The 61,618-nt window shown below is 37.3% G+C and overlaps 3 protein-coding genes across 3 annotated transcripts in view; 1 reads left to right on the top strand and 2 right to left on the bottom strand.

Annotated features, from left to right (window-relative positions):
- The window catches only part of LOC121412664 (transient receptor potential cation channel subfamily A member 1 homolog), an 11,087-nt gene extending 6,344 nt beyond the window's left edge, over positions 1-4,743 (bottom strand). Inside the window, exons 1-4 of the mRNA XM_041605440.1 lie at positions 4,709-4,743; positions 1,977-2,098; positions 1,345-1,473; positions 210-673 (exon numbers count right to left, since the gene is read on the bottom strand). Coding sequence (XP_041461374.1) covers positions 210-673; positions 1,345-1,473; positions 1,977-2,098; positions 4,709-4,737 — 744 coding nt within the window. The 5' untranslated portion in view covers positions 4,738-4,743. The remainder of the gene's footprint in view (positions 1-209; positions 674-1,344; positions 1,474-1,976; positions 2,099-4,708) is intronic.
- Positions 4,744-5,118: 375 nt separating this feature from the next.
- On the bottom strand, positions 5,119-15,705 carry LOC121412952 (serine/threonine-protein phosphatase 6 regulatory ankyrin repeat subunit B-like). The gene is made up of 9 exons (XM_041605714.1): positions 15,531-15,705; positions 10,846-11,001; positions 9,059-9,268; positions 8,581-8,674; positions 8,029-8,293; positions 6,926-7,568; positions 6,373-6,464; positions 5,688-5,903; positions 5,119-5,248 (listed from the first exon to the last, which is right to left on the bottom strand). The coding sequence occupies exons 1-9, from the start codon at positions 15,672-15,674 to the stop codon at positions 5,119-5,121; spliced, it is 1,950 nt and encodes a 649-aa protein (XP_041461648.1). The 5' UTR covers positions 15,675-15,705.
- A 10,336-nt stretch (positions 15,706-26,041) lies between these two features.
- LOC121413879 (transient receptor potential cation channel subfamily A member 1 homolog) lies at positions 26,042-59,374 on the top strand. Its single transcript, XM_041606857.1, has 24 exons — positions 26,042-26,399; positions 34,523-34,745; positions 35,496-35,581; positions 36,142-36,381; positions 38,435-38,695; positions 40,318-40,527; positions 41,398-41,491; positions 42,096-42,333; positions 43,521-43,710; positions 44,793-44,881; positions 45,490-45,636; positions 46,162-46,282; positions 47,199-47,359; positions 48,699-48,820; positions 48,943-49,074; positions 49,787-49,974; positions 50,972-51,301; positions 51,623-51,763; positions 52,596-52,704; positions 53,500-53,591; positions 54,725-54,955; positions 56,469-56,537; positions 57,002-57,175; positions 57,939-59,374. Exons 1-24 carry the CDS (start codon positions 26,184-26,186, stop codon positions 58,239-58,241), a joined length of 4,167 nt encoding a protein of 1,388 aa, XP_041462791.1. The 5' UTR covers positions 26,042-26,183; the 3' UTR covers positions 58,242-59,374.
- The last annotated feature ends 2,244 nt before the right edge of the window (positions 59,375-61,618 follow it).

Below are 61,618 nucleotides of genomic sequence, written 5' to 3' on the forward strand. Positions count from 1 at the left end.
TTTTTAATAAAGAATATAACTAATGGATATACTGGCTTCTAGAATGTATAGAAAGAGATGGGTTTTATCTTCAGTCAGAGTTATGTTTTCCCATACACGTTATTAGCTTGCTACAAATAATAAAAATAAATCCAAAATTAAGATCCGCAAAATGCATCTGGAGTATGATATATTTAAGAAGGCATCTTATACATGCAAGTGTTACTTACCATGGCAATCAGGGGATGACTTTTCACCATCCTTGCAGGGCTACTTGAATAAGGTCTCATTTTGGCTCTCAAACGACCGTCATCGTCGTACGCCGTCACTATCAGAACTTCTTCTTGTTCATCCTGTAACTCTTTGTAGCTGGCTATGCCCTCTGGCTTTTGAGCTTCGATGTCGCCTTCGTCAACCTTGAATCCGCCGTTGATCTTACCACTGTCATCCGGCTGGTCGGTGAATGACGTCTCATTCTCCAGAGCGGCGTCGTCACCATCAGCTTGTGTTTCGTCAGCGATTTGGTTGGTGCCATGCTCCGATTCACTGTGCTGTGTTTCGCCGTCTTCTTCCTGTGTTTCACCTTCTTGCAGGGTGTCTGTCTCATCGTTGGTAGGTGTGGATTGTGTTTCGGTCAGTGGCGTTTCATCCTGTAGGCTGTCATTATTGTTGTTGGTGTTGGGGATGTTTTTATCTATCGAAAATAGATAAGACACATACGAGGGAAATGAAATAGAAATCTAACAATTCGTAGCTCTGTAACGATAATGAATTCTTGTGGACAGATAATTCAGTGCCTGCTTATTATTCTAAAGTGCACATTAGTTGATGAAATCTAAATTACATGAATAACATGTAACATATTGAAAAGAAAGAAAGATAGTGAAAATATATGAATATAAATAGATATGAATATATATTTGATATATATGTACGAGCATCTTGGTTTTCCACGTATTGGCAATAATAAGACATCAGGAATGCGAAACAAATTCACGAGTAATGCAGTTTTTGCAATGCCAACAATTAAGTTCTTTTTGGAGAGTGAATAAAAGAACTTAATTGTTGGCATTGCAAAAACTGCATTACTCGTGAATTCGTTTCTTTCCTGATATATATGTATATAAATATAGAATAATAGACAGACAGACAACCGGATAGATAGATAGACAGATAGATAGATAGATCGATAGATAAATAGATAGATAGAGAAAATAATAGGAAGTGAAATAAAGAGAGGGAAACAGAGTGTGTGAGAGAGAGAGAGACAGAGAAATAGAGAAGGGGAGAGGGGGAAAGGGAGATAGAGAGAGGAGGGGGGGGGGGGAAGGGAGGGGGAGAAAAGGAAGAGTGATGATTGCTTACTGTTATTTTCCCAGAGTGAGAACGAGTCCTCCAAGAATTCGTAGTAAAATTCAATCCAGAATTCTTCATCTTTACGGTCAGCATATGGAGAGACTTCAATACACTTGTCCATGACAGCTTGCGCTACATCTGAAAAGAAAAAAACGATGAAGAAGATGGAGAAAAATCTACAAAATAAACATGATGGAAGGTTATCTCGAACTTGCCCTAATCACGGTATTTCCAAACATGTTAAGTCAGTTAAGAACGATTAATTTTTCATTTCGTCTTTCATTCTGCCGACACAAAGAAATTGACATAATTCTTGTGATGGTCCACGTACTGTACCCGTGGGGGAAGGGCATTTCTTGAAAGGATTTGTGAGATGTTTCATCTCACAAAATATGTTACCATCGGATCTGCGATTCTCAGCCAATCAAAATCAAGGAAAGTTGTCAGATCTGACAACTTATCAGACGGCAAATGTCGATTAAACGCTCTTCCACGTTTCATGATTTTATTTCTTTCCCCTCCTCTAACTTTTCCTTCTCCCTCCTTATATCTCTCCTCTTTACACTACTTGAAAGTCGAAGAGATGCTTCGTCCCCTGCTCCGTCGAGGCATCAACCCTGAATGATGACATATTTGCTTACCTGGCATTTTCTCTATGAGTTTCTTCATCGGGGTTGATCTGTCCTTATGATACTCATCCCACGAGCTTGATGACATTATTTGTTTCCAGTCGGGATGGCTTAGCAAATAGTATGCTATGTTCCTTTAACACAAACGGAACGCGGTATAAGTAAACTAATTAGATTCGATTGGAAATGTGGGCGACAACATTTGATGCTTAATTCTCTCTTGTTTTTAATATCATCGACTTGCTATTGAAACACATATTAATGTAGGTTAAAACAAAACTAAACAAAATCTTAAAAACTATAAAGGCAGGGGGTTAGAATTTGTCATTTCCTGTTCCCATTTAAGGATCAATCTTAAAACCCATATTTGAGTGATTGATTTATAGAGTAAGGAGATAGATATATAGATTTTATCAGAACAAATCTGACGAAAATGGGAATGACAAACCATATGGCATCAGAACATACGGGGACAAATAGGGATGACGGACATAAGGGTGACGAGAAAGGGATGACCAACATAGGGGTGACGAAATGGGGTTACAAAAAAGGGTGACCGACAACAAGGTGACGAAAAGGGATGACCAACATAAGGGTGACGAAAAGGGGATGACAAACATAGGGGTGACGAAAAGGGATGACCAACATAGGGATGACGAACATAAGGGTGGCGAGGAAGGGATGGCCAACAGAGGGGTGACGAAAAGGGATGACCACATAAGGGTGACGAAAAAGGGTGACCAACATAGAAGTAACAAAAAGGGGTGGCCAATACAGGGGTGACGAAAAAGGAGTGACCAACATAGGGGTGACGAAAAGGGATGACCAACAGAGGGATGACGGAAAGGGGTGACAAACACAGGGGTGACGAAAAGGGATGACCAACATAGGGGTGACCAAAAGGGATGACCAACACAGGGGTGACGAAAAAGGAGTGATCAACACAGGGGTGACGAAAAGGGGTTACCAACATAGGGGTGACAAAAAAGGGATGACCAATATAGGGGTGACGAAAAGGGATGACCAACATAAGGGTGACGAAAAAGGGATGACCAACATAGGGATAACGGAAAGGGGTGACCAACACAGGGGTGACGAAAAAAGGACGACCAACATAGGGTTGACGAAAAGGGGTTACCAACACAGGGATGACTAAAAAAGGATGATCAATATAAGGGTGACGAAAAAGGGATAACAAACATAGGGGTGACGAAAAGGGATGACCAACATAGGGATGACGGACATAAGGGTGACGAGGAAGGGATGGCCAACATAGGGGTGACGAACATAAGGGTGACGAGGAAGGGATGGCCAACATAGGGGTGACGAAAAGGGATGACCACATAAGGGTGACGAAAAGGGGTGACCAAAAAGGGTGACCAACATAGAAGTAACGAAAAGGGGTGACCAACACAGGGGTGACGAAAAAGGAGTGACCAACATAGGGATGACAAACATAAGGGTGACGAGGAAGGGATGACCAACATAGGGATGACGGAAAGGGGCTACCAACACAGGGATGACTAAAAAGGGATGACCAATATAAGGGTGATGAAAAAGGGATGACAAACATAGGGGTGACGAAAAGGGATGACCAACATAGGGATGACGAACATAAGGGTGACGAGGAAGGGATGGCCAACATAGTGGTGACGAAAAGGAATGACCACATAAGGGAGACGAAAAGGGGTGACCAAAAAGGGTGACCAACATAGAAGTAACGAAAAGGGGTGACCAACACAGGGGTGACGAAAAAGAAGTGACCAACATAGGGGTGACGAAAAGGGATGACCAACAGAGGGATGACGGAAAGGGGTGACAAACACAGGGGTGACGAAAAAGGAGTGACCAGCATAGGGGTGACGAAAAGGGATGACCAACATACGGGTGGCGAAACGGAGTGACCAACATAAGGGTGACGAAAAAGGGATGACCAACATAGGGATAACGGAAAAGGGTGACCAACACAGGGTGACGAAAAAGGGATGACCAACATAGGGGTGACGAAAAGGGATGACCAACATACGGGTGGCGAAATGGGATGACCAACATAGGGGTGACGAATAGGAATAACCAGCATAGGGTGACGAACAAGGATGGCCAACATAGGGGTGACCAACATAAGGGTGGCGAAAAGTGAATTTCAGAAGGCACTTCCGACACATTAAGAGAGTGGTAGAAAAGAGGTGTGAGAACATATATCTTGATATATATTATAGACGGAATAATCGACATGAAAGCTTACAAAACAAAAACAAAATTAAGACATTAGCGTCGATCATAGGAGTTAGAAAATACTGATGACAGGGCATAGGAATGACAAAAAATTTTGACATACGAGGATAACTTGGGAGTTACAAATTAAGAGAGAGGAATAAGAATAAATTGTTTTCAAAATGGGGGCATCAAAACATGAGGTCGACGTATTCAATGGAAACAGGTTAATGGGGTATTTGGAACATATTGATAGCAAAACGGGGGTAAAAGGTGGAGAAATATAGAGAAAACTAATTTAAAAAAAAAGAGAAGTAGCACATGATTCCAGGGTCGCACGGGAGATCAGTTTATTGCTGAGTAGGCTTCTATGGTTACATATATTTGAAATAAATTTGAAAGGAACATGAAAAACAATAATGCAGTAGGGTGATAAAGTAAATACATGCAAGGAAATTTAAATGTTCTCTGAATTTAGATATTATTTTTGAAAGCAAAATATCGACATAAGGTATTCATAATGGACATACTCATTTCCACCATCAGCGGCATATTCCATACAATTTCGACCTTGATGATCACGACTCAACAGGTCGGCATCATGTTCGACGAGTTGTTTTAAGGCATCAAGATGGCCACCGATGCACGCCAAATGGAGCGGGGTGACCTAGAAAAGGTTGCGTCAAAGAAAGAAAGAAGGAGAGAGAGAGAGAGAGAAAAGAAAAACAAGTCATCGACAATCAGTAAAAGTGAAATGGAAATACCGTCATTTAATATAAATTTGAATTAATCGTTCTGAAATAATTCAATTAAAAATTGTTATATATCCACAGTGAAGGTTCCAGTTTTGTTTTCAAATGAAATCTATGCTTCATCTTAACATTAACATCAATTTACTATATTAAAAAAAAATGTTTAGGAGCATTGTAAGGGCCAAGTCTTAGCTTACCCCATGTTTGTCGGGAATATTGATGTCGGCCCCGGCCTTGATGAGCGATAGAACTGACTTGGCGAATCCGTTCATGGCAGCCAAATGAAGGGCTGTTCTTTCATGGGCCATCTTGCTCGATCTAAATAGTACGAATTATACATGAAATTAAAAAAAATGAAGTGACGAATAAAGCTTAGTATTATTAATCATCGATAAAAAGTATTGGGAATGAAAGAATTAGACGTAAAGACAGGCAAGGATTGACAAAGGGGAAAAAGATGGAAAGTGATAAAGAGGCTTGGTGATAAACCGATAGTTAAACGTGGGGGTGAGAAACAAGAGAAGAAAGACAAAGAGATGACAAGAAAAAAAAGAGAGGAAAAGAGAACTAGAGACAAGGTTAACTTTGAGAGAACGTTAAAAAATGTAAGAAAAGAAAAGTAAAATTTTGTAACAAAAAATAATTTGGTGAGTATAATGGGCATTTGAAAAGACTACTGATCTTATTATATTTTATTCAAGGCGGCTTTTTTATTCCACAAAATTTTTCAACGAGATATCATTGATGTTAAAGTCACCTGGTATTATCCGTGACATCGTCGGCATTGATGTGGTTGTTGTAACCCACTTTGACGGGGTCGATGGTTGTGGCATTTACCGCTGCGCTACTTTTGGTAAGCACCTGGACCACGCCGTCGTGGCCGTGCCCAGCGGCGTGATGGAGCGGTGTCTTTCCGTCATCGTCGTAAAAATCGACAACCTCTGGCTTCCAACGAATCAAAACTCCGAGCGTCCTTGATTTTGTGTAATAATTAGAATAATGACTTAATCAATTATTTGTTTTTTTATGCGAATATCTAAGGTGTGTATATAAATGCATATTAATTGAATCGTTGTGCAGCATAATCCATGTAAATATCGTATGTATATTTTGTATAGCCAACAGAGTGAATTTCCATTGAGGACAATAGATTAATGAATCCGAATCTGAATTAGGCATTGACGTAACTGGTCTGATTTAACCAAATAAAACAGATGACACTTCCTAGTTACTTATCAATATTAACTTTTTATTGAAGAATATCAAAGATCAGCTTAATAGGACCTGCGTTTTTTGTTTTTTTTGACAGTTTTTAAAGACTAAATTTAGCTCTAATTACTCCAAATTGACAGAGTGTGACATTTAACATTGAAATAATATTAGCTTCCTTTAGGATTTACAGTAGTTTAATAATTGTAAATACTAAAATCAAAGCTTTTTACTCGGTATGTCCATTCATTGCAGCATGTCCCATGTACTTCTTGATATCGTCATCACTGACGTCATTTAGCTTCGACTTGTACCTCAAAAGAAGCTGTAAAATAAAAAATAGTCTGAGAATGTGAAGAGTGACTCTAAAGACTAAGTTTTAATGCAATAAATCTTTCTTCTACGGTATACGTATTTTTTTCATGTACTGTTCCCCACGATTTTACAAATTCTTCTTCTTCTTCTTCTCCTCCTCCTCCCCATTCTTTTTCTTCTGCTGCTGCTTCTTCTTCTTCTCCTTTTTCTTCTTTTTCTTCTTCTTCTCCTTCTTCTTCTTCTTCTCCTTCTTCTTCTTCTTCTTCTTCTTCTTCTTCTTCTTCTTCTTCTTCTTCTTCTTCTTCTTCTCCTTCTCCTTCTTCTTCTTCTTCTCCTCCTCCTCCTCCTCCTCCTCCTTCTTCTTCTTCTTCTTCTTCTCCTCCCTCCTCTTCTTCTTCTTCTTATTCTTCATCTTCTTCTCCTTCTTCTTCCTCCCTCCCATCTCAACATATCATTTCCCTGTCTATTTACCTTCAATACTTTGGCCCTATCTTCAATAACCACCCAGTCAATGAATTCAGCCAACGATTCCTCCTTCTCTTCGCTGATTGGTTGGGCAACCGGTTCAGGGACTGGTTCGACGTTGAAAGTCGCAATGCTGGTCTTATCATCCACCACGTCAGGCGTGGTCGGCTCCCCCTGCTCAATCACGGGATCGACTCCACCATCTTCGTCGACATCAATACCTTGGTTTTCTTCGACATCATCTACCATTTCGTCTGCTGCCATTGATTCGTCTTTGTCGAGCTCCTCCTGAGCTGTACTGCTTTCTCCATTGACATCGTCCTTTGCTTGATCAGTGATATCTATAAGCGATCCTTCGATTCCGTCTCTTTCGTCTAATCGCTCATCATGCCCGCCATCAACCACAGTCACATCGTCCTCTTCCTCGATGACATTGAGTTCATTCCCATCTGCAAACCCAGTCGATGACTTTCCACCCTCACTGACAATGGTCACTGTGTCGTGGTTGTCTTTGGTGGACGATTGTGCAAGGCCTTTACTGTTGTAATAGCGGTCTATGAGAGCGATGATGACGTCGAAACTCTCTGCATTTGCTGCAACCTGGAGAGGGGTGTGGTAGTCGACGTCGATCTTTTCAAGGTTGGCCTTCCTGGTAATGCAAAAAAAAGTTTCTATAGAAGTTATTGTCTTCAAATTGAAACGTTCAATTGCACCATATATTTCAACAAAACATTCTTTAATATTCCAAATCAAAAAATTGTTAGCCTTTTATCAGTTTCTTATAATTACTAGCTTGCTCTGGACAGCATAATACCATCACGTTGTGATGTTGCCTTTTTGCTAAAAATTATATAATATCGTTACCTTTAAAGAAGTTGTAAAAAAAAACTTATACTGAGAATGTGAAGAGTGACTCTATCTGGAATAAGCTGGTAATGATATACTTTTCCTGTATTACAAAACTATCAAAAAACATCAAAAGCTGACATAAGACTGACAAAAAGACTGAAATGTTAGTCAGCTTATACCCTGGTGAATACAATAAATAACATTGCTTATCTATTTTTATTTGGGTAAAAATTTTCATATAAATCTTTCATCAGCCTTACTTTTCTACAAGATATTCCACGACGGCCCTTTGATTGGCAATGCACGATAGATGCAATGGTGTACGAAGATCCCAATTTGTACTGTCGATTTTCGCACCGCTTTGGACCAGCAGCTCCACTAGATCGATGTGCCCGTTCGAAGAAGCAATATGCAGAAGAGAATCATCGTTCTCACCGCGGAGGTCGAGCACATAGTCGCGGTCATCGTTGGCCCCATTTCCGAAGTCGTCTTTCTCGATCTCATCGTGTTTTTCTACTTTACGAGCTTACATAAAATGAAAACATGAATTGATATGCTTTTAGACGAATAACATGTAACAGAAATTCATCACCACCGCAACCATCATAATCTTCGTCATCATCATCATTATCATCATCATCATCATCGTCTTTTTCGTGATTAAGAGTATTATCACATTTCTTGACTCATCAACATGAATATATATTTCTCATAGCGAACATGGATTAAATATTAAAATTGGAGTATAGATACAATTCGTGTTTTATGATATATTTTCAGTCCGATGGTAACAGATTCGTTATGTGACTCACCTTCATCAAGACATTTCCTGATAAGGTCTGTATGGCCTACTCTTGCAGCTTCGTGAATGGGGGCTACCCAGTTCCAATTAGGTTCGGTCACCAACTGAGGAGAGAGAGAGAAAAAGAGATATAGGTTTGGAGAGAGCGATAAAGAGAGGGAGGAAAAGAGGGGACGGGGACGTGGGAGGTAGAGAGAACAGGAATGGGAGAATATCTATAATTACATGCTGTAAATCATTGATTTTATTGCAAATATATATGAAACAAACAAGGCATCTTGGATTCCTCAATGTTTAGAGACATTAAACACATTGCCAGATTCCACTTCAACTGAATATCTGAAAATACCTTTTCAACACTAACGAGTATGAAATATATTTAAGTGAAAAATATAACATTATGGTCGAATGAATTAGAGTGAGATATGAATGTAGAAGATGATTTAGGTAAAAAGACCACGAATATCTATCTTGCCGACTGACCCTACCTCTATCAGATGTCCTTTAGCCTTAGCTCTGTCAATCATCCTATCGGCAACGATTCTGTTTCCCTTTCTCAGAGCAATGTGGAGTGGGGTGTCGAAGTTCTCGTCCCAAACTGTCAGATCCGCCTTGTGCTTGATGAGCTTGAGGGCGATGTCGGTCTGGTTGTTCTCGCAAGCGATGATCAGGGGCGTCCGATGGCGACGATCTTCGGCCTGTGTACGAACGATAAGGTGATCGAGTATGGATTTAAATAGTTCATCCAAAGCCATACGATATTTGCAAGAACGTTGTGCACAAATGGAAATCTGAAATGTATTATTAATGTTAAAAGCATTTTCTGATGGAGTGCTAGTGAAAATACAGTGCACAGTTAAAAAAACATAATAAGGAAATTAAGTACCAGTTCATATTCTTTGAAAACAATAGTTAACTTTACATTTTGTTTTCTATATTTGGTATCTTTTCCCCAGGTGGTTTTTAATATCTCAATTAAAATCTTTTAACATTTAAAACACACAATGGACTTCAACATTTCTCTTAAAGGTCAAGTCCACCCCAGGTAAATGCTGACTTGAATATATAAAGAAAATCAAACTAGCATAGTGCTGAAAATTTTATCAAAATCGGATGTAAAATAAGAAAGTTATGACATTTTAAAGTTTCGCTTATTTTTCACAAAACAGTGATATGCACAACTAGGTGAGTCAGTCGATGATGTCCATCACTCACTATTTCTTTTGTTTTTTATTGTTTGAATTATACAATATTTCATTTTTTTATAGATTTGGCAACAAGGACCAACTTGACTGAACCATATAGTATTAAACAATGCTAATTCCATATGTTCAGGGAGGAATCAATTGTTATATCACTTGATCATGAGGAGAAAATTAGAATATTTCTTATTTCATATAATAAAATACAAAAGATAAAGTGAGTAGATGACGTCATAGTCTCCTCATTTGCATACCAGCCAGTATGTGCATATAACTGTTTTGTGAAATTAAGCGAAACTTTAAAATGTTATAACTTTATTTTTACATCCGATTTTGATGAAATTTTCAGTGCTATGCTTGTTGGATTTTTCTCTTTTTATTCGAATCAACTTCTTGTTGGGGTGGACTTGTCCTTTGAATAAGAAATTAAGGATCTGCGTAAGACAAACGGCTAAAAACCTGTAACTACTGGAGTTTGAGAGTTGGATCTAAACTAAAAAATATCACCATAATCCCTTTTTAGTAATGAACGAGATGGGTGACTAATGATGCATGCCTTGATTATGTTGATTAAAAACCCAAAGTGATTCACATCATGAAGAACCCTTACATCTTGGTCACATCTGTTCTACAGCGGCCGTACGGCGAGTCGAGAACACCCGTTTTAACATTTGTTGTCCAACTATATATAGGTGGTTTGACTTAAAATTAATAAAACGGCTGTTTTCGACTCGTCGTACGGCCGCCGTAGAGCGAATGTGACCAAGGTATTACTCTGTATGTATTATTGCAATCGTATTGCAGATGTGTTGCAGATGTAACCCATCACATGCACAAGCATTTGCTTCTTAGTATTTACGCCTTCTTCTGTCAAGAATCCCGGTAAATATTTCTATAATTTTCATGATGAATGGAATTTGTTTGAATTTATGTAAAATGGAAGAAAATAAATGATCATAATATGATCATTTATTTATTATATGAATGAATTTATTATATGAATGAAAAGGATCATTCATATATTATATGAATGAAAAGGATGAGATTGGTAGTAATGTTTCATGCTTTCTTACATTTATGTCGATGTCTCTTCTGGAGAGAAGTTCTCTGACTCCCTCTACGTTGCCATTGATCACAGCTAGATGAAGTGGAGTGAGACCCTGGGAGTTCCTCACATTGATGTTCGATCTCTTCTTTCGGAAAGGAGGATTCAGCTTAGGTTTCACGTTCTAAAAGAAATACAAAAATAATAGAATTTAGATTGGACTAGGGTTAAACCCCGGGGTAGCTGTCCACCACCTCCAATCAGTTAAATTGAGAGCTGTTGGTCATTTTGATTCGGTTCTCTTTTCGCCTCCCTGGCACAGGTGACGCCAAAAAAACCCTGGAGAACATTAAGGGTAGGTCCTAGAGATGCTTTTAGGGCGGCGGGGGGTTGAAAATACAAGATAAGATAAAACCCTTTTAACGAGTGATTGAGAAAGAATGCAAAAATGGAGAATCTAAAGAGGCGAAGATGATGTCATGTTGTCTCCGTAATTGGGATGAAGGTTTGTTTGAGGAAAATCCATGAAAGATTAAGCAAGCTATTTTCATTGTAATTTTTTGATTTGTGACGCCATGCAAGCAGATGCCCCGTGTGTTATGTATTATAAGATTACATTGGATTTTTTTAGTGGATCATGATGACTAAAAATCATTTCAAGAGCGGTTGTGAAAAGATTTGTCGATTGATATACTTCGGGTACAATAAAAAGGACATTTCATTGATTTTCTACTAGCTGTTAGCATATGACGTCCCGAACCCCCCCCCCAAAAAAAAAAAAATCAATCTTTGATGGATATTCATCAAACCTTCACCAATATTTTTTCTCATTTTCTTCTATTTTTACAATATTTTTTTTTTTTTGGGGGGGGGTCAGGGTACCCCCCCCTTAAACGTAATAAAAAATGGCGTCCTGTCGTGTTACACAGTTTGGGTTAACCACTTTCTTGCCTCTTTCTAATAGGCATACAATTTACCAGGCTTTGCTGACGATAATCTAAATTAGAATACATTTCCTTCACACGAATACTGCAAATGCTAAATATCAATCCGCTATTCACAGACTATTAATTCCAAGGAATTTTCACTATTATATCATGATCTTTGGAACACTGAGAAATAACTTACTGCTAGTCTGTTTTCCATCCTTTGATGTTTTATCCGACAATTTAAGCGGTTCATTGAGCTTCTTTGTCCAAAGATTAGTGTTGATGTTATGATACAATGGTGTTTATTTTGCTGCTGAAATATTAAAAGTTACTCGTTTGTTTCATCGCACCACAGTATGTCTTGAATAAATAAATAATTTTGAACAAAATCAAACAAGCAAGAAAAAAATAAAAGAAAGAGAGAGAGAGAGAGAAAATTCCATCTGAATTAGATAGAAAATGACAGAATAATATCATTAAAGAATTTTGCATATGTCACCATAAATCCATAAACATGTAATGAGTTACTTAATGATGTTTCATTATTTCGTATTCATATTGTAAATACAATTACGAGTATTCAAGCTCTCCGCTCCAAGCCTCAGTGGAGTAATGAGCCAAAAAGTTGTGGAGGCCAGACAAAGCATATTGGGCATTTTTTTATATACAGAAATCTGAATTTGTGATAGAATTCTACTTAATATTCTATTTTTGTCTTTCCCTTTCCTTCTTTTTCTCATTTCCCCTTGGTCTTGATACATTATTATTATCATTTCATTTCATTAATTCATTTCATTTCATTTTATTTCAATTCATTTTATTTTACCTTATTTCATTTTATGTTATATTATCTTATTCAATTTAATTCATTTGATTAAATTTTATGTTTTTTTATTTATTTTATTCATTTATTTATTCATTTTTTGAGGGGTGGAGTGGGGGGGGGGGGGGTACGTGGCCCCCAACCCTATCTGTACGTCAGTGCCAAGCATGTAAGAATGTGATAGCCTACTGATCTAATGTTTAACATCATCATTGCTTTAATTCATTTTTTTACAGGTAGGAAATGTTTTATACGCATATATTCAGTATTGAATTTAATGCATTGGAAGACATTTGGCATCTGCTAATATTCTGTTAAAAAACAATACAAAACATCCAATATGTAATAACAGAAAAATAAAGTGAAGACATGACGTCATTACCATTGCTGATTACATTATTAATGCATTCAATAGTTATCTTAGCCGAACTTTGTAATCCATTCATTCTATTCTTTGTTCAATCATCAGTGTTTTGTCTATTTATATTTTTACTCTACTTGTAAAATCATATACCAAAGGTACCCCCTTCGAGCACGTTCATGTCATGTTTGCAAATGTAAAAGAAACTGATAAATTGTGGAGACAAAGATGATGATATTAGCATAGTCATAAATATGCAGTCAGCATTATTAATTATCATAGCTGTCAAGTGGTTATGCTGAAAGCACTGTGCATAAATATCATACCACATTGAAATTAGAATCATTAATGGTTTCAATAAAAAAAATGTCTGAACCACTAAATGAAAAGTGTGAACCTTTATAACTAGTTTACGCAATGAGCTCTGCATGAAAAAGAAAACAACAAGAATTCATTTAAACCGTCAATCAATTTGATTTTCTTCATGAGCGATTATGTGAATGGTCAACCATTCGAAACTGTTTTATCTATTGATTAGATATATATAATCATGGGGCTATATACTCCATGGTATAATAGTTGTGTTAGGCGTTTTGGAATAAGGAAACACTTGTTTTGATTAGAACAATCGTCACGCTATGGTAACGCTTTGACGATTCCTATTTTGACTAATAAAGTTTTTATAAGTGTGGGCAAACTGATTGATTGCATTCGTTTGATTGTTTGTTTGTTTACTGCGCTGTTTTCTAACTCCTCGTAAAAATCAAGAGTCAACTCCCACTCTGTTTGCGGACTGATCAGTAGGATGATTAGTATTCAGTTATAGAGTTGGTTGTTAATTATAAATTCAGGGATTTATTTTTTTGTTGTTGTTTATCCTTAATCAAGGCTTTTCTCCTCCTTTTGAAATGAAAAAAAACTGTTTACATCACTCTCATCCATCTTTTTATTCCTTCCTATTTTTCCTTTCCTTCATACATTTACATTATGAATAAGTACTTAATAATTTATTCTTTCATTTTCAATTGTGATCCACCCTTTACTTTTAGTTGACCTCCCTGATTATATAAGCTCTGTCACATCTATTTCATGCTACGTATTTTATAAGTCAGTCTCACAATCACCAATTATGTAATATTTATCATGATTATCAGTTAATTTATATCAATTTGTATGATGATTGAATGGAAATGAAAATAAAGTATTGCATGAATGTATGTATGAATGTATGAATGAATGAATGAAATTTTCTACTGTCAAACCAACGAAATCGACTCCAAACCTACCGATGGGGGAGGGGGAGGGGAGAGAGAGAGTTGGAGAGATAGAAGAAAGGTACAAGGGTTCGTTTTTGCGTCATTATTCTTCTTAATCCTGATAATTATTATATAAAACTTAGCGTCTATCGGGTACTAGCATACGATTAGGAATAGAAAATTTTACATTGATCATTAGACATGATAAAAGATAACTCTGAACCAGTATAAACACGAATACAAAGAATTAACACGGGACAATCGTGACAACACGTGCACTGCTGATTTATGTTGATTTCTGCAACATTCGCTGAGTAGAGTATTTCTATGGCAACCACAACATTTTTGTACGGGTTTGTTCTCCCGAGCATTCTAAGTCTGACATCTTGGTGCCCCCTTTTTTTCATGTCAGACACACAATCTCATGCACCGCAAGGAGAATGAGAACAAAGGGGATACGATACTCGATTTTGCCCCGGGAGTTTGAACCCCTGACCCTGGCACCAAGGAGTTATTCATTGTAACATATATAACGGGAATAATATAAGGTTGGGGGAATCCCATGTAAAATCTGTCTTTTTTTTGTTGAATTCCAAATTTATATTTTAACTTCTCTGGTCTGCATTCGCCATTGTCGTTCATCTCCTTTTCATGATGTACCACCTTGTTCACCACTCCACACTCTTCACAACTGATGCACCTTTATATGTCCTTCTGTTTCTTTTGTGTTTTCTTTTCAATCTTTCAATTTCAATCTTTCAATACGTTCATATCACGAGCCACGGAACAAGTTCAGCCCCACATGTTTTTTTTTCTTCAAACTTCTGTTCAAAATATATGCCATCGAGTTTTGTAATTTCATGCATGTTCTGCCCCTACCCTTCCAAAATCGTACGGCGCTTCTTGCACACTCTACATCGTGTCACCATGGGCACTCGATACTTGTGAGGAACAACTTGCCAGCGCCTGAGTAGAAAATTACCATGACTTAGAGTAAATAGATTTCATTTTCATTTCATTTCGTGTATTTCCATTTCCAACATTTATAATATGTTTTGGTCCATAAATCTTGATATGTATACGCAATAAACGATAGAAAATGTCAATGTACATCATAATCAAGATAATCATATAGTCAGGTTGGGAATGGATGAGGCTGCTGAAAAGCGTAGCTTGTAAAGTGCAGCCTCCTATAAAATTATTCGTGTAAATATTAGCATACCCCCCACCCCAAACAAAAACACCAGTACAACTTACTTAAATGGCCTCCCCCTCCCATTCCCCACGAGAACCTCTTAACATGCTTAACATGCTTAATGCTTTCTTTTGAAAAAATAGGCTTACCTGGACCTTCGCTCTGAGTGAACTTTTTTTCTTCCTCGGTCGATCATCGTCACCTGATGATGATGCCGTTGACGAGATGTTCCTCGATCTCGCTTTCCTCTTAGGCATGATCTTTGAGATCATCTTCTTCGCCGACGAAGACATGGTTCTATTTTGTTCTGTTCTTAGACCGTTGTAGAAGGTTCGTTGTTGTAGAAACTAACGTGAATAATGGATCATAGCAAAACTAAAGTTCAACCCCTTTGCTAAAGTTTTGGTATTACTTTGGGCTGTAACGAATCTTTGCAGACATAACTTTGATTTACAAGTCGTATGTTAGCTTTATCAATGTACTTAAACAATCATCACTGATGAATTAGCAATATGGATTAAGAATTACAGATAAGCTTCAAAATCTTTCACTGTCTTCACCAATATGACCAAGTCTAAATAAGAGAAAGAGAGAGACATGCGAGCCAAAATTCAACCAAAACATGGGCAACCTATTCGCTTGTATCACAGCCAATATGAACGTCTGGAAGCTTGCCTTTCGCCGAATCACGAACCCCGATTGCCGTACATGACAATGTCGTTTGGGAGTAAAAGTTCGTCTTCATCGCAAGAAAACTAACAAGCCACTAGCTCGGTCAAGTTCAAGAGCTCTCGTTTTAAAGTTGTAGGAGCTCACTTTGTTAGCAGCAGCACCAATCCAATGTAGATCAACAATTTGTGTTCTGGTTAATTTCCATCTAGGTAATGACTTCATGCTTGATGAAGTATCCACATCCATCTTTTTATCAAAATTACCTTGTTTATTTCACCTCTGCATCGTTGATCACCGGGTGGGGGCGAGAAGAATTGGACAGAAAGTATGCAAAACATTTATTATTTTTGTGCCTTTTAACTTGACGCTATTATCTTTGTGACGTCGTGTATATTATCAAATTCAAACCACGCATTATCAGGAGAGGAAAACACAAAATAGGTTGAAGTATTATTTCTTTTGGGGACAACCTAAAAATGCCGTAGAACAACCGACCTTGAAATCAATATTTTCATTTTTAAGAATGTTTGTTGTCTATCTCTCATTCTTTTATTTTTACTTTGTCTCTTTGAATGTATTTAATTTCTTTTTGGAAGACATAAGAACATTCCTTGGAATTGAGACAATTTAAATCATTGGAAATGTCAATAACTGGATCACTTTATTGTAAAACCTTTCGAACTTGTTGGACTCGAGCCTCGAATGCACTTTCTGTCTACAAAAGATAACATTAAATCAATTCTTACGATTAATCCTTAATTTTATTAAAAAGTACAAATGGAATGTGATGTTGGCATACCAGAACACCGCAAAGTCACTATTCACTAACCCATCAATTCATCCAGAACTGGTTGATTTGTTAACTTCAATCTACTTCTATCATTTTCCCCAAAACAATGCATTTCTGTCTCTTCAAAATAAGGCAAAAATAACAATAAAATATTCAATGGTAACGCGTCAACGATTCTGCCTTTATTTTGTTAAATAGTCAACATGTACAACGATATTATTCTCTTTATATTTTCCTGCATTCTGAAATAAATGAATTGAATATATAAACAAACAAAAAAATAGTAGAAATCAATTAATGTTTTGAATAATTTTACTTCAGTGAACGATTAAGATGACCAAAAGTACCTCGTGTGGAGTAAGGTAGGCGCCCAGGTGTAACCCCCCCAAAAAAAAAAGTTACACTAAGCTTTGTTCGATGAAACGGGCATGAACTTATTTTCATTTTTGCTTTAATTCCACAAACACGAGATGTTACAAAACTTTGATATAATTACACAACTCATCTGAACAACCTTTACTTGGTACATACGATAAATACGAAATATAGATAACAAGCATTCTAAATCAATGAATGGAGTACATAAAACGGAAATGTGCAGGAAATCTGAGATATATCAGACGCAACATTTGTATTTATATACCTGTAGGCCCATATAACTTTAAAATTCATGTTTAATGCATGGCAATAACATGATGGTTTGCAGCAAGGGCGTAATATTGCAACAATTTTGAGGGGGCCAGATATGACTTATCAGGCCAAAATTTCGATTTTTCTTCATAAAAGGAAATAAAAAAAAGATAGATTTCGGCCTACTATTCGGAAAATAATATCATATTTCACTCTTTCCTTTCCTTTTCTCTCTCTCTCTCCTTATCTTGGTCTTGATTTTTTTTTTTTGGGGGGGGGAGCTCCCAATCATGATTTGGGCAACTACCGAGGTGACGGGGCTCAGCAGCCAATCACAATCAAGCTTTCCATGGTAAGTTGTCATATTGGTAAAGTTACAATAGTTATGACTACTTATGAAACTGGCCCCAGGATGGGGGTAATGACGGGATGATCTGGATTTCATTTTTTTTTGGGGGGGGGGAATCACCAGTGATATCGCATTATTACGGTTCTTTGTGCCATTTTAACAAAGAATTTAGGTCAGCCATCGTGGCATACAACAATAACTTATACGTGGGTACCCTCATTTTGGCATTATGCCATTAGAATTTCAAAGTCAATTTAGTAGCGACAATAAATGTAATTTATTCGATTTATTGGCATTTCGGTGGTTGTTAGTTACCATGGTTACAAACTGAACAATGACATTAACTTTCTTTTAAAGAAAGAATTTGTCAAAGTAAAGCTTGGAGGGATTTTCATAGAACTGATAGTGCCGTGAAGAAACTAATGTGGAGGTGAATTTTATCCAAACCACCTAATTCTAATAGCGTGCCGTGAAGACCTGTTTTTTATATATAGGTATTATATAGGTATATTTTTATATTAACATGATGAATATCAACACATTTATTTCCTTGAGAAGTTTGATATTTAAACTTTTATTTCAAAGGCAACTCAGTTTTAAAGCAATACATGATTTTTCATTTAAGCTGCAATATCCTTTGTTTATTTACTATAATCATGTATAGATTTTTTTCCGTACTATCAAGTATTTCCTAGCAGAAACGCAATACAGTAAAAATGCTACATGCAGAGGCGGATCCAGGGGTGGTATTCTGTAACTCTGTCATAACTTTTGTCATAAATTTTGTAATTTCTCTCCGAGATGTGACACCGCTATGATTGTCACAAATCGGTATTCTGAACATTGTCTTTTCCCTGTCATATCTCTCAAAGTTCCCACCCATCTTTTCGGAAGCAAACCAATCAAAATCATCGTTAGTTCCCAGTTGGAGCCCTTCTAGCCAATATAGGGAAGCCACGTGGCAAGTAGGGCGTATCCCCAAAACAGTTGCTGGCATCGCGCAACTACGCGTATATTGATGCGCTTTATACCGTGTTTACACATGACTCGGCTCGAGTGTTGAATCCTCAAGCAGGGTCGAACGCTGCGAAGAGGGCATGCTGTGATCGCGTTTATACGTACATATAAAAAGGCGAGTTCAACACGGCTCGCGGATCTCGAACGGAAGAAGAATTATGACGTCGCAAATCAAAGGCGGGAAATTCACCGCCGGAATCGAATCTTGTCCGTGCGAACAACAACAATGCCAAAAGTGAAAGCGCGCGCAGTGACCTAGGTCAAGAGGGTTCGACACGGCTTTCTGTTTACACACGAAAAAATTGCCGAGTCTGACTCGGCTCGCGGGTTGAAACCTACGATTTTGGCGGATCAAAAAAAGCCGTGTTCGACACGGCTCGCGGATCACAGTGATCGCGTTTACACAGCATAAAATTGCCGTGTTCGACACGGCTCGCGTGTCGAACCCCCGAGCCGTGTCCCTGTGTAAACACGGTATTAATTACAAAGAGAGACAGGGAGCTGTGAAGAATTTTAGAGAAGTATAAAAGTAAGGGAAACAGCGAAAAAAGGAGGAATGAATATAGGGCCTAACTAATTGTAGCATGAAAAAATAATTTTGAAAATTGTCATGGAAGATGAGTGAAACTAATACCACAATCTAATCTAAATAATATAATTGTTTGCTTGACATTCAGTCGGCAGGGTATCGGGATATTTGGTACTAAAAGATATGACAAAATTTATGACTGCTACCCCCTGTCATAACTTTTGTCATATCTTTTGCTTGTATAAAAGGATTACGCGCATTTAAAGCCGCGTATTTTTGCTGCGCGCTAAAGAGAAGAGACAAAATTTATGACAATTTTTGTGACAAAAGTTATGACATCCACCAGAATACCGATTTTGTCATATCTCTAAGATAAGATAAAATATGGAGAAAAGACAATGTTCAGAATACCGCCTGGGGCGGTATTCTGATTCTGAACATTGTCTTTTCTCCATATTTTTTTTTTTTTTTGGAAAGGGGGGGGGGCACATTTTGACAAGGAAAATTTTGACAAGCAAAAAAAAGGTTTTAACCACAAATGAAGGGTATTTCGTCCACGAAAAATTTGACAAGAAAAAAAAAAGGTTTTCACTTTGAAAGGGTGGGAGCACACTTCTGTTTTAACGACATTTTTACATTACAAATTTTAATTGTGCCTCTCAAGGGGGGGGGGGGCTTGGGCCGGCTGTGCCCCCTGGATCCACCAGTGGCTACAAGAACCGCAAAAGAGTTATGAAAGGCATATTGAATCATCTGACATCCTTGACACACATCTCCATATGACACACATTAGTAACACCTAAACTTAATTAGTCGTGTTAATCGTTTGTAAATAATGATGAGTGCAAATGGAATGCTGATTCGAGAGAATATAATATTTCATTAACTAATCCTTTGTAAACACCAGATGCATTGTTACACGATCATGACCTAAATGGGGTCGTGTCAGAAAGCTGTTCGTATCCGCGAGACTTGTGATTCGTTTCCACTCAGTTTGATTCCCATCAGAGAGGGAGAGGGGAGGGGGATGCGAGGAAGATTATTGTATTGACCAGAATCTGAATACAAGTTTGTAATTTGTCAACATTTGATTATAGTTTTAGGAAATCCAGTCTCATCTAATAAGCATGGGCGGAAATCCCAGGGGGACGCGCCCCCTACCCAAAATAGTAGGGGGACACATTATCAAACGTGCCCCTACTATTTTTGGTATTTATGATGGAAAGAAATACATCATTCAAAATGTAAATAAAACACGTATTTTGGTCGAAATGACCTTTCATTTTGCGTGATAACCCTTTTTTTGGCTTGTCAAATTTATTTTGGTCGAAATTACCTGACATTTGGGATAATAAACCCTCCCCCCTTTTTTTTGCTTGTCAAATTTTCCAGCCCCTGGTCCCTTTACCTTTGGGAGGTGATTTCCGCCCTTGCTCATAAGCAGTGGGCTATACATCATTTAGCACGAGAAAAAATGAATTTATGACCTTCTTCCCACTCCTTTTTTTTTACTCAACTGAATGTAAAATTTGCATCATAAGATATGCATCAAGTGAACGAAGAGACTCTTGGCTTCACAATACTATGGTTGTGTCTATAAGAAATTTTATAACACCGACAATGTTGGTTCTACTTTTTGTTCGGGATGCAGGTTGTAGGGGGAGGGCAAAAGGATTGATGAGACACGATATTTTTATTGGACACATCGTGACGTCATGAACATGAAAGAAGGCGTAGAAATATTGCATACGTCATTTTTATCTAACCTACAAATATAACATATCACATTTACGGTGCCCACTGGTGTGTATGTAGTATAGCCCCATCTTCGGTCATATCGTGAGAATGCTTCTTTTAGTACAATTGTCAGGCTGTAGACAAACTTTCTATCTTCTTTATGGCAAATTCTAAACGAGGGCCTACAAAAGATATCATATTTTACCAGCCATCCCAAAGCAAACAAGTTGCCAGGTCGCTGTAAATGGCCAGAATAGTAATTTGATCTTAAATAAGGCCTTTTTAATGCTTATCGAAAGCCATACTGTCAAAATGTAAAGTTGAAATTTGGAGAAAAAAAAATTAAGAGCTTCTTTGACATACGCTTTTTTCGGATTGATTGAGAGTTTCACTGAGATTACACAGTATGCATAGCTCATGTCTGAGTGAAACTTGAACGTCAGAAGTTGTTTTCAATTTACTTTTTGAAGCTCTCGCTTAGTATCTTCTGCATTCAATCAGGTACTTGTATGATCGTCGGTCAATTTTGACGGAAGTTATATATCATTCTAAAGCTTGGGATGTCGTTATTAAACTCAATAAACATATACAAATTCATTTTTTGCGACTTATTGCTGGTTTGGGGGTAGTTGGTCACACAGTGTAAAAAATGAAGCGCTAATTTACAGTGCTTGTATAGTGACTGCAGTACGAGTGCTGATTTTCTAGTTAAAATTTGAACTAGAAAATCAGCACTCATAGTGCAGTCACTATACAAGCACTGTAAGTGCTAAAGTAGCACTTCTTTTTTTACAGTGTAAATGCACTGACATAACAGCCCACCTCGCTCACTGCATAATCCATTAAAATTGTTTTTCGACTTCTTTGGCAGCCCTCAAATTTTGGTACTGGGACTATTTTCTCCTTAGAAAAATCATTTAGTGATTTTTTTTAAACTTCAAAATAATAGTTTCGAAGCTAATAGCAGTAATAGTAACGATAAAAATGGATTTGGGAAGGTATCTTAAATTTTTTGTGTGTGCTTCTATGGAATGGTAAAAAAGTCAGGACAAAAACAACTCCGCACTGTTCCACAATATTCGGTCAAAAGTGTTTCAATGACAGTCTTTTGAATCATTGTCATTTATCTTTCTCCTTTAGTGAAAACATAAAAGGTGTTAAATTTAATGCTTACATCATTACAGCTTGATTAGTATATGTAAGGATTTTTAGAAATACAAACATAACTAATGACACAAATCATACAAACCGCGTTTTTGTTTGAATGACGGTATCGCAATCACAACAATATAGCTCATGTTGTAGAACAACTTTGTTTTGACAAGGAAAGTATAAAGAAGACAAATTGAGTACATGACCAATAAAGCGAATCCACACAAAAAAGCTTTATCCGATTTCAAGGTATGGTAGAAACACTTCCGTGTTTTCACTGGACCGAATATTCCTCCTTGTCAGGGTCCTCAATTTATGACCATTCGATGTATGTTCAGCAAAGACATTTGCATGAGTGAGATATACTTTTTCCATTTTTTTAATTCAAATAAATCAAATATGAAAGCATTCTTTTTAAAGGTCAAGTCCACCTCAGAAAAATGTTGGTTTAAATCAATAGAGAAAAATTAGACAAGCACAATGCTGAAAATTTCATCAAAATCGGATGTAAAATAAGAAAGCTATGACATTTCAAAGTTTCGCTTATTTTCAACAAAATAGTTATATGAACGAGCCAGTTACATCCAAATGAGAGAGTCGATGACGTCACTCACTCACTATTTCTTTTGTTTTTTATTGTTTGAATTATACAATATTTCAATTTTTACGAATTTAATGATTAGGACCTCATTGCCTGAAGCACAAAATGTTAAAATAATGGAATTCCACGTGTTCAGGGAGGAATGAAACTTCATTTCACATGACAATGACGAGAAAATAAAAATATTTCATATTTTATATAATAAAATACAAAAGAAATAGTGAGGGAGTGATGTCATCAACTCTCTCATTTGGATGTAACTGGCTCGTTCATTTAACTATTTTGTTGAAAATAAGCGAAACTTTAAAATGCCATAACTTTCTTATTTTACATCCGATTTTGATGAAATTTTCAGTGTTATGCTTGTTGAATTTGTCTCTTTTTATTCAAATCAACTTTTGTTGGGGTGGACTTGTCCTTTAAGTAAAAGATGAGAAGGATGTCATCACCGCATTATGACCATAGTGACATTAATATTGGTATAAACCAAACGGGACAAGTAGGCCCACCTGTCTCAGTACATGGACACATTTAGGTTTAAAGGTCAAGTCCACCACAGGAAAATGTTGATTTGAATCAATAGAGGAAAATCAGACAAGCACAATGCTGAAAATTTCATCAAAATCAGATGTAAAATAAGAAAGTTATGACATTTCAAAGTTTCGCTTATTTTGAACAAAATAGTTATACGAACGAGCCAGTTACATCCAAATGAGAGAGCCAATGATGTCACTCACTATTTCTTTTGTTTTTTATTGTTTGAATTATACAATATTTCAATTTTTACGAATTTGACGATTAGGACCTCCTTGCCTGAAGCACAAAATGTTAAAATAATGGAATTCCACGTGTTCAGGGAGGAATAAAACTTCATTTCACATGACAATGACGAGAAAATGAAATATTTCATATTTCATGTAATGAAATACAAAAGAAATAGTGAGTGAGTGATGTCATCAGTTCCTCATTTGCATACCGACCGAGATGTGCATATAACTGTTTTGTGAAATTAAGCGAAACTTTAAAATGCCATAACTTTCTTATTTTACATCCGATTTTGATGAAATTTTCAGTGTTATGCTTGTTGAATTTTTCTCTTTTTATTCAAATCAAGTTTTAGTTTGGGTGGACTTGTCCTTAATGACTTACTTCCAATAAACACTACGTCAGTCATTGGCGTACAAGGGGGGGGGGGGGTCTACGACCATGGAAACGGAAGAAAAATTTGAAAGGGAAAGAAAGTGAAAGGGGACGGGTGCAATATCACTTAACAGGTTCTTTTTATGTCAAAATCAAGCAAAAAATTACATTTGCATTTTACAAAGACCAAACCTTTCGCTAGCTACCGACTTTTCAAAAAATGTTCCCACATACGCAATGCTGTGCCATATGCCCTTCAAAGATTTAGGCTCAGTATGCCACTGAGGTCAGTTAGTTTGAAATGTGAATGTATCAATTTCAATGGGAGATAATAGTTGATTAGAGTATCTTATCGTTTTTTTTATTTCATTTTTATTACTGATGTTTATTATAATTGTTGATATAATGATGATATATACTATTATTATCATCATCATCATCATCACTATTGAAGTAGTGGTAGCAGTGGTCGTAGTGGTCGTAGTAGTCGTACTAGTAGTAATACAAAAATTAGTATTTTCATGCAGAAATGACAGTAATGCTACAGTAACACCAACGGAAACCGACTCTAAACCGAGTGACACATCGATGGGTTTGGAGTTAGTTTCGGATAGTTGTGAATAATGTAAAACAAAAAAATATGTTATAACAATAATTGGTCATCATGCAGTCAGGCAGATTGTTATAGGCAAATAAACAACAATCGCCTTGAATATCTTACAAAGTGTACTAGAAGAAAAGTAAAAGACAATTTTACAAGTTTTACTTGTCTTGCTTACGTGACGAACGGATAAATCCTATCATTCTGAGTAACCTCATTTTGATCTGATTATCTTCGATGTTTCGTTGCGTTTATATGATAATGGTATGTCGGTGTTATGTTTCTAGGTTTTCTATTTTTTATTATTATTATTATCATCATCATCATTATTATTATTATCATTATCATTATTATTATTATCACTATTGAAGTAGTGGTAGTAGTGGTAGTAGAGGTAGTAGTAGTAGTAGTAGTAGTAGTAGTAGTAGTAGTAGTAGTAGTAGTAGTAGTAGTAGTAGTAGTAGTAGTAGTAGTAGTAGTAGTAGTAGTAGTAGTAGTAGTAGTAGTAGTAGTAGTAGTAATACAAAAATTAGTATTTTGATGCAAAAATGACAGTAATGCTACAGTAACACCAACGAAACCGACTCTATACCGAGTGACACATCGATGGGTTTGGAGTGGGTTTCGTATAGTTGTGAATAATGTAAAAAAAAAATGTTATAACAATAATTGGTCGTCATGCAGTCAGGCAGATTGTTATAGGCAAATAAACAACAATCGCCTTGAATATCTTACAAAGTGTACTAGAAGAGAAGTAAAAGACAATCCTACGTGTCTTGCTTACGTGACGAACGGATAAATCCTATCATTCTGAGTAACCTCATTTTGATCTGATTATCTTCGATGTTTTGTTGCGTTTATATGATAATGGTATGTCGGTATTATGTTTATAGGTTTTCTATGTATCTTCTTTTTGAAGTGGGTAGTTTAGGGGTTTAACCTTGTCAGACTTAAAGGGATGTTGATGCCTAACACCATCCACAATGCATGTTTCACTCATATAACGTCTGTCCCTTTTGTACCATTACTGGATGAGACCTTAACAGACTTTACTCTGCAATACACTAGCGCCAATGCAGTCTCAATTCATTCTGCGAAAAGCTAAATAATACTCTATTGGGACAGGAGATTTCATGCCACAGTAATTCAGTTAACCTTTTCTGTCCCTGGCGTTTCAATGGTTGATGATTCTTATCTTATATTCTTAATACTGAAATGATTTGTTTTTGTGATTTTTTTGCCGAATGAATAATAATAAAAGTAATATCAATTGAGAAAATTAACAGGCTTATCATGATCCTCCTTTCAATGAAATAGCATTCAAGTTGATCGTTCCGTATATGATGCACGTTGAAGTTTAAGGATGTGTGTTCATTGATATGTTTACAACCTAAATTATGAACGGTCATTTTAGCTCAATTTGGAGGATCTTTGGTGACTGGCCATAGTGGTGACGTACGGCGGATCAAACGTTACGGTTGGGTTCTCTTGGCTTTGTAATCACCGAGTTGCCTGTCCTTCTATCCGGGGTTATCAGGGTGATCAGAAGGCTATGAAGAATAGATTCATTCTTCAGAAGTTGAAATGGCGTCGAAGGGGATGAACGGCTCTCTGCCGAACTTCGTCGGCGACAACGAGAGACGAGACACCGCGGATAGCAAGCGTCTGATTGAGCTGAAGACGTTGTCGGCGAAGTCGAGTGGGTGCTTGGTCACGAATGGTGAGCACGGTAGACGCGATGGTGACGATTCGTCAACGATTACCAAGGCTTCTTCGCTTTCTCGAGAGAGAACTACATCGGTGAGTGTTTCATTACTGCCTTCCTATTTTGAGGAAGTAAAAATAGCAATTAGTAAAAAAAAAATATATGGAGATTTTCTATTTTCTTCCACGTTTGTCCTATTTTTTCAAAAAGAGAACTGTGCATCTAATTCAAGACATTTTCACACCACAAGAGGCCAACTCCAGCACTCTAAAAAAAATCAATTCTTGCTCCAAAAGGAGTCAGAACGTTCTACCTCGAGAGGGGTGTGATTTTGGACCTTTTTTCTATACGCACACTCACACTTTTTTGCACCCCAAATGAAAAAGTTGTACCAATCTTATGGGGTGTAATCATGCACCCTTAATTAAAAATTATGCAAACAATTACCCTTTTATTATTGTTTGCATAAAAAATACCCGTTTCTTGAAGGTGAAACTTTTCACATTTGAAGTGTATAATGCCTGACGTTCAAAAAGGGTGCCAATTTGAACCTTTAATAAGGCTGTACCCTATAGGGTGCTAGATATACATGTATACCAAACTTCACCCCTAAATATGCACAAATTGGCATAATTACACTCATGAGAACCTTTCGGTGTGCTGCCAGTGTAACAACACTATGGTTCAAATATTAACAGTAAAAAACACTTTGTTTAAGCCCGTCACTCTTAAAACAAGTTGTTTAAATATTGTCGTAATTGTATTCAACTTAAAAAAAAACTTGTTTAAAAGCTTACAACAGTTGATGACAGGATTAGATCACCTAGGATGAGACCGAATCCAGATGATCCATTTTTCAGCTCCGCAAAATGGTATCAGAGCATTCACACGTGTGTGTGATTTTGTGGAGACGAGAGTTTTTTGTCTGCTTGAGCAATCAAACAACACCACCCCCAAAATACAAAAACATGAGAAAAATAAAAAAAGGGAGAGAAAGGTGAAAACTGAAAAGAGCTTCTTAAAAATGCCCGTAAGAAGTCATTTCAAATTACGTAACTTTCAACAATAATGGGTTTTTTTAACCTTCAAATCCCTGTTGTGACAAGATACTCAAGATTTGTTAGAATATTTGCCCAAATGCTAAACATACTGATTTGAAATGTGTTACATTCTAAATAAGTAGATTTGTGCGATATATGTCAGGCAAGCTCTCGATAGAACAGAAAATTACTTTCACTCGAAATGTAATCTTCCCAAAAGGTCAGTTCATCTACGCAATGTAATGACTACAGTTCAGTTGGTTGAATAAACTACCATAACAAATCGTAAACATTTTATTTACTTAGAACACTATTATTACGCTACATTATTTTGGTCTGTGTCAGATATTATAATTATAAAGGTTAACACTGATATTTCATCTGTTTGTTTCTGTTTGTGGTAACTACCGCAGGAACTCGGCAGGACAGCATTTTGCTGGTAAACGCCAAGCTGGTATATAACCAATTACCTATGAAACATTTTACGTCTAGGTTAATCAGTCATAGTGGCTGACGTTATTATTATAGACGACAGATATCACTCTCGGGCCTTTTTATCAAAGTGGAGACAATGGCAGAGTTGGGATTCGAACTCACAACCTTGTGATTATGAGTCCAATGCTCTTACCACTGGACCACACGACCCGTGTAGATATTATGTATTGAAACGAATAAGAAGATGAACGTCTCCAAATTTTCATTTTATATTTCATTATATCAACTTAAAAATTATAAATGAACGTATTATTTGTATTTGATATATTTTGGCGATTTTGTGTTCACATTAAAATGGCAGCTTTTAAGCAGCTTTTTGTTATCCAAGGGAAAAAAATGTTGTTGAAATTATACATTGCATGCATGCATTTGTCCTTGATGTGAAGCACATATCCTTTTGTAGTTTTGAGATCGATACAGCCATAGCTTTCAAACTAACTTTTATGAAACGGCTCCGATAACAATTTAGACCCACCCACACCGGTTAGACAAATCCACCACTAATCCAATTGTTCTAAGGATTAAAGTTAAATCTGAGTTATGTCTGATGAAAGCTTCCTTTGCCAGCCATGATATTACGACCTTAATCATATTAACATAGATTTGAGGGAGAAGGTTACCGATGTGAGAAATTGTCTTGTCTTGGTAAATACAGAGGCTTTAATATGAGAAATGATAATTTGTAATTTTTGGCATTACTCCTATGTGTTATAGATCTCGTGCTCGTTCTGTAATAAACATCATAATCGTGACTTGGTCGTGAGCCAGAATAGCCTGGTGGTTAAGTCGCTGCCCGCTGCAAGCAGTGGATGGCAGGTTCGAATCCCACTGGTTCCAATTTTTTCTGACTTATGATTTTCATTACGGATCGAGCATGCGATCTTAAACACATAGGAGTAATGCAGAAAATTTGTCTACAAATTGTCTTGTCTTTCCGTTGATGCCCACAATCAAAGTGTTGATCATCATGGCAAATTTAATTAGTCTTTTATGTGTAAGACGTGGTGTATCATTTCTCAATATATGCTCTGCAATTCATTAGAGTTGCATTAACAGAAGTTTTCCATGAACTAATTAAGTGGTAATTATATACTTTATCATAATTTCATGAATATTAATGAATGTTTCAGTCCATAGGAACATTCTCCCAGGGTGTGTTCCTTTGACACTATAATTATAAAGAACAGTCCTGACACTCTTGCCTCGTGCCCTAATATCGCTATTGTCGCTATGAATCATATACACACGTGCCGCAAATGATAACAAAAATAACAACAATAACAAAGCAAACGGATTCCCCAATCGATTATTTTAACGATAATTTTTCTTTTTTTGTATTTGTATTTATTTAGACAAGTAAAACATACAAAGTAAAACATACAAGGGATACAAAAAAAGGGTTTGAAAAAACCCGTACAAGTTTGAATCCCAAATACAAACCAAATTTAACCTCGTAACTTGTGAAAATTAAAAGGGTGCGTACATGTACGCCAAACAGGTCTATTCGGATAAATCCGACTGAGAACTGATGGTATATAGGAAAATGTTACCTCCTAGTCTAACCACTTCTCAACTCCAAAATCAAGAACTTTTAATCTCTGGATTGTGGAAGCAAAGTATGAATTTCGACGTTGAGGTAAAACCCGTTCCTCTATCCCCTCTTGAATGAGTAAAATCAATGCCCCTTTTCCCTCCATTTACAATCTCCTTGTTCTGAATGGGCAAACTCGTGGTAAACATGATGATCAACAACAAAGATTTGGTTTGGAACTGTTTTGTTTAACAAAAGCGACGCATTGGCTTGAAACATCTTTATATTTCAAGTATCAGAATTTAATTCTTGTTTTCATTCAGTCGAAGAATGCACTGAAAGCTTTGGTGACCGATTTGATACGGTCGAAAGCCTATATTCTTCGCATTATAAGAGTGCGCCTATTCCTCCGAGTGGGCACAACAAACAATTATACACATTTGGGGTTGCTTGCTCGTGAGGAGCGTTATGCATCTATTATTGATCGAGGCAAGTTTTAACTTTCCTCTACCGTGCTGGATTAACTGGGAATTAACCGAAGGGATAATCCCTAAGAAAATCTGGATGCTTCACTCTTGCTAATGTTGCAGACACAGTTTCCCAAGGGCGCTTGCGTAGCTTGTCGAAAACGGCCATATTTATTTATTTATCATACCTTTTAAAAGGTAGAAAAGATTTTTTTCGACAATGGCCGGTGTACGGTCGCCTTAGTGGATACATGAAAATTACTGCAGCATATTAACGCGGTGACGAAGGTGGGCAAATTTTGCTCACCACTGCCGCATTTTCAGATCGTTTATCTCAGAGTCATTTCTGCTTTTTGAATGTTGGTTTTAAAGTTTATACAAATTTTCAGGTAACTCACTAACAGCTAGGTAACAGACCACACATTATGTACTCCATGATTACAGCAATTAAGAAGCTGGTAACTCGATACTTGATTACAGACAAGGACTAGATATAACTCGACCCGAAAAAGATTCATGCATGGATTGAAATGAAAGAAGCGAGAGGTAGTGGGAAAATGAGAAGAATTAAGAGATGCGGGAATAGTAACAGTAAGGAAATATGGTGTCGTACATCTGTCTGTTGGCGCCCCCTTCGTCGGTAGAATCAGGATCAGGGTCCATTTCATAAAGAGTTTCAAATAATATAAGTTTGCCATTATGCCAACTATCATGATAAACGGCGCTCAGCAGCCAATCACAGTCAAGTTTCCATGGTAGTTGGAATAAATGAAACATTTACATTAGTTGAAAGTCTAAATGAAGCAGGTCCATGGGTGTATGTGGTTAAATGCTCGCCATGGTAATTAAGAAGATTTACATTAAAATGTAAATCTATAAAATAAAATGCATGTTCAATTGACTTGTGTGCACCATCGGCAAGAGGTCCAAGTTCATCAGCGGAATGAGTCCACATAGTATAGATCAGCATGCCCCAAAACAAACTAGAACGGTAGCACCATTGAATTGTACATTGACGCAACGCTACCCCCTCATCCATCACAACATGTATAGCAATATCCACTACTATACAATACTTAAGAAGCCATTCAAGTTTTGTTTAATAATAAAGTATGATGGACGAATCCTGATACCAATACATGTAATTGATGACAATTTTAATAGAGTCCTCGTTCTGATGTTGGTGGGGGCCTATTCTTTGTTTTCCTTTGAAAGAGAGAATTAAGAACCATAATCTGATTATCTAAAATCAGTGTTAAACTTTTCGTTGCCAGTCATGCCAGACGGGATTTTATCTTTATATTTAAATGGGATTTCTGCCTGATTTATTCCAACCCTTGATTTAATTTCACATTTAAACATAAAACAGCGGGATGAAATTGAGAGAAATGATTTCTTTCATCGGGGGTGGGGTGACATTATATGCAGTCGTGCCCGCCCCTCCTCCTAACAAAAGTCTCAGACGATCCCGACCCCAGCTCCGTTGTATCAAAGTATACCATTATGATAACTTTCTTCTTCAGTGGATCTTATGGAAGCTTAAAAGTGCCACCCAGATGTTGAGATAATTATCTTGGGAAGTCGACATCTTGCTAGCGAAAAGATCAGATGACGAGATCCCGGATCTCATCATGTCCGCATCTTTCGGAAGAGATGATCAGATGACAAGATCCCGGATCTCATCATGTCGACATCTTGTAGAATAGATGATCAGATGACAAGATCCCAGATCTCATCATGTCTACATCCTTTTGAAGAACCCTATGCCATTTGAACAGTAATTGCCCGCAAAAACGAGTTTTACAACTTCAGCTTTGAATTTTTTCCTAAACCGCACGCTCATTATACTCTCTCGCAAAAAATAAAGCCCAAATATACATATTTCCATAATCAGAAGTCACTTCAAAAAGCCTTTTCTCTACTTTATTACTATAAAACACCCAAAGACTTCACGCAGATAATAATCTAATGGTGAAAATATCACCAAATTGCCCATTTTGACGTACGACCTAGTGTCATTTTTGGCTTTGCCCCCCCCAAACGAAAATTCGTTCGGCCGCCCTTGCCTTCCCATCCTCATTACAATGGAACTGCAATAGTGTTTCTCCCCCACCACCACACTTGCCCTTCCTCTGCTTTCCCAGTTTTCATTTTTCGGATTAACTAACCATCGGAATAACGAATCTTATTTCGTTTTCGGATTAACGAACCTTGGAAACCTGGGATCTTGTCATCTGATCATCTCTTCTAAAAGATGTCGACATGATGAGATCCGGGATCTTGTCATCTCATCATCTCTTCTAAAAGATGTCGACATGACGAGATCCGGGATCTCGTCATCCGATCATCTCTTTTAAAATATGTCGACATGACGAGATCCGGGATCTCGTCATCTGATCATCTCTTCTATAAGATGTCGACATGATGATATCCGGGATCTCGTCATTTGATCATCTCTTCTAAAAGATGTGGACATGATGAGATCCGGGATTTCGTCATCTGATCTTTTTCTATCAAGATGTCGACTTCCCAAGATAATTATCTCAACATCTCGGTGGCACTTTCAAGCTTCCATGTAACACCGAAGGCATGGTTTACAATAAAGCAGCTTTCAGAAACCGTTGCTAATGACCAGAAATATGAAGGATTATTGACAAAGGAAAAGAATGTACCGGTGGAACTGCAGTGAAATGAAAATGCAAACAAACACTCACCCTCACACACACAAAAAATCTAGTGAGTTGATTGCGTATTGATGAGGCATTGAAATATATGCATTTCTCATGTTTTTATCATTTTCTTTTAATGTTGGTAGGCTCTATACGAGTTTTTTTTCTGTTTATCCTTTCATTTTCGATTCTAAATTATGTACCGTACGTGATTTTTATTCTACAATCCGTCCGTATCATCCCCTATATGAAAGGGGTATACCGGCGTTTAGCAAAATCAGAAACCAACCGATCAAGATGTCTTTACATAAACACTTTTTGAAATGAAAAAACAATTAAATTATACATGGAGGGCCCATTTTCCAATTTCTCAAAATTTGTGACCATACAGCCCTTGTTCACATGATGTGCGTCAATATTCTTGCTCTTATGCTTAACATCTGATACAGTCGTGCTACAGGTAATATTTGGGGATGAAGATTAGGCTGAAAATTTTGTTGGAAAGATGCTTCTCTTAATTGATATTAAAGGCCAAGTCCACCTCAGAAAACTGGTGATTCGAATCAAAAGAAAAAGTCAAGCAACAAGCATAACGCTGAAAAATTCATCAAAATCGAATGCAAAATAATGCGCAACTCAGTGATGAGAGAGTCGATGATGTCACTCACTATTTCTCTTGTTTGTTATTTTTGATTTATACAATATTTTAATTTCCACAGATTTGAGAAAAATGACCGACGTGATTCTAACTTGAAATATTAAACAATGGTAGGTCAACATGTTTCAGAGAGAAATAAAACTTTGTTTTGTAGGAAAATGGGGAGAAAATTAAAATATTTTAAAAGAATTAGGCCTGAAACAAAAGTGAGTGGGTGATGTTATCAGTCCCCTCGTTTGCATAACAGCCTGCATGACCAGGATGTGCATACAACTGGGTCTTTTAATGTCTTAAGTTAAAATTTCTTATTTTACATCCCATTTTGATGAAATTTTCAGTTTTATGAATGTTGGATTTTTCACTTTCAATTTGGCCAGGCGATGGGCATTGGTAGTTTTTATATTTAAGATTTAATTTTCGTTCATCTTTTCTTTTTTTAGCAATGACCCACCTAACAATGCTTATAACCTATTTGAATTCGTCACAAATAAGTGTTTAATAACCACTGCACACTTTACCTTCATCTAAAGCCAGGATCTAAAATCTGTCAACTTCTGTCGTACTATGGTATCGGTAATCAGTCATATTTGACTATTTTTTAATTGTTGCCATGTATGACTTTGTCGTCGTTAACTTCCTGATCGGTGTTATTGAAAATTGGAAATATCGGCATTCATGCAAGCCTCATCGGGGTCAGTGTGCACGGTGTAAAGGCCTTTCAAAATGATCAATTGTCAGTTTCGGTCTAAATTCAATTGTAAAGCTCCCATGACCATGACAGTTATCGTTATGACTTATTTTGTTTTTGAATAACTAGCAGACTTAATAAGCTTAAATTCCCATGCAAATATATGTAGGCCTACGGTTTATCCCTGTTTTTTTTTTTGTTTTTGTTTAAACAAGTGCACACGTTGATACAATTATTGCTTACAAGCATTTCATTTATTTAATATGATAAAAGAGCAGCGCAGTGTATGCCTTCCCCGAGATGTCCGACGGTCGGGAATCGAACCCTGGACTTCCATGTGTTTACCAGGCTCCTTAGACCACTCGTCCACTCCATGGAAGCTCTGTTATCATGGCAACGACCATGGTAACATGGCTGACCATCCAATCACGTTCAAGTTTACCATTGTAGTTGTAACAATGGCAAAGTTGTGACTCTTCATACGAAATGGTCCCCTGCAATGCCCCCCCCCTGGTTCGTCAGACCTTGGAAATAAATTCATGCATGAAAATCAATGTTTGCTCATCGAAATCAAATGAAAAGTTTTTCTGTTTTCTTCTTCTTCTTCTTCTTCTCCTCCTCCTCCTTCATATCCTCCCCCTCCATCTTCTTCTTCTTCTGCATAATATAGTTATGGTGTGGCACCGGTAATCAAATGCAGTATATAGAACGCGTGGTGGCAGGTGTGAAGATGGGGGACCATGTTAAGATGACCGAGCTGGTTAGTAAACTCGGCACGGAAGGGTTTGCAGCAGTCATCAGAGAACATGACGTCAGGAATAATACTCCACTTCACTATGCCGCCCTCAACGATGACATCCTGATGACGAAACTTCTGCTGCAGTATGGGGCAGGTATGTATGGTGATAGCATAATTATTTTCTTGTGACAATTTCTTCAATTCATAGATTGTGACTTGTGACATGAGAAATGAAGACTTGAAAAAACTACCGTCAAAAAAGGTAATTTTTGACAGTTCTGTAACCTGGCCTATTCAGAGCAAAAATTATTCCCTATTTTTATATACATGGTATCACATACCATCGTCACACGAATACAAATACATTATTCCATAGATTTGGTTTGTAACAGCATAATTAATTGGATAAAGCTCAGCGCACACTATGCGATCAGTTCAGAGAAATCATAATATGAGCATTCCAACCAATTAAATGTTGACGATCAGAGTTCAGGAAAGTGGTAAGACTAATTGAAATCGAAATTTAGACAAGTTCGAGCCTCCTTATGGGAATAAAAGCAAATTCCATTCCAAATCGTATAATGACTTCATCATCGACTGCGACTTAAGAAGCCGATTGGGACATAAATCCGACCTTATGGCTAGCCGCTAAGTAAAATTATGAGATTATCATTCCTAACATTAGGCTGAACTTCAAATGAAATGATTTTGCTTCTTGAAACTTTCACATTAATGTAAAATGTGGTTTAATTAAAAAAAATCGCATCTTAACGGATAGCCTAGTGTATGCTGGGCTTTCAGGGAACTGAATTCTCGATATTGGCAAAAGGTTGCTATTCGTGTTTGTCCATCCTGCATGTGTTACTTCTGTACTAATAGACAAATATTGTTGCATTCTTCACAGATGTTAACGCCATAGGAGAAGGTGGAAAGCACCCTCTTCACTTTGCTGCAATACGAAGGGTTATCGACAGAGGAAGCCCGAGTCGGGTAAGAGTGATATTATAAAAGTCATTTTCGTGATTTATCATTATTATTTGTTTGGCGTCACCTGTGCCTGGGAGACGAAAAGCGAACTGGTATCTTATGATATCGAAAATGATATCATTCTAGAAGATAACCCCAACATACCCAATCTATATATATGTCAACTTCTAATTGATTCCATATTGATTTATGCATATCCGTATGATTAAGATTCATAGGCCTATAAAAGTATAGATATACCGACTGATCAATAAAATATGATAATAATCATAATTAATGACAGCTCAATATCCATATATCGCTTACATTTGATGGCGTAATTATTACTGAACATATCAAGAATTGATATATATATATATTTTTTATAATTATATGTTTTATTACGAAATCAATATCAAATCACAAAATTTACAAACAATTTGTCTGATTGGCAAAAAATAAAAAAGTTACAAAGAATTGATATAAATTATGTCATCAGAAATGAACTGGCAACTCCTATTTCACCAAACTCACTTCCTTCTATATTCGTTAATTTACAATATTTCTACATTTCTTATTAACAGGTCAATGATAGCGGAGACGCCTCGTCATTTACAATGCCGACCGAAGCATCATACTCTCAGCATTCAGATGAAAACGAGAAATCTGATCAGGAAGGACAGCGACCCCGACATTCGATTTCCCTAATGAACCTGAGTTTCCTAAAGAAGGACAAGAAGAAGGGCAAGAAGAACAAGAAGAAAAAATCCTTCAAGTCTGAGCTTCCACTGCAAGTCGATAGTGATGAGGAAAAACCTTTCATAGTAAGTTTTTTTTTCAATTTTTTTAATCTGACCTAGGAGGACCGTGAGGTTGAACAGTAAAAGTGATGGTGGTGGTGAGGATGATGATGATGATAAAGATGTTGGATGGATGGATGATGATGGTGGTGGTGATGATGGTGATGATGACGATGATGAAGATGATGATGATGATGATGGTGGTGATGATGATGATGATGATGTTGGATGGATGATGAAGATGATGATGATGATGGTGGTGGTGATGATGGTGATGATGGCGATGATGATGATGTTGGATGGATGATGAAGATAATGGTGATGATGGTGGTGGTGATGATGGTGATGATGTTGGATGGATGATGAAGATGATGATGATGATGGTGATGGTGATGATGACGATGATGATGATGATGTTGGATGGATGATGAAGATGATGATGATGATGGTGATGATGATGACGATGATGATGTTGGATGGATGATGAAGATGATGATGGTGGTGATGATGGTGATGATGACGATGATGAAGATGATGATGGTGGTGGTGATGATGATGATGTTGGATGGATGATGAAGATGATGATGATGGTGGTGGTGATGATGATGATGATGTTGGATGGATGATGAAGATGATGGTGGTGATGATGGTGATGATGACGAAGATGATGATGATGATGGTGGTGGTGATGATGGTGATGATGATGATGATGATGATGTTGGATGGATGATGAAGATGATGATGATGGTGGTGGTGATGATGGTGATGATGACGATGATGATGATGTTGGATGGATGATGAAGATAATGGTGATGATGGTGGTGATGATGATGGTGATGATGTTGGATGGATGATGAAGATGATGATGGTGGTGGTGATGATGGTGATGATGACGATGATGATGATGATGATGTTGGATGGATGAAGAAGATAATGTTGATGTGAAGATGGTGATGATAAATTTGATAATTTGGCAGTTCGTGATTGAGACTACGACGACGTCCATAATGATGATGATGAATATTACGCTAATGATGGAGATGATGATGATTAGGGTGGTGGCGGTGATGATGATGATGATGAAGACCATGATGATGATGATGATGATGATGATGATGATAATGATCATAGTGAGGACGAGTCGATTGTGATAGTGATTATGATATGCGATATCGCCTGTTGTTGATTATGAAAACGATAACAGTTGTCGTTGTGGTGATGATGATGATGAGGAGGAGGAGGCGGATGGCAGTGGTGGCCATAATGATGATGAACATGATGATGATGAATAGAATAAGGAAATGGCAATAAGCTCACCAGTATACCAAAGACATGATAAAAATACTGACCGAGGACGACGATCAGTGGCAGCATATGACGGTCATGGGTTCGATCTCCGGCTGAGCCGTACCAAATGACCCTTTTGCCTTCTAGCCAAGTGTTCATCTTTTTATTGGAAAAATGTTAATTATGTCGATTCTAGAAAAGTTTTATAACTGAAGTGGCCATCCTAGTTAAATAAAACATTGTTGTACATTTGTTATATGGATTCGAACCAATGATAGGTCAAAAAGCCATCACGTGGCCAGAGCTGCAAGGATCGCAGGAGTTATATCCTAGATTCTGATGTCACCTTAGTAATATAACGTCGTTATACTTTAATTCAATTCATTTTATTTTCCAGTGCTGGTAAAAAGCATACAAGTGCAAATACAAAGGTAATACATCCATTAAACCTGAATACAAAGAACAAAGAGAAGGGTGGGAATTCGAAGAAAATTAGCATGGTGGGGGATAACAAAAGCTAAACATGCTTGTTTGGGTTTACCCCATAAAATCACATTTTAAAAAGAGCTGGAGGGGGAGGGGGTGGTCAGTACAATATTTCAAATATCAGATTATGAAGACGATTATGACCGAGGTTACATCACTCACTGAATACAGCCGTCGTAAACAGGTAATTAAAATATTGTATACAACCATTAAGCAGGCAATGTATGTATAATAGTCATCATGATTTAAAAACTCCATGTACGTAATATTAATTTTAACTTCTCTGCTGTATTCATCGTCCCAGGCCGGCAGTCTTCGGTCGCTGAGTCAATCCTTGGACATGCTGGACGAACTTGACGAGAATCCGAATGACAAAAAACACGGGAACGAAGAGGGTAACGAGGCCGCTGCCGTCGACGAGAACGTTGTCGATATCTTGCTCAAGGCAGGAGCAAACGCGAGCGCCAAAGACGCCAAGGGTATGACTCCCCTCCATCTTGCCTTCATGAAGGCCAACATGGATGCTTTCAAACGCCTCCTATCTGTACCGGAACTGGACATCAATGTAAGTAGAGTTCGATTGGTACAAGGTGTTAGCCATAGTCACATCAACGAAACCGATTCCTAACCGATCGATGGCTATGTAATTGGACATAACGTAATAACTTTGGTCGGTCCGGAGCCGTTTTCGTCGGTATGTCTGTCGCAGAAGTCTGGTTTTAGAGCCCGTCTTTCCAGTAAGAACTCATAGTCGATTCAAGTCAGTCTCAAATAACAAAAATTAATCCTCATGATAACAGGTAATTTTGAAGCACTGCTGGTATAGCAGTAATTATTATATTATAATTGCGATGTGTCAACAAAAACTTTTAATATGCGCCTTGTGGAGCATTTCATCAACATTATTTGTCCGACAAGTTGCCAGATCTTACCACTTTCCTGGATTTTGATTGGCTGAGAAGCGGATAAATCGTCTGACAAGTTCATTCATGAAACTCTCCCCTGAAACTGACAGTGGGTAAAAACTTATTTCATCTCGAGATGGATGTTCTTCATTCGCAAGTGATAACACCGCGCTGTGATTGATTCCTATCAAATTGACAATTTCGTAGTATTTTGATTTGATTTTGATTTTATTGTTTACTTCTGCAATTACATCATTCGTATATAATACATTTTCCATAACATAACAAACATAGTATATTGAGAACTTTTTTTGGCATGAATCATAACTAAATGTACTAAAATTATCATTACAAACAAAACTGATCTCATACCAAATTAGTTAACATTTACAATTTGCAGGAGAAGGATTGTCATCATAAGCAGATTGCTTGAAAAAAATGACAACCCCAGGTTAGAACTCATTGATTAATATAATACATTAATACAGCAGAATCGATAAACAGTTCATTTCATGAAAAACAGCAGTAATGTAATTTGAGCAATGAAGATGGAGATGATAAGGATGAAGATGATGGTGAAATGGTGAAGATGAAGGCGATGGAGAGGATGATGGTGATGATGCTTTAATGATGACACATCGACACAGAAATTTTACTTCAAATATTCTGATATCAACATAGATTTAACGTTTGCCTTAAATGAGTAAAGAGACGTGGATCTTTTTATAGATTCAGGTAGAGAGTTCCACAAATCAGGACCATGGTGTCTTATGGATCTCTGCGCAATAAGCAATTTGGGGTTGATTAAATGGAAATTAGAAGAGTTCCGCGTAGGGTATGAATGGATAGATATGTTCATAGTATAAAAATTGTGAAATGAAGGTGGGAGCATGTTATTTACGTATTTGAACATAAGCAGTAAGCTTTGAAATGAGTTTATGTCAAAAATAGTTAGAGTCTTTAGTTTATGGAATAATGGATTTGTGTGTGATAAATATTGCGAATTAGTACAAATTCGAATTGCTTTTTTCTGTAATAAGTATATTATATTAATTTTATGTAAATGTGACAGACAAATTTGCCTTTTAAACAAACATGAAAAGTTTGATGGTGATGACAAGGAGCGAGTTAAGGAGTGAGAATTGCCCGTGGGTGCCATTATTACCAAATACCATAATATCACCATACATGTAATAGTATATATTGTGACGTAAGGTTATACATAAAACGTTTGGTTAACGGAGTTCCCGTTTACTTTTTGTGTTTTGTTCTGTTATGCAAGGCCCAAGACAGACGAGGTGCCACGCCGCTCTTCCACGCCTGCAAGTCAGGCAACACAGACGGGGCCTTGATCCTGATCAACAGAGGGGCGGATATTCTCATTTCTGATGTCAATGGAGATACGCCCCTTCATGTAGCAGTGAGGCATTCACACACATTGATCGTCACGGCATTGATAGAAGTAGCGGAGGGAAGAGGAGAAATTAATCAGGTAAATATTAATTGTTGAATAAAAAAACATAAGTATGTGTCTCAACAAATGATTTGATATACCTGAGAAATGGTGTTTACAAAACAGAGAAAATTTAATTTTATAATCGATTAATATTAATTGCCATACGAGACAAAATACATACGTAGACAACAGGGAAACAGAATATACAGAAGTGGAGCGTTGTGGCCCAGTGGATAAGTCTTCCGACTTTGAAACAAGAGGGTCGTGGGTTTGAATCCCAGGCATGGCGTAATTTCCTTCAGCAAGAAATTTATCCACAATGTGCTGCACCCTACCCAGGTGAGGTGAATGGGTACCCGGTAGGATTGATTCCTTGAATGCATGAGCGCTGAGATGCAGCTCGAGATAAAGCTGGTAATAATAATAATAATAATAACGTGCCTCGGAATAGAATATTTCTAGATAGATGGCGCCATATAAATGCCTATTATTACTATTATTATACATAATGATAATAATAACAATAATAATAATAGGCATTTATATAGCGCCATTTATCTAGATATATTCTATTCCGAGGCGCGATTTTGTTATAATTATTACCCCGGTTTTAGCTCGAGCTGCCTTTCAGCGCTCATGCATTCAAGGAATTAATCCTACCGGGTACCCATTCACCTCACCTGGGTGGATCTTTCGCAACTGAGCTCTTCAAATAATGAATAATAAACTAATAAGTGTGAAGGTGAATCAAGATCTAGAGTGTCACTTTGAAATGAAATGAAATTAATAAAGAAGACCAGTAATGGTTGATTTCAAAAGATTTTGAGTATTACTACCCTTTCTAAAAAAAAATCTCCTTTGTCTACCCCCTCTCTGTCTGCCCCCCCCCCCCATTTCTCGCTCCAGGTGATGCTTGATGAGAATTCCCGCGGGGTCATTCCTCTTTACGATGCAATCAGATGCGGACATAGGGACCTATTCAAAACCATTCTCAGCAACGGTAACAATTTAAATTCTTTATGATTTTAATTGGTAATGAGTGGTTAATCAAATATTAGGCCTACGGGTTTTATAGTCGAATACTTCTTGTGTAAGAAGAGGACAAATGTCATTTTACAATTATAGTATAGGTCTGTAATCTCCGAGGAGTACTAAATGTAGGTTTGGATAGTACGTGTTCTTTCAAACGATTAAAAAAAACAATATTATTTATAATGTCCAAACAGTTTACAGTATACAAAATAGACAAATGAGGCTGTGATGATAATATACTATTAAAAATCAAATCGTGATTTTAAAATACTTTTCGATGGTTTCTCTTTCTTTACTACATAGTACATAACATGGGATAAAGACAAACAGGGCCTAACACTGATTTACAACAAAAGAAAAACAACTTTCATACACGTTATAGCGGGCGTTGTAGGCATTTAGCAACTTTGTGGAGGTTTGCAAAATCTGAGCTTTTTTGCTCTACATGCTGCTTGTGCATGCAAACAAAAAAGTTTCATGAAATAACCCTGGAAATCTAATTTCATAATAATCTCTCTCAGCTAAGAAATATTTCCTCACTTACATGCAATTCTCATCCCCTTTGAAATCAGTTTCCACCAGCATGCCTCAGACGAATGGCCTGGACATTGAGAAGCTGGTCAATTTCGCCAGTCGGGACAACGACGACACCCTCCTTCACGTGGCCGCCGCAGCCGGGTACCAAGACATCGTCGAATGTCTAATCAATAACGGCGCCATGGTCAACAGGGTCAATTTCGACGGCCAAACGCCGATGCATTTCGCCTGCGAAAAGAACAACGAGAGTATTGCACTTTGCCTGGTTGAAAAGTGAGTGGTATCTTGACATCTGGGCCCTGTTGTACAAAGAGTTACGATTGATCCCATCAATCGTAACTCTCTATGGAAATCCATCAGTGTCATAATTTTTTCTACGAAAAAAAGTGCACAATGTCCTTTTATGCAAAGAGAAGCGCAGTGAAGTTTCAAGAAAACTTTGAATGCATGAATATACATCACAGCCGTCCATAGTTGCGATTGATCGGAACAATCGTAACTCTTTGTACAACAGGGCCCTGTTACTCACCCAGGTATATACCGCGATCGTTAAGGACTAGTATAGTGATGAAAAAAAAATATCAGGAGAATAAAATCAATCAATCAATCAGGAGAATCAATCAATCAAGGGATTGAAAGAAAAAGGACTTCGAAAAGGGAAGTGCTGAAAAGATATGATTTTATTTTGTAATTAACCTATTTCTTAATAAAAAGAAGTAATGCAACCTCACTTTACGGTCATCTTACCCTGTGTCTTACATTTAGGCTTTTGCATAAATAGTAAATCACATATCATACATATCATACTATCATTTAAAGCTAAAAACACAAACTTAAAGACAAAATTTGATGTTAATGATTTTGATATTAGTACGTCCCGTCACCCCAAGTTCGTAGGTGCCGAACTTTGTAGTAAAACAGACCACTCGTACGGGCATACGCAGCAGGAATGTCAACAAACCAAAATGTGACGATTCTCTACATTTGACATAGTTACTTATTCACAAAAAGGTAGCATGCTATGCATGGATGAAAATATACTGATGTGAAAAATAAAGTTGATTGCCAAACAGCATATCATATCGTACATGAATTAACGTGTTATTGATCGCACAAAAGTGCAGTATCGTTTTGTGTACATTATTAGAAAATTTATCCTTAAAATAAAAGAAGTTCCTGCAGCAGAGTCTCGAGAACACCTGTAATCTTACAGTATATCATGTAAAATTACAGGAAATTTGCATTTGGTGTATGGAACCTTACAAATTTCCTTAAATGAAACACCATTTTCCCCTTTTTAAACAGAGCTGCTATGTTAAATTGAGGGAAAATTCCTGTTTTATGAATTTACAAAATGATTCTGTTATTGCTTTCTGCAAAATCTTGGGTTTTCAGTAAAATCAGGGTTTTTTTTTAACAGTGTATGATGCTTGGAATTTCGATTTGTTTTTATGTTCCAGTGGCGGTGATGTAAACATCGTAGACAGCGCTGGCCTGAACCCGCTACAGGTGGCTGTGAACTATAACAGCTTTGAAACCTTGATGACTCTGTTGCAGTCCATCTCAGGTGCGTCCGGAGGCCAGTCTGATGAAGCTACGGACATACTGCAGTGGTCAGCAGCCAACAATAAGGCAGATATACTCAGGAAGGTAACTTCCATAATTTATTCACTCATACGAAAAAAACTGCCATCAACAAATATAAAAACATCAACTATGACAACTACAACAAAAATAAGATCTTCTGTTGTATGGATTTGTTTTTGAAGATGAAACGCAATATACTCGTATTAGTCTATTAAAATACTAAAAAAACAAAATAAAAGCTAGCATACATCATTTATGTATGCGAAGTTCATGAAGTTAGGGGAGTTTCCACTTATATAGGTCTATTCTTTGTGAGGGGGGGGGGGAGCTAGGGGGGGTGGTCGATTAGCGTTTACTGAAGGATTATATCTGTATATAGTACAGTTATTTATGAATGTAATTAAACGTGCAGGGTCCCGTGGGGTCCCGTTTCATGAAAAGTCACAACTATTTCAAATTTGCCATTTTGACAACTACCATGGTAACATGGCTCAGCTGCCAATCACAATCAAGGTTTCATGATAACTGCCATGATGGCTAATTGTAACTTTTTGTGAAGCGAGTCCCAGGGCTGCTTTTAAGATCAGGGCCCGTTTTACAAAGAATTGCGATTGATCTCATCAACCTCAACAATGGAGAGCCAGCAACACCCACATCTAAAATTCATGTAAGTTCAACATCTAGATACGATGTAGCCTATATTCATAAATTCGTTGTTTTCTTGACTATTTGGTGTGTTCGCCTTTGTTTACAAAATGGCATTTTGCAAATTTCCTGGAAAAAATGACACTGATGGATTTCCATAGAGTTACGATTGATTGGATCAATCGTAACTCTTTGTAAGACGGGGCTTTTGAGCAAAGAGAGAGTAACATGTAGGTTACTGACACAGAGTACAGTGACCTCTGTTTCAGTCACACACCATGTAGGTAGTGCTCAACCATATTATGATACACTTGCTTTCTGTAGACTGGAAAATCCGATTTGTGAGCACGGAAATTCCAGTGATTCGATTTTCGGAGCATTCCTGTTTCAGATTCTATTTCGAACAATAAAATATGTTTTTTGTTATTTTTTTTCTAATGATTTTTTTTATTTACTCTGATAATTTTATTAGCTCTCTAATAAACGTTTCGCTCTTTCAGATTCTTGATTATGAATTCCGTTTTCATGAGATGACTGATAGGGGGATAATGGACTTCATCATGGGAGCAGTCAAAAGGAAACACGGCGAGTAAGTAATCCATTTCAGTTTTTTCAGAGGGGAGCATTTCATGAAAAGGGTTGTCAGATATTTTATCCGACAGTTACCATAGTAACACTGCTTCATAGCCAATCAGCATCAAGGAAAGTTGTCAGATCTGACCACTTGTCGAAAAAAATTTGGATGGAGCGCCCCCCTGAATTCAATAAACTACATCGTGTACTATCATACAATAATCCCGATCCTTGTGTGGTTTTTTGAAGCTGCTCTGAGCACGAATTTACGCACCACTGGAACCTTTCAACCATATGGAGATTTATTATTTAACCTCAAGAAAGGATCACTAGTCGTCCGTGAAGTCATGATTAACTTACGAACAGCCCTGTGAAACATCACCCGGATAGCTCGAAAATAAACTACTTAACCTTGAATAACAACTATCTCTTCGTTTTTCAATCGGTTGGGACAATGCGAACATATTTCATACGTTGTGTATGCGCCGGCGCGCTTCATCACAAAGTCGTGATAAAAATATTTTTAAAAAATGAATTCTGGTCCTTCCTTGTTTTGAGATTAATAAGTATTTAGTATGGATATCTTTGATAACTAGACTGTAACCTCCTATGTTTTGTTTGCAGAACTGTACACGTATTGGTACGTTGGAACAGGGCTGTTGTGGACCATCGTGATGAGCTCGGAAACACACCTCTTCATTACGCCGCAGAGGGAGGGCATCACGACATCGCCAGGGAACTTATTCTAGCCAAGGCCCAAGTCAATGCCAAGTATGAAACATTTCAAGTTTTTCTCCATCTTCTCATAATCGTTGAAAAGGGATTATCATAATTCAGGATATCAAACATGCGATTTCCGTCAGTTACATCAAGTTCAAGTACTCATTATTAAGTCGAATTATTCTGAAAGAAAGCACATTTCCCCGATTACACGAGAATAGTCAGAAAATCGACACTCCTGTAAAATTGAACTTCGATGATAAAGAGCTCTTAGCAATCAAAACTAATTTCTTAACGAAACATGGTAAAATCCTTCAACAAATCCATGTGCAATTACATTTCATATTTATCACTGCTCCATCTTGAAGAACATCGGAAAACATTTTCGACGATTGATTGCATGACTCTATTGTACAATCAATCGTGAAAATCAAGCATACGGTTAATCGCTAACATTTGTGTGGAGGGACCCGTTTAACAGAGGCATAACAAGAATGATACAATACCCGATCATAGACCAAAGAGACAAGATCTACAAGATCTATATACTAACTTTCCTTTTTATTGATTATTCAGGAACGGTGAAGATCTAGGTGGTCTGGCACCTCTCCATTACGTAGCTGCCCGTGGCTGGACGAGAACAGCTCATGTTTTGCTCGACTCTCTGGCAAATATCGACCAGACGGACAACCAATCGGTATGGAATTGAAACTAGAGAATATCATGAAAGCATAAAGCACGATCAATGCCAATTTCTAGTAGGAACCGAATTTGAGGTTTCAGCCCCCACTTTTTGCAAAACTATGCAAGAATACCATCTGATTGTGATCTTTGCGTGGTCAGCCCCCAACTTTCGACTCAACCCCCTACTTTCAAAATCATTTTACGGCCCCGAACCTGCATTTTCTTATTATCGTTTTATCCCGTTATACTTGTTACACAATTGGTATCCAGTAAAGAAGCTGATTTCTTTTTAACGGCGATGAATAGATATTGTCGTTGCCTTTATTTTCTAGATAGTGTTGATTTTGTATACAAGTCTTAAAGGGGAAGTCCACCCTGAAGAAAACTTTGTTGTAAAAGTAGCAGAAAAATTAGTAAAAAATATTGGTGAAGGTTTGAGGAAAATCTGTTAAAAAGTAAGAAAGTTATTAAATTTCAAAGTTTTGGATTTGTGACGTCATAAACGAGCAGCTGCCCCACGGTGTTATGTAATGTAAAATGCATGAGTTTCAAATTTTGTATGGTTCCTGATGACTTAATTCTGTTTTCTAGTCATGATCGGGTGTGAAATGATTTGTCTATTGATATACAAAAGGTACAGTGAAAACCATTTTCAATTTTCTGAGAAAATGACATTTCTTTGATTTTTTACCATTCGCTATGTATGAATGCTGCTCGCATATGACGTCACAAATAAAATAATTGAAATTCGAATAACTATTTAATCATTTGATGATTTTTTTCTCAAACCTTCGGCAATATTTTTTATTATTTTTTCTGCTATTTTTACAATAACCTTTTTGTTAGGGTGAACTTCTCCTTTAAGAACAAACAGATTAAAAATATAAATATATTCATTCCTTCTTCCTGCGCTTTCTATTTTGTCTTAGATGACACCCCTCCACCATGCCTGTAGAGACGGCAATATCAACATGGTCGACCTGCTCCTCAACGGCAAGGGAGCTGGAACCGTTACCAAACCAGCCGACGTCACAATACAGGACGCCAAGGGACTGAATTGCCTCGATCACGCAATCGACAACGACCACGAGTAAGATATATCCGAAATCTCACATATGCCATAGTCATAGCGTTTACAATTGATCTGATCAACCAATACTATGGAAAGCCAGCAATACAACAAATAAAATGCATGTTTGTTTAAAAAAGTTCCAAGAAAGATCTACGAACATTCGATGTTGTCTTGGCAATTCAGTGTGCTCCTGTTTGTTTACAAAGGACACTGTGCGAATTTTCGACAAACAACAAAACAAATATGAAAATGATGGATCGCAAAAGAAATGAGATTGATTGGATCAGTCTTTGTAAGAAAGGACCAGGGGTGGTATTCTGAGGTCATTTTATCTTTAAAATATTTTATTTTATCTCTTAAAATGAAATTGGTATTCTGAAATGACATTTTATCTATCAGATAAAATTTACAATTTTATCTTGCGTATAAATTTTATCTTGCGTAACTTTTAATGATACGCAACAAAACAAAAAAAATATTACGTTATTACCTATGACATATGGCAGTGAGTCCAAACTTCGCGCGTGTCCAAACTTCGCGGACGGTCATTATCTCCAAAACTAGCCAATATCCTTAAAATCTGACATCATCAATGTGAAAAGCGACCTAAAATTACCCTTCGCTGAAAGTTTCTTTAGGATTAGTCCAGTATTGATGAAAATATTGGCAAAAGATCGGCAAATTTGTCACCGTTAGCGCCCGTTTTGAAGAAAGCAACAAGCATCACGATATCACCATTTTACAAGCAGAAATCATAAAAAATGTGAGTTAAATGTGGTACTAACCGATTCCATAGCATTTTGCCATCAATCTGATATAGATATTTCACTTTTTGAGCTTGAGTCTTTGTTTAAATCTCCACAAAAGCTTTGGTGCGCGAAGTTAGGTCACACTTTTTCTGAACGGTTTTCCAGCACAGCCCGCATTCGCCGATCGGAATAGAATTTTGAGATCGCGATACCGGCGAAACCCCTTGACCTACTTTACATTTCCGTCCATGAATTTATAGTTTACAATCTTGCCGTAAATGTGGTAACTATTTCTTGAATTGGTTTTGTATAAATTATGAATAATTTGTGGACAAAATTAAGCCTGATGAATATTTTTGAAAAGTGCGCGAAGTTTGGACACCCCATCATACTATCGGTTTCAGTTTGGAATCATCTTTATTAGTGTGAATGTAACAAAAGTTCCAACCTTTTGGTAATTGATTAAAGGTGGTCTTACCCTTTGACAACTGTGTGAGATGACAATTATTATCGCTTAAGTCTGTTAGCATGGTAAGAGGTCAATGACCTGATTTAGAATCGTGATTTTCTGCTTACCATTACCATACTTTTAATAATGCTCATTCTAGGACAATCGCCAAGATGATCATAACTCACGACAGATGGCTGGAGGTGATGTCAGTATCGAGTCTGGATGAAGAGACTGGGTACCGCACAACGCCGATGCGGAAGCTGATTTGCTCGATGCCAGGTAAGATTCAACCAATGGCGTAACACGTCACCTTCTCCGTCAACTGTGCGACTTTTAACCAATAGAATGCCTTTTTCGAAGGAGATTGACCAATCAAAATCCTTGTTTCTCTTACCGTTTAGATGTTGCCAGGATGATACTGGACCGGTGCATTACAGTCACAGGGGGGACAAAAATTCGAGATAAAGACGTCCATATAGAATTTTACTATGAACTTCTGGAAGACTCGTTTTCACGGTGGATGCGGCCGGTGGGTATGTACCTTTTGCTCGTGCTTCTTCGAAAGTTAGATGTTGTGTTGTAAAAGATTTAGGTAAAAACTGAAAGATTATAATTGGTTGCCTGTTATTCTAATCTTGTTATAACATAATTATGTTACATGAACAGTTATTGTGCATATTAACTATGTTATCGTGTTCTTGTTACAACGTATAATATTCAACACGAAATAACCTCGGAGGAAAATTCATAGTAATTTCATGAATATTAATACCCTCACTTATTAATGCTGTTCAAGCTATCCAACAAGTGTAATAGATGTTAGAGGCAAGGAAAGAATTTCAGAGGTAAAGTTTCTTGATAATATAAAATTGATACCTTAGAATAATTATGAATAGGGTCAAGCAACCCACGAATTGTAATGGAAATAACATAATAATAATAATTATACTTGCTTATATAGCGCTTAATACTCTGTGAGAAGTCTCTAAGCACTCTACAGTATATGCAGCATAATCACCCTGGCTTTAGCAGTGCAGCTGTTACGCGCGCTGCGTTTCAAGGAATAAATTCCTGCCAGGTACCCATTTACCTCACCTGGGTTGAGTGCAGCACATAACAGGGTATAGAATAACGATAATTTTTAATCATTAGTGAAGAAGCACTACTTTTTCAAAGGCACCACTATCGTCATTACAATTATTTCTATCATCATAGTCTTCACCACTGTAATTTCCCTTACCTCAGATGACGAGCCCGATGCCGGCGGCGGGGTGTTAAATTCCTTATTGAATCGGATGTACAATAGGGTATCGACTAGACTTCCATCCGACATCAATGTACAGTATGACGAAAAAGATCATTTACTCAAATCCTCTACTCCTTTCATTCGAGACGCAGTGGAAAGAAATGATAACCACCCTGTTCAGTTGATGGTAAGTTCAGTCAAAGGTGGAAATAGTATTTCATAAAACAAGGGCGTGGGTCATGGGAACGGAGATTCATTCCGTTTTGTTTGGCAAAAACATGCAATAGGTCCACGGCAAGACGCTCTGAAAGAAGGCGGGGTGTCGTTGGTAAGAAATTATGTCATTTTCGCCATTTAAAAATACGAGTACTAAAAAAGGTGCCCAATGCAAGAATTATAATATACCTAGAATACTGATGATCATAACGGATATCTAATAGCCACCACCAATAATAGCAAGGTGTCGTGGCCGAGTGGTCTAAGGCGCCTGGTTGTACATGGAAAGTCAGGGGTTCCATCCCCGGCCGCGGCACCTGTGCCCGTGAGCTAGGCATTTAATCTACAATGCTCTTTTATCCTGCTTTCAAATAAATGGAAATGCTATATGCATTATTGGTAACTAGGTGTGCACTTGTTTTAAAAAAAATAATGATAATAGGTCATCCATGGTATTACAACGTTTGAATATTTGTGCAGTACATCGTTTCTTTCCTTTTTTTACTTCCAACATCTTGGATATGATAAGGATTAGGGCCTATTTGATTAGGGCCTATTTCTAACATTTACAAAATCATAAGATTAATAATATAGTCTAACTTGCTGTCATGTTCTCGTTTCCAAGCTGGCAATATATACGTATCAGGGGCTCCGGAACAAGTTTAAAAGGGGAGGGGCTGCTGAACATACATAAAAAAAATCAGATATCAGGTTTGCAATTTCTGTACGTTTATTAGAAATAATGGTCCCAGTCCTGCTTCCGCTCTACCCTTGAATGCCTTTCTCATAACAGTGATCTTGTTCATGATCATGATAGCCAGTTTAAGAAGTTAACTTCTATCTTACTTCAACCAAGCTTTCTATAATGCATTCATCACGAAGCTTATCCGCTTTATCTCTCACTTGATTGTCTTACCTCAAATGAATATACATGCATTAATATATAAACCATCATAATACCCTTTCAGATTTCGTCCACTCGTGTGGAGCTTTTAGACCACCCCCTCGTTACGACATTCCTTGAGCACAAGTGGAGATCGTTCGGTCGTTACATCTTCTACGCGGGTTTCCTGATATACATCACGTTTCTTGCAATGCTGACCGGATACATAGTCGTAATTCCACCCGATTACTATGTCCGATCTGTCAACCATTCTGTCGATCCAGATGCAATTACATGGTTTGGAAACGGGGAGCAGCTATGGATTGAAGATGTTCCATCTGCAGTCATCCTTCTTTTTGATGTCTTTGGCCCGACCGCAATCATGATTCTGTCGATCATGAATATTCTGAGAGAGGTGGGTTGATTGATTGTAAAAAGACCCCACAAATCTAAAAGGAAAATTGTTTTAGGAAAGTCAGAAAATCATTAAAGCACATCGTTGAAAATTTGAATCGGCGAGAAAAGTGTTTTATCCCTGTACCAATGTAACTGTCACCACCACCACCACCATCTTCATACCACCACCACGATTACCACCACCACTACCACCACCACCACCATCATCATCATCATCATCACTGTCACTATCATTATCTTGCTCATTATAATGTCGTAGTTGCCTGTCGTACCTTGAGTAATTTGAGTATATCCTTCTTTGTTTCAATTCTTGTTACAGTTAGGACAGATGTTCGTTCAGAGGTTCTCATATTTCCGGGATGGAGGAAATATCATGGAGTTATTTCTTTACATATTCGCCATTATATTCTCAGTGCCTTTCAGTCACATCGACTACGTGGCTAATGGAAGAATAAAAAAGGTGAATATAGATACACCCCCAGATTCTCCATAACTTCACTCATTTATATAGATCTAACTTTTTATCAATTGATTTGATTATATGCCCAAAATCTGTTTTAGAATATGGATTTATAACAGCATCCTTATTACGGACGATGTAGCAACATTGATTTTCCCTGTCCCCATTCTTTTTGCATATAGAAATCGGATGGGCAGAAGAGGGGGGGGGGGCTGTTGAGTGGGCCCAAAATATGCGTATAAATGTGTTTCGAAATATAAGCAAGACTTGAAAATGCCACAACCTTTTTATTAAGCATCCGATTGTTATGAAATGTTCAATGCTATAGGTTGTTTATAATCATGTAATTGCTCAAAACCACCTTTTCGATGTGGACTTGGCCATTAAGATATCCTGTATAGCATCATAATATTAAAGTGATTGGTTAACATTGGTTTGACTTTTAAAAAATCTGAGCTAGAAGGTCACACTTGTCACCTGTGTCTGTGATATGTTACAAAAATGAAGCCCAGAAAAAATTGCGTTCGAAAATAATTATTTAGTGCTTCAAAAAGTTGAAGTATAAAGTGACCGGAAACACCATCTTAATTTCATCCCATACACTTATTTGTACTATTTAGGCGTCTATAAGACGCCTATTTACAAAATCGGGGTTTGCCTTGTAGTTTCAGCTTTTCATTCCCAATAATGGTTGTTTTCAGGGTTTATTAGTTCTAATACATGCACTTGTACACATGTTTCATCTTGGTTTGATATTTTTTTTAAATCGGATGCTCACAAAGTTAAACAATACCTTTAACCAATCCTTTCTATCGCCTCCCCCCCCCCACAGCATTGGCAGTGGCCGATAGGTGCCGCAGCAGGCTTCCTGGGATGGATCAATCTCCTCCTCTTTATAAGGTGTAACTCCAAACTCGGGATCTATGTTATCATGTTCATAGGTAAGATGGCATGCCCTCCGACAAAACAAACACACACAAACACCCTTACATCGACCCCACACACGTACTCATACACACATCTCCATGCCCACCCTCACCCTTACACACTCACAGACACACACATATGTACAATCACATCCTCTCTCGCACACATACACAATCCCACCCTCACACACACCTCGACACCCGCTGAAACAGACATAAGCACCAATGCACGCACCCCAAACCAATTTTTTTAGTCTAGAACAAATTATTGAATTCTCTTTCTCATGAAAATGTTTAACTCAAAATGAAACAACAAAACCTATCAACACACACTCACTCACGCACATCTTCACCCAAACCCACCATCTCTCTCTTCACAACATACACCCCCACACACCAAGAGGAATAAAATAACCCGAACAAGCACACAAAAGTGCATTCATCTCAACGCCTTACTTTGTCAACTTAATTGCATCTGCGCCCCGTTTACATGAAAGCACATCAGTCGGCTGGGGCTGATTCTTACGGTTGATCATACACATTAATCAGGGCGATCAATCGTCGAAATCAGTCCTACGTTCAAACGCTAAACTTTGTGGTACAGGGCCCTTGCCAGGAATGCGGAGAAAGTCCCGCAGTTTAGACGTTCAGTATATATGGATGAATCGGTTATTGTGATTGAATTCTATTATTTCAATTGATTTCGGCTCAATTCCTTTTGTGGTATTGTAGTTTTATTATTTTGAAAAACAGATTATTGATAATGAATAATAATGTCACATACTACTCTCCCTCCTTTAAATCTTCTAGATATCTTCAAGACTTTTCTCCGATTCAGTTTCATTCTCTTTCTGTTCGTCATGGCCTTCGGTATCGCATTCTACGCTCTTCTTCTGAATCAGGTAAAAAATATTATAATATAATATTGTATATATAACATATGAGTCTTGGATGAAGATATTACCGTCTTTATTTCACATGTCCATTGAATTAGTATTTGAAGAATTAGATTTTTAGTCATTGATATTCTACTATTAGAAAGAATACAATTTATCGCAGTCACTGTGGTTAACTTGTGGCATTTTCACAAATTTACGTATTATGTGTGTTTTTAAGTAAATATTTTTCAAACTCTCATTAACTTGAGCAAAAAAAAACATGAAAAAAAAGAGATTACGTATTTATTCAGTGTAAGATTGTTACTGACAATGGGAAAGTTTGTTTATCCCTTTTGATATTACACAGTCACATTACCTAGGGTTGTATTTGTAAACTGGCCTCTGGCATAACCATGTGTTTTTTTTTAGGGGAGGGGGGGGGGGGTGGATGCTGGAAACTTCCCAAAAAATTGTAAACTTGCATTCGTTGATCAAAATCAGTGCATTACTGGTTTTATCACATTTTTCATCTAAGTCCGTTAAGTTTTTAATGATTTCATTGCCAAACTTATGATAGCTTATCATCATGTTGATATTTTGGCTCGATTTATTTGCTCTCTCCCTATTATTGAAGAGCACTCAATTCAATAGTGGTACCTATCTCACAAATAAATTGCATATTACGCAAGTCAAATGGGCGAAAGTTGGCATGCTTGTCTCCTCATAAGAATTTTCAAACAGATCACATTTCAATAAGAAGAAAGGAGAAAAAATTACAATACCATGGTAAAATTATGTATATATCAAACCTTGCCATGTTAATAATAATAATAACTGGATTTATAAAGCGCTTTTTGTCAGAGGATACAAAGCGCTGCTATTATTACCCGGCTTTAACTCGAGCTACCATCACCGGAGCTCAGTGCATGCAAGGAATTACTCCTGCCGAGTCCCCATTCACCTCTCCTGGGTTGAGTGCAGCACAGTGTGGATACATTTCTTGTTGAAGGAAAATACGCCATGGCCATCGATTCGAAAACACGACACTCTGTTTCAAAGGCGAGAGTCAGAACCACTAGACCACGACACACCCAGTGTTTCGAAAATAGTATGAACATTATTTTACTCGTTTTCGAAATCATTGTTTTTCTCCACAGAATCCATTCCACTCCTTTTTCGATTCCTTGGCCAAGACGTTTGTGATGATGATCGGTGAGCTGGATTATGCCGATATATTCTACGGCCAGGACTACCTAGGAACATCGAACACCCTGGAAGGAGACGGAGAGGCAGCCTACTTTATGAATTCAAATTTCTATGGACGGCTCTCCCAACTTTTCTTTATGTTATTTCTCATCGTCATGGCAATTCTCATGATGAATATGATGGTGAGAACATTATAAGTAGTATTAGTTGTAGGAAGATAATGATACTAATAATATAGGGTATTTATATTGTTCACATATCCACCTTGTTAGGTGCTCAAGGCGCTCAAGATGGGTAGTAGTAAAAGTAGTATTATAGTAGTAGTAGTAGTAGTAGTAGTAGAAGGAGAAGCAGCAGCAGCAGCAGCAGTAGTAGTAGTAGTAGTATTAGTAGTAGTAGTAGTAGTATAGTAGTAGTAGTAGTAGTACTACTACTACTACTAGCAGTAGCAGTAGATTAGTAGAAGTAGGAGGAAGGGTAGTAGCAGTAGTAGTAGTAGTAGTAGTAAAAGTAGTATGTAGTAGTAGTAGTAGTAGTAGTAGTAGTAGTAGTAGAAGTAGTAGCAGCAGTAGTAGTAGGAGTAGAAGCAGCAGCAGCAGTAGTAGTTGTAGTAGTAGTAGTAGTAGTAACAGTAGTAGTAGTAGTAGCAGTAGTAGTAGTAGTAGTACTAGTAGTACTAGTAGCAACAGCAGTAGTAGTAGTAGTAGTAGGAGGAGGGGAGTAGTAACATTAGTATGTAGTAGTAGCAGCAGCAGCAGTTGTTACAGTAGTAATAATAATTATAATAATAGTTAGCATTAGGATGTAGTGGTATAGTAGACGGTAGTAGTAGAAGTAGTAGTAGTAATAGTAGTAGTAGTAGTAGTAGGAGTAGGAGTAGGAGTAGAAGCAGCATCAGCAGTAGTAGTTGTAGTAGTAGTAGTTGTAGTAGTAGTAGTAGTAGTAGCAGTAGTAGTTGTTGTAGTAGTAGTAGGAGGAGGGTAGTAGTAACATTAGTATGTAGTAGTAGCAGCAGCAGCAGTAGTTGTTGTTGTAGATAATAATCATAATAATAGTAGCATGACGATGTAGTGGTATAGTAGATGGTAGTAGGAGAAGTAATAGTAGTAGCAGCAGGAGTAGAAGTACACAGTAAAAAAAATATACAACGCTGTTTACTATATGAACCTTACAGTTATTGTTTAAACAGTTTAACAAGTCTTTAAATCTTAAGCAACAAAGTTCAATTTTTAATACCTAATCTTTAATAAATTAAACATGATTGTTTAACACTGTTTGGACGGTTAAACAAATAATGAAAGGTTCATATAGTAAACAGCGTTGTATAAAATCTTAAACAGCGTTTTACTGTGTAGTAGTAGTAGGAGTAGCAGCAGCAGCAGCAGTAGTAGTAGTAGTAGTAGTAGTAGTAGTAGTAGTAGTAGTAGTAGTAGTAGTAGTAGTAGTAGTAGTATAGTAGTGGTATTAGTAGTGGTGGTGTTGAGTTTATAGACATACATGTTTACAATAATAAAATCATTAGAAATCACTAAACATATTTTATCAAGTTACAAAAGTGATGTCAGATTAATGATTAAGAATAGATGACGCTTGTATCCAAGTAAACAAAAGTTATAATTTTTAATGTTCATCCCTGCTTTTTTTCATCTAAACTCCATCTAACCTCCCTCCTCCTTCTCAATTACTCTCGTCCAGGTTGGTTTGGCCGTTGATGACATCCAGGCAATCCAGGAAAAGGCAAATCTGCATAGTCTTACCATGCAGGTAACTACGTACCAACATGTAAAACCTGTGCTTCATTCTGCTTGAGACCTTCAATGACTTCGTAGAAATGAACCCAGAATTACACACGTTGAATGTATTACTTTACAAATATGAAGCATCTAACCGAAAAGATTTGTGACATACCTTAAAAGCTGAAAGTTTCTTGAAGAAAGATGTTAAAACGAGGGTTGATCTTTGTATGTCTGCCTATTATCACGATGTCTTTCGTTTAATTTATGTTGTACGAACTAGCTAACAACAGAACCACAGAGTAAGATGGGTTTTTTTTAAGAAGTAAATCTTATTTTTGTTCACTGTAACAAACATTCCTTACAAGGTATGGTTGGTTGCAAACATTCAAATAACAATCGAGAGTGCTTCAGTCATTGTGTTTATAATGCATTATATTTTCCTCCCTCCTAAACACGTTAAAAAACGATATGGCTATCACCTACTCTTTCTAGGCTAGTATGGCACTGGAGAATCAGTCCAAGTTCCCTCTGTGGCTCTGGAGGAGATCAGTATCTCGAAGGAAGAAGTTTCTCTTGAACGAGGTCAAACTGAGGAAATGGCTTCGACGGCTGACTGGCGGAAGAAAACAACTCAAGAGGGCGTTAGCGATCAGTCATGATGCAGAGGTGGGTTGATCATCAAAATAATTTTTGAAAAAGGGATAGAATTATATAGTTTTCTGAAAGGCATCAGGGATGTGCTACTTATTCTAGTCTACACAAATAATGATAGACATTATTGTCTATCGTTATTATTGTTATTTTGTAGTGTTATCCTATCAGGAGAGCGCTTGGCGGAGCCATTACGGTGCGTGAAACGGAATCGAAACTGATATTTCTACCTGTTCCGCTATTCCGCTTTAAAAAAAATGTTAAACGATGTTGGGCGGTCCAGAGAACATAGAAGATAAGATGGCAGAAAAAAAATGTACAGCTATGTAGATAATGAAGATACTGAATAACGGACAATGTTAGGTAGATTGTGAGTGTGGGTTACGGTGCGTGTGTGTTTATAAGACCATGTTGGGGAAAAGGTATGTTGGGAAAAAAATGTTAAAGAGAAGTCTGTGTGTATGTGTGTGTGTATGTGAGAGAGAGGAAGAGAGCGATAGCGCGCGAGAGAGAGGAGTGTGTTTTCATTTAGCATTTCACGGAGTGTAAGGGTGTGTGCGTGAGGGTGATAGAGAGAGAGAGAGGGGTATGACAAAAATTTAAGGACACATTAAGATAAAGACGGAATAATTTCCGATTCTGTCACCTATCGACATAATCTGCATGCAATGAGTAAAGTTTGTTTCTAGGCCTAAAAAAAAACTATGAGAAATGCATGAGGATATACTAGGACACTGGTCATTCTGAACTGATTCCTTCATCATTATATCTTTACCAGAATCCTTTAAGCATTGAGTCGCCCCAAGAAGAGGCCTACGAGAAAATCAAAGACCGAATCAAGGACGTCAGTCTGAAGGTTGAACAAGCAACGGTTGAAATGTTAGAAGAAGCCAAGAAAAGAGATGCCCAGTTGGAACACCTGAGTGGAGAACAGAAAGTCCTTCATGACCGGGCAGATCATCTACAGTCAACGCAGGAACGCCTTGGTGATAGCATGGAGATCATGCATAGAAAGATGGATGTGATGATCAAGAAACTGAAGATTAAGCAAAAGAACGTCGAAGGCCTGTTTAGACCTTAAAGACGTAAACCATTGTTAGAATTGCAATCAATATAAGAAGGACGTTTTGGAAATTTGCTACTGAATTATTGAGTAACCTTCGAAACATTTAAATCTCCACTGTTATCTTTTTAAACGCCCAAGCAGTTCTATATCTATCTTGGGTTACTTTGCCGTTTGTAGGAAACTATACGTTGCCAATCCGATCAGAGTAGAATTGTTCCAAAAATTCTGCGCAGGTCATAATGACTATGCATTTGCTAGCGATAAGCGTCGGTATCATCCTTTGTGTTAGCTTTTAATGTCATTTCAAGTCAAATGTTAATCAAAAACGTCCGATTTTTTAAAATTCTATCGGGAGATGAAGTAAATAGTGATGAAGCATTTTTAATAGTCAACGCAAATTGTCAAGCAGTATTTAACCATCAGTGGTAACTTCGATTGCTTTCTTATTTGTAACTAATGATCCTGACCGAAATAATTACATGCTTGCGTCATAAAGAGATGCTTGATGAGCTGCCACTTTTCGTCATGCACTCACGACACGCAGACCCAGCTCAACCAATGCGGAGCAGCGATAGAGTGCACGGCGCATGGGTCTCTGCTGATTGGACGCGCACCACGAAAGAGGTCATTCAGCACTGCACGGACATGTCAGGAAGAGTACCCTGGCCAAATATTCTTTAATACTCTTTGTGCGCTGGGCCATGAACCCCTTCTGTGCTAAATTATTTTCAGAGATGGAAAGAACGCATTTTTGCTTGAGCGTGAAATGTAAATAGTTAGCGCGGCACCGATTGTGCGTTGGTGGGAAGTTCGCATGGAAATCGATGGTTGCACCACAAACACTGGAGGGCGCACTATCAGCGACTAGTAGTGTAGTCCTGACAACTAGACAAACGCCATAAATACCAGTCTGATGTTAAGAAAACAGATGACATGTAAATCGAGTGCCTCAACCTGTGACTTCAGGCATAGTACTGCGCGTCGATAACAGTATGATCCATACACAACCTACTTGCAGGCCGTGCCATTTTAAACAACTCACCAGTATGCTAGATTCACACCCCAGTCGTTACCACACTGTAAAAAATAAAGTGCTAAGTTAGCACTAAACAGTGCTTGTATAGTGATTGCAATATAAACGAGTGCTGAAAATCAGCACTCGTAGTGCAGTCACTATACAAACACTGTTTAGTGCTAAATTAGCACTTCATTTTTTACAATGCAATCGCCTTTCGCCTAAAACGATTTAACCCTATCTAGGCCGGGGGGGGGGCCTCGGAGGCCCCCCCCCCTCAACGAATCGCGCGATATTTTCGCTGTGCGAAGTTTTTTGACCTCGCCGCTCACTGAGTTTTTACTTTCAAGTCTTGCGCAACTTTTGAGACCAATTTTGCGTCACCCGGGTGTGTTGTTCCGAAATTACGCAACATTATGTAAGTGCATGTCAGACCGAAAATTGCTCAAAAACGTGATTTTGTGTACAAAGTCAATGCAAATTGTGTTTTCAACCAAATTTCATAAATGTATGATTATTTCTAGTTTTGCTAGTCTAAATGTATTAATTTTTTGCTTTTTATGATCACAGAAGAGTCCCCAACAAATTTCATTGAAAAAACAATGAAAAACAAAAGGTAAAAAAAAACAAAGAAATACATAAGAAATTGCAAAAAACAATATAATACATAAGAAAATGATTTGATATCACAATTTTTTCATGTACTCTTGCTTAGGACACCACAAAGAGTTTCTATACCAAAAATTAGTACATTTGGAGCTTTATTTAGGGAGTTAGAGGAAAAAGTATGATTTCGCATACTAATTACGCATAAATTAGCATAATCACTTAATAGCGATTCGCATGAAATAAATTACTATACAATCTTGTAGATTATGTCCCAGGCAACCCGCGTGCCAATTTTCGGCGCGATCGCGCGGTCGACGGCCGAGATCTTAGGGGGGGGGCCTGGGAGGCCCCCCGGCCATAGGAACTCCCAAAATACCCCGGCCTAGATAGGGTTAAATGACAGAAACTAAAGACTAAAGATATTATCATCCCATGAGTCTTTCATAGCCAAAATTTATGAAGAAAGAACAGTCAAGTTTATTTTACCATATCTATATTTTTTAAATCTTTTATTGAATGGATGGTCATAATATATTTGTTTTATATGTCAGTGTTCTCATATCTTGATAACAAATTATTCTTAAATATCATTTGTGAATATCGTAATATCTGCCTATCCTTATTTTTAATCTACTCTACTACTGTATAAGTTACATGTGACTGGACAATTTTCTTTTACTGAGATAAGTAGTAAATATGATATTGAATTTTAAAAGCGTAAAAACGTGGATTTAAACCTCCATCAAATATATATCTATCATGGAAAGAACTTTAAGTAAAGTAAACGGGTATTTTGTGCATTAATCCATTGTATTTTATGGGAGATTATGGTATTAATAATGTTCATGTTTAGCACGTTTAGCGTAGGTCTAGTAATGTTTTTTATATCACAAGAGATTATTTTGAAATTATGTATCATTTTCTTCCCTAAAAAAATAAATTTCCAATTGTCAATGTATAATCAATCATATTTTGACATTGTTTTGAATGTTGTATTTTACTTGTTTCAACTTGACAAGTGTACTTTAGAATTGTACGTAAATGAAATATAAATTTCGATTCCATGTAATGGTCATGCTACTAAACGTTTCTATCTGCAATTATGACTGTCATTTATTAATTATGATATTTTGATATAATGATATTTTGATATAATGATATTCTGATATCACGATCGTTGAAACGCCTATGAGAATCTCATGATGAATCTTCATGAATTAATTTGAAAATTGCAAATGAAATTGAAAACACATCTTATAAAAGGCCGCTTTTAACATGTTTGATGGTTCTCCCTTTCCACTCAAAAGTATACTCACGTTTACACCTGTGCCTACGATGATGTGTCCGGAAAATATAGCCATCGGCCAATTATGAAAGTATTTTTAAACACAATATAAATTGTAGAGCAGTTGATGAGTGATTTCGCAAAAATAAATTTGAAAATACAGATTATCAAAACATAATTGTCTGGTGATCGTCACCCTGATATTTCTTTGTTTCTATAGATTTTCTGCTCTTATAAAACAAACTCTATCAGGGTACACTCTTAAAACAAATCAGTCAAACTGACTAGACCAGTAGTCAGCTGGGAGCAACTGATATGGCAATCACTGATATTCACATTTCTGACATATATTCTAGTCAGAATAACTCTGTTCTAGTAAAATATGACTAGAAAATAGTCAAATATGACTAGAATAACAGTTTCACCCAGCTGACCCTATTAACTAGTCATTTTTGACTGATTTGTTTTTAGAGTGTATTTAAC

This window comes from Lytechinus variegatus, chromosome 4 (genome assembly GCF_018143015.1).
Source record: "Lytechinus variegatus isolate NC3 chromosome 4, Lvar_3.0, whole genome shotgun sequence".
Taxonomy (NCBI): Eukaryota; Metazoa; Echinodermata; class Echinoidea; order Temnopleuroida; family Toxopneustidae; genus Lytechinus; species Lytechinus variegatus.

Excerpts from the sequence above, each read along its gene's own strand:
- LOC121412952 (XM_041605714.1), bottom strand. The coding sequence starts at position 15,674 with ATGTCTTCGTCGGCGAAGAAGATGATCTCAAAGATCATGCCTAAGAGG. Across the intron at positions 9,269-10,845 it reads GAAGAGACATCGACATAAAT|GCCGAAGATCGTCGCCATCG; the intron begins GTAAGAAAGCAT and ends GTTCGTACACAG. Across the intron at positions 6,465-6,925 it reads ATAGGGCCAAAGTATTGAAG|CTTCTTTTGAGGTACAAGTC; the intron begins GTAAATAGACAG and ends TTTATTTTACAG.
- LOC121413879 (XM_041606857.1), top strand. The coding sequence starts at position 26,184 with ATGGCGTCGAAGGGGATGAACGGCTCTCTGCCGAACTTCGTCGGCGAC. Across the intron at positions 26,400-34,522 it reads CTCGAGAGAGAACTACATCG|TTATGGTGTGGCACCGGTAA; the intron begins GTGAGTGTTTCA and ends TGCATAATATAG. Across the intron at positions 46,283-47,198 it reads ACCAGACGGACAACCAATCG|ATGACACCCCTCCACCATGC; the intron begins GTATGGAATTGA and ends ATTTTGTCTTAG.